This window comes from Hordeum vulgare, chromosome 7H (assembly GCF_904849725.1).
Source record: "Hordeum vulgare subsp. vulgare chromosome 7H, MorexV3_pseudomolecules_assembly, whole genome shotgun sequence".
Classification (NCBI taxonomy): Eukaryota; Viridiplantae; Streptophyta; class Magnoliopsida; order Poales; family Poaceae; genus Hordeum; species Hordeum vulgare.
The window spans coordinates 618,056,533-618,121,190 of NC_058524.1; the positions used below are offsets into that span (position 1 = coordinate 618,056,533).

Genomic DNA, 64,658 nt, shown 5'->3' on the forward strand with positions numbered 1-64,658 from the left:
ATATCTGTGTTTTAGATCCTATCTTGCAAGTTGTAGTCACCTACTATGTGTTATGACCCGGCAACCCCGGAGTGACAATAGCCGGAACCACTCACGGAGATGACCATAGTATGAGGAGTTCATGTATTCACCGCGTGTTAATGCGTTGGTCCGGTTCTTTATTAAAAGGAGAACCATAATATCCCGTAGTTTCCATTAGGACCCCACTGCCACGGGAAGGATGGACAATATATGTCATGCAAGTTCTTTTCCCTAAGCACGTATGACTACATACGGAATACATGCCTACATTAGATCGACAAACGGGAGCTAGTTACATATCTCTCTGTGTTATAGTTGTTACATGATGAATCACATCCGTAATACTCATCCATCACCGATCCACTGCCTACGAGTCTTTTACTACTGGTTCTCGTTATGTTACTTTGCCTAGGCTTGTCCCTTGCTACCAAAGGGATTGGGCCACTTTGCTGCTGCTGTCACTACTGTTGTTACTTGTTACTTTGCTGCTGCTGCTACTGTTGTTCCTTACTACTCCACTTTTACTTGTTGCAAGACTTTGTTGGAGCCGTAGTCAGGGAAGCATTCTTCTCAAGAATAATCCCTCGTCAACGTGCTGGCACCATTGATACAACAGTTAGGAATAGTCTGCTGTGTCAACAGATTGTTTCTGGCACCGTTTCTATCATACTACCTTGCTACTCATACTTTGCTTGCAGACACTAATCTTTCAGGTGTGGTTGAACCTGACACATTCAGCTACTAATACTTGAGAATATTCTTTCGCCTCAATAAATTTGGGTTGAATACTCTACCCTCGAAAACTGCTGCGATCCCATATGCTTGTGGGACATCATAGCCCCTCAATGAAGCCTTGTGGAAGGAGTGTGATGCGTGAGGGCACCGCCGTCATAGGGACCAACCAAGAAATTGAAAGACATTCACCCAAAGAACCTAGAGCACCGCCGATCCACATACAGAGCCCGATGTGCAGCAATGTAATGGATGCAGTCCTATCCTTATTTTGGCGCGAGGGCCTCGACAGGGATAGAAACGCATCCCGTCGTTTCGCAAGAATGGATATCGTTACAAGTACAAGTACTTAAAAGAAGAGTATAAAGAGTTGGCTTACACTCGCCACAACCTACATCAGAGTCACATCAGTACAATACATACATTCATCATGAAGAAGAGTAGGGTCCGACTACGAACGAAAACAAACGATAAAAGAACGACGTCCATCCTTGCTATCCCAGGCTGCCCGCCTGGAACCCATCCTAGATCGATGAAGAGGAAGAAGAAGAAACTCCAAATAGCACAATCAGCGCGCTCACATCAAAGTAACCCTTTACATGTACTTGCAACTGGTGTTGTAGTAATCTGTGAGCCACAGGGGACTCAACAATCTCATTTCCAAAGGTATAAAGACTAGCAAAGCTTAATGGGTGAGGTATGGTTAAGTGGTGAGGCTGCTGCGAGCGACTAAGCGTTTATTTAGTGGCTAACTTACGAGTACAAGAGTAAAGAGGGGGATGATCTACGCATAGCGGACGTGAGCTACTGATGATCAAATGAATGATCCTGAACACCTACTTACGTCAGACATAATCCCACCGTTTCCTCGATCGGAGAAGGAGCTCACGAAAGAGATAGTGACGGTTACGCACTCAGTTGGTATGTTTTAATTAAGTTTACTTCAGGTCGTCTAGAACCGTATGTTAAACAAAGTTGCCACGTTGCCACATAACCACGGGCACAGCTTTCCGAAAGATTTAACCCTGCAGGGGGTGCTCCAACTGCTCCATCACAAATTATCACAAGCCGCATAGAAATCCTCGATCACAAAACTCGCGATCTCGTCGGACTCCTTAGTGGAAAACCTCAACTCTGAGATTACCCAAAATCTCACCGGAATCCCGACGCACAAGATATTTCATCAAAGGTAAAACTAATCCATCAAGGCCGCCCGACTGTCGACGATCCCGATAGGAGCCGCGTATCTCGTTCTGAGGACACGACGGATGGGTCACACTGGGAGTAAAACCAAAGCTCGGGTTGCCCCGTGGTGGCCCCGTAGTCTGCTAGTTTGGACCAACACTCATGCGGAGCACTCGCCCGGGGGTTGATTAGTTAACCACGGGTCCGGAAAGTCCCTATGCAAATTTAGTAAGTTATTAGGCAAATGTAGTACTAAAGTTGGGCCTTGCCAGACCAGTCTTAATCTAAAATGAATTATCAAGGGGGTCCCCATAACAACTCCGATCGTGTTAGGAGTGCTCAATTATGGAATATAACACTGGTAGCCAAAACTAAGGTGACAAAGGTGGAACAAATCACCAGGCTAGAAAGGTCGAGCCTTCCACCTTTTGCCAAGTATATATATAGGTAAACTAAATTAAATAGCATTAATATGGTGATGTAACAAGGAACCCATGTTATCACATGGAAGCAACTGCACCTGCAACTAGCAATGCTAATACATGGTTAAGCAAGTGGTAACATAGCCAATTAGTGGTTTTCTAGGTTGTGACCAGGTTGAAGGTTTTCATGGCAATGTTGAAAGGCTGACGTTTAAGTGGTAGGCAACAAGACATAACGATGGAAACGAAACAACTAGCATGGCAATGATAGTAATGGTATCTAGGGAAATGATCATCTTGCCTGAGATCCAGCTTGAAAGAAGAACGATTCCGTGAAGCAGACAAACCAACTAATCGAACGGATCCTTACATTCCGACACGCTTGCGGAACTCTATCGAGACGAAGCAAACCAAAAACAAACATCAACACACAATATTCACCACGTCACATGCACACTACGATGCAACACATATTATGCATGTCCATTTCAAATATGCAAGGCATGGCATGGCAATTCACATCACGCAAACACTACACATTAAATGAAGCTATATATGCAATAGGTTGCATATTGACGAAACTCCACAGCCAAGGAAGGAGTCCCTAGCCCCCGAGGGTGCTTTGCCGCCACGCCGCCTCATGAGCACAACCGAGCACCACCACCAACGGATCATGGAGACACATCTGCGGTGGTTAGCCACAAAACTTCCCCAGCTTAACTCAGACCGAAGAGAGGGAAAGGAGCCCCCGGCAGGCCCAGGGCCGCCACCGTGGATTGCCTGCACCAAAATGGCACTCCCACGCAGACCGAGGAGCAACAAGCAGCGGGAGAGCGTCCACGTCCATCATATACACCGTCATCCATGCAACCTCCTGATACGTCCCAAATGTATCCATAATTTTTGCTTGTGTCATGCTTGTTTTACATCATTGTCTCATGTTTTTATTAGTTTTATATCTTTTTAAGAATTTATTTGGACTAACCTATTAATGGTTGCAAAAGTGCAAAATGTTCTTATTTTATACTTTGGTGTGTAGGAATTACTTGGAAATTGACTAAAATGCAAAAGGAGTCGTATTGGAGTAGGACTCTGACTTTTCTGAAAACTGTCCCCCCCCTGCAGATTTTAGAGATCGTATGTTTCCTCCCCGAAGATGACGACAAATGGAACAATAATAGATACAAAAGTTTTGGGGAATTTCGAGAGGAACGTTCTGGACTAAATTATTCGTCCAAAACGGAGTCCGTACGTGGCCTGTAGCCCCGTTTTACTGAAGGACAAAATCTGATTACGGGAATCCAAAATATTGTGACGTGATTGACTTCAACACTTTTCATACTTGGAGGATTCGGCCAAGCCATGACTTTGGGGCCTCATTAGGGCTGAGAATACTCCCAAGGAAGGTTCGAGAGGTGCCCAAGAGCCCTTGGATCAAAGGGGCATCCATCAGAGGGCCAAGGATGATCGTCCCAGCTCATATAAGGAGAGGAAAACCCTGATTTTCGGAGAGCCACCAAGAGCCACGAAATTTCCTCCTCCGAGACAGCCGCCTTGGGGTGGAGAACCACCTCCATACCAGAACCATCTCCAAGGAAGAATGGGGGGCCAAGGGCCGCCGCCCCCAAGGGTCGTGGCCGCCGTCGGCCGTCGTCTCCTCTCCGGGCTGCACCTCTCCATCAACCTCTTGCTCACCATGTCCATGTATGAGTAGTATCCCTCGGGGCTGAGGGTTCTACGTGTAGCTATGTGGTTATATCTCTCTTCCATGATGTGATTTTGATTGTGATCATAGGATATGTTAATTTAGGGTGATCCCATGATGTTTCCCCTTCTTCTATGTATTGGATTGGTGTACTCACTTGATCTTATCTATTATAATCTCCGAGACCATGGTGACAGCGCTCTATTCGCCATGGATTAGAAGAATATTTTCATGAGTGATTTTCTCTTTTGTGAATTGATTGAAGATTGAGAGTCTTTGGTGCTTGTCTTTGACTATCCTTGAGATATGTTGTGGTGATTGTGGTACTCTCTTTGGATGGGCGCGGTGACATTGGAAAATCCATAGATGAGAACTACGAACTCTGAGGTGTGCTTTTGTAGCCCTACATAATTCTCGTCCTCTCTTGATCACAAAGGAATGACCTCCGAGTACGTCTCCATTGCATGTTTTAGTGAAAATATCATGTGATTAGACTATGTTAATGTTATTTGGAGTAACCACTAGTGAAAGTATGAAGCCTAGGCCTTGTTTTCCACCATTGAACGCAGTTTACTTTCAGTTTTGTTTCATGTTTGCTTGTTGCCATTTTTATTTCAGATTTACAATACCTTTTTTACCATCCATGTCACTTATCTTTTAACATCTCTTCGCCGAACTTGTGCACCTATACAACTGATAATTGTATTAGGTGTGTTGGGGACACAAGAGACTTCTTGTATCTTAATTGCAGGGTTGTTTGAGAGAGACCATCTTCAACCTCTACTTCCCCGAGTTCGATAAACCTTAGGTCATCCACTTGAGGAAAATTGTTGCTGTCCTAAAAACCTCTACGCTTGAAGGCCCAACATAGTCTACAAGAATAGAAGCGTGCGTAGACATCACCTCCCCGTCGCATGCACAGATGAGATAGAGTGCCGCCGATCCGGAACTCAAGACCCACGTGCATCCATCACCATGCTTGCCAGTCATCACCACTGCAACCCATGATGCCATCCGCAACACCGAAGGGCACAACGCAAGATGCACTGGGCCAGGCACAGTCCACCGTCGGCCGCCACGAGTTCCCCATCTCGCAAGCCAAGCCCCCCGGGATTTTCACGTTAGGGGCTGCCGACGACGGGAGAGGGGTAGGAAGGAGGGGAGTTGTGGTTGGTAAGAGTTGACAGCACAACCCATGTCACCATCGGGAAGGAGCGATGCATTTGTCGGGTCCTATCACTCGTCTGAATGGATCTTCTAAACATACTTTTGTGGTTTATTTTACATGTGCTTCTAAACATATTTTTTATTAGTGTATTTTACATGTTTTGTAGTGAAATTGAAGATGTAAAAAACTATGACTGACTTATATTCCCATCTGGAGGGAGTAATAACACTAGCTTCGACGTATTTTATTATTGGAGTCATTTTAATTTTTGGGTTCTCTGATATATGCCTTTGCTTGAGAGGCACCAATATCATTCGACATCAGCCATACATTGTAGATCCACCCGAGGGGGAAATCATTTCTTATGGGAGTACCGAAAATAAAACAATTATGTTGTTAACATGATGAAGCAAGAATCCAAATTGGTTTCATTAGATTTACTATAAAACATATTGTCGTGCCATATATAGTAGATGTTTTCAATATCACCTTGTTTTTCTTTAGACGCGATCAAAATAGTATGACTTAGTATAATGCTAAATTTTTGATTTAAGTAATCAATAATTTCCTCCACAAAGAAATTACAAGACTAAGAATAGAGAATTAGGAAAACAATCTACGGAGATAATTCTTTGTTTTACTCCTCTCGTACTACAGGGGTTCATTTGCTCTGCAATTAGGCGAGATTTGTTTGATACGAAGAACCATGGCCTGGATCAATGCTCTCGTTTACATGTGCACTTGAGTTATTATTTAATAGAACACCGGATGTTCAATTTGGCTCTAGAGAGCACCTTCTCCTGCATGTCAAAAATGATTTTACAAATTTAAAAAAAAAACTGGAAAACAATAGATGTGTCCGTTGTCACTCCCAAATGGTACATGCAAATTTGAAGGTGAAAAACTTAAGCATCACTTGACCTTATGGTTGTACTGCTCATCCTCAATCACCCCAAACTTTCCCTATCTTCTTCCAATGGAAATTGCTTTTAGGGTTGCATTGTTGTTGTAGGCTCACATTGCAATATGAGATTCCTGTACCCACTGCCACGAGCTGGTCCTCCAAGCGATCGGACCTAGGGTTGGCCCCAATATAGGGCAATAAGGCCACCTCCCCACCCCTTGTTTGTAGGATTCCAAAAATTAGCATGCTCGTGCATTAGCATGATATACAATTTTCAAATTAGCAGGCGAATCTTCAAATCGTATCAAACTGAGTTGGTTCAAGTGAATTTAAGAGAGGCTAAGTCAATATAATCTTGTATCAGTACGATGTTTAGGCAAATAAAACAAATTTTGTAAAAAAATCCATGTAAGAAAGTAAATGATGAATATTACAACTTATGTAAGTTTGTATCTGTAGTACTCAATTACTCATGCATACTAGACATTGTGTGAGCTCTAGATTTATCTATTTAGTCAGATTGAAACTCGTTAGTATCGATTTCAAGAATATCTACCAAGTTAATCTATTCATAAACCATAAAGCAATCCGCCAAATTATATAGATATTTAACTATGCATTGGAAAACTTAAAGATAAATGCAAATGCACTAGCATAAAATAAATTGTGCATTATGATAATAATAGCGGTTTGCATAGATCAATGGTGAAATCTATTGTAACAAATAGTTTATTAAATATCCAAATTAAATAATATTTTTTTGCCAAAAACCTGCAAGTCACATAGCACTTGAAAAGTAATATTATTTAATATCAAAATCGTATGGAATTTTATAATAAAATATGTGAGCATGTTTATATACTTAATTTCGCTAGTTATACTTAGAGAATATTGTTAATATAGTATATCAATATATTTTGTCAAAGAGAAACATAATTTAGTAAGAAGATATTATTGTTGAGTAAAAAAGTTCAGTATAAATAGGGGAGAATACCTCATCATAACGGATGTGCCGAAAACACAAAAAGAGTAGCGTCGATGGCTTCCACGAGCTCGCGCCCGCGGCCGGTGGTGGCGGATTGATCTCCTTCCTCCGGCCTCCATTTAAGCCGCCGAGACCAGAACCGGGTTGTACTTCGCGTCCTCTCTCATCTGCACTCCTTCTCCCCTCCAGGGCTTCACAGTGCTGCTGATGGCCCTCGCGTCCATGCCATCATCTTTGACTCCGCCGACTGCCTTGAATGTCGCCACCGTGCTGGCCGTTGTTGCTCTTGCCTCCCGCATGGCCGCCCCGACAGCTGGTGGCCGCTTGTCCCATGCCGGATCCCGTTGAGGTCGGATGTGGCAGCATCAAAGGCAGCGCAGTCGGGCATGCACTTCATCCCGAGCCCCTGGCCTCCGCCGACCGGTGTCACCACGTTATCCGCCCTGGACGCAGCCCGTTCTGCTCTAGCTCGTCCCGTGGCCTGGTGAATGGAGGGCTTAGGTCGTTGTTGTTGGAAATATGCCCTAGAGGCAATAATAAAATAGTTATGATTATATTTCCTATTTCAAGATAATCGTTTTTTATCCATGCTATAGTTGTATTGAATGGAAACATAAATGCATGTGTGGATATATAGACAAAACAATGTCCCTGGTGAGCCTCTAGTTGACTAGCTTGTTGATCAATTATTGTTAAGGTTCCCTAGCTATAGACAAGTGTTGTCACTTGATGACGGGATCACATCATTAGAAGAATGATGTGATGGACAAGACCCAAACTATAAACATAGCATATGATCGTGTCATTTTGTTGCCATTGTTTTCAGCATGTCAAGTATACATTCCTATGACCATGAGATCATGTAACTCACTGACACCGGAGGAATGTCTTGTGTGTATCAAACATTGCAATGTTACTGGATGGCTATAAAGGTGCTCTACACGTATCTTTGAAGGTGTCCGTTGAGTTAGCATTGATCAAGATTGGGATTTGTGACTCCGTGTGACGGAGAGGTATCTCGGGGCCCACTCGGTAATACAACATCACAAACAAGCCTTGCAAGCAATGTGACTAAAGATTTGGCCGCGGGATCTTGTATTACGGAATGAGTAAAGAGACTTGCCGGTAACGAGATTGAAATAGGTATGTCGATACCGACGATCGAATCTCGGGCAAGTAACATACCGAAGGACAAAGGGAATGATATACGGGATTAACTGAATCCTTGACATAGAGATTCAACCGATAAAGATCTTCGTAGAATATGTAGGAGCCAATATGGGCATCCAGGTCCCTCTATTGGTTGTTGACCGTAGATGTGTCTCGGTCATGTCTGCATAGTTCTCGAACCCGCAGGGTCTGCACACTTAAGGTTCAGTGACGTTTCAGTATAGTTGAGTTATAGGTGTTGGTAACCGAAAGTTATTCGGAGTACCGGATGAGATCCTGGACGTCACGAGGAGCTCCGGAATGGTCCGGAGGTAAAGACTGTTATATATGAAGTCCTGTTTTGGTCACCGAAAAAGTTTCGGGCTCATCGATAGTGTACCGGGAGTGCCGGGAGGGTACCGGGGACCATCGGGAGGGGTGTCACGCTCCGAGGGGCCTTATGGGCTGTGGGAGGATACAAACCAGCCCCTAGTGGGCTGACATAAGGTCCCACTAAGGCCCATGAGGTTTGAGAGGCAAAAAACCCAAAGGTGGAAAAGGTGGAAAGGATTTCCAAGTGGAAAGGAGGAATCCTACTCCTAGTAGGATTGGAGTAGGACTCCTCCACCTCCAATTTCGGCCAAACCTTGAGGGTTTTAGGATGCCTCCTCCCCTCTCTCTCTCCTATATATAGTAGAGGTATTGAGGGTTTTTGAGACATAGAAAAACAACCACGTGATGTCCTCTCTCTCTAGATATGTTTCTCCTCTAGTCTAGTTTCAGCGGTGCTTAGGTGAAGCCCTGCTGGAATAGCTCCACCACCACCATCATGCCGCCGTGCTGGAGAACTCATCTACCTATCCGCCCCTCTTGCTGGATTAAGGAGGCGGGGATCGTCATCGAGCTGTACGTGTGATGAACACGGAGGTGCCGACCGTTCGGCGCTAGAGCGGGATGGATCGTGATGGGATCGCGGGACGGATCGTGATGAGATCGCGGGACAGGCTGCGAATTGAATCGCGAAGATGTTCCACTACATCAACCGCGTTATATACGCTTCCGCTTAGCGATCTACAAGGCTATGTAGATTCACTCTCCCCTCTCGTAGATGATCATCACACAGGATAGGTATTGCATGTGCGTAGGAAATTTTTTGTTTCCCGTGCAACGTTCCCCAACAGCTACATCATCCACAACTCCAACTGAAGCTCCGGGGTCACAACCGGCCATCGCTGCTGAAGCGTCGTCCTCGACTCCAACGGGCTTTGCTACATCGTCGACGACTTCTGCTGGTTCCGCTACGTCGTCCTCGACTCCTATGGAAATGGCATTGTCCTCGACTCCTATGGACACTATGCCCGGTCTAGACACGGTGCGGCCTATTTCGTGGAGCTCCCTTACCAAATATGAGGAAGACAATGTGCTGGCCCAGCAGCCGCCGCCGCCGGCTACCAAATCCTCATTTCCGGCGGCTCGGCCGGGCACGGCCTGTGATGCTGATGCGTGCGGAGGTTGGCAGAAGGTGTTGTCAAAGCGCAACATGCAACCCCCGGCATCACTAGCCCCTACACTGGCTCCCCATCCTTTCCACGCTTGGCTTCATGGCAGATGTTATAGATACCTCCTTCCTGAATAGCGTGCAGCGATGTGTCAATATCTTTTTAGGTGTTCTCAGTGTCTTGACAATGGTCATTGATACGTCTTCAACGTATCTATTATTTTTGCCTGTTTCATGCTATGATATTATTATTCTTGGATGTTTTTTTATCATTTTATACCTTTGTATATTATTTTTGGGTACTAACCTATTAACTTAGTGTCGGGTACCAGTTCATGTTTTCTACCCTGTTTTTGTTCCGTAAGAAATCAATATTAGATAAGATCAAATCGTCCCAAAAACTTTTGAGGATTTTTTATTGAAGACAAGGATCACCTGGAACTTGGAGGCCAAGGAAGATCTTGCCGGGGGGGCCCACACAACACCAGGGCATGCCCTAATGTTATGTGGGCCCCTCCACGCTCCATTTGCCCTACCTCCTCCACTATAAATTCAGCAATATTCCAAAACCCTCAAGGGAGTCCATGAAATACTTTGTCTGCCGCCGCAAGCCTCTGTTCTCGCCAGATCCCATCTAGAGGCCTTCTCCGGTACTCCGCCAAAGGGGGAACTCATCATGGAGGGGCTCTACATCAACCTTGCCTCCTCCGCGATGATGCGTGAGTAGTTTACCACAGACCTACGGGTCCGTAGGTTGTAGCTAGATGGCTCTCTTTCTCTCTCTTTGTATCTCAATACAACGGTCACCATGATCTTTATGGAGATCCATTCGATGTAATGACTTTGTGTGGTGTGTTTGTTGGGATCCATTGAATTGTGAGTTTATGATCAGATCTATCCTTGTTTTATTTGAGTTCTTTGCTGATCTCTTTTATGCATGATTTAGTATAGCCTTGTATTACTTCTCCAAAGTTTTGGTTTGGTTTGGCCAACTAGATCAGATCTTCTTGCAATGGGAAGAGGTGCTCAGTAATGGGTTCGATCTTGCGGTGTTCAGTCCTAGTGCCAGAAGGGGAGTTGATACACATGTGTTGTTGCCATTAAGGATAACAAGTTGGGGTGAATTCTTATATGCTTTTGTGTTGACTACGTCATGTCATCGTTCTTAATGCATTACTTCGTTCTTATGAACTTAATACACTAGATGCATGTTGGATAGCGGTCGATGTGTGAAGTAATAGTAGTAGATGCAGGCAGAAGTTGGTCTACTTGATTTGGATGTGATGCTTATATCATGATCATTGCCTTGGATAGCGTCATAATTATTTGCTTTTCTATCAATTGTTCAACAGTAATTTGTTTACCCACCGTATGCTATTTTCTTGAGAGAGATGCCACTAGTGAATCCTACGGCCCCCAGGTCTACTTTTATTATAAGATCAATCTCGTTTACTTATACAAAAATACAAAATACTTGCTGCACTTTTTTATATTTTATTTATTTATCAATCTATCATATATCATTTAATCTCGCTTCTTGACCGCCGAGAGATTGACAACCTCTCGTCTGCGTTGGATGCGAAGGTTTGCATTGTGTGTGCAGGTGACGGTGTTGCTTGGTTCTCCTACTGGATTGATAACCTTGGTTTCTTAACTGAGGAAAATACTTACTCTACTATGGTGCATCATCCTCTCCTCTTCGCGATAAAAATCCAACACAGTTCACAAGTAGCAGTCCTCGAGCACGCGAGTGCCACAATGCCTGGCGTCCCCTCAGCTTCTTGGGAAGCTCTACTATGACGTCGTTGTCATACCTTCCTATCAGGCACCAACAAGCTCTAGCTCCTCGCAAGGTCGAGAAAGAAGCCTCACCCCTCATGAAGACGTTTGGTCGTGGTTCTTGGGCATCCATCATTGCTGCTCTGCTGGCTCTGGGACCTCCGTAGATATTCCTGTGCGGACCGCCTTGGAGAGCCAGACCGATTTGTTGCGCTCTGAGCTCCTTGGTATGGCTTCCTTCCGACTTGAGGAGGCAGTCCAGCCTCTGCGTGATGTCGTTGACTCCATGCAAGGTTGTACGTTGCGGATGAAGAGCTTTATAGAGCGAGCTGAGGCCGCACTATGCGGGCTCTCTCAGGCGCCGCTTGTGTTGCGCACTTTGGTTGTGCCTGAAGACAACTTCGAGGTTGAGAGCGGAGCCGGGCTTCATGGTTATTTCTCCCCTCATTCTAGAACTAGCTCGTCGTTGTGAGTCTCTGAGTGACTAAACAATGATGTGGTTGTGACTCCGGTGTTGCAGATGATGCCTGAGCTTCAGGACCTGTGTGGGGATCCGCTTCATCCTCTGTTTGTTGAACAACTGAAGGTAGTCCCCCCAGAGATCTCGATTGGAGCTTTACCACCAGCATCACCCTAGAAGTCTAGTCAGACACTTGATGCCGAGGAGTCTAGTGGTTTGGACGTTGTAATCTCTCACTCACCTAAGTCCATTTGGGCTTTAGATGTTGCTAGCTGCCCTTCGCTCATCTGCGCCAATCAAGCGGGTGATGCATGTGAGTGGCATGAACAATGAACAAAGTGTGTTGGCACCTACTCCAAATCCAGATGCTCTATTCGCGACGGAACTTTGTGACTTGCTCGCCGGTGTGGAGGTTGTTGGACCTGGTTTGGGTAGGTCGATTGATTTCCTCTTAACGGAGACGCCAATAAGGGGCAAATAAAAGAAGATGGGCAAAGGAAAGAGTGGCTTCACATCCAAGGCGTCCGTGGTTGCTTGATGGATGGCCTTCGTTCTCACGGCCCTTCCTCTTGGATTGGACGGTCGTTGTGGGTTGGGAGGTGTTTGATGTCTTGTCTCGAGGTGTTCTTGTCAGGGTCTTCTTGCATAGTAGCAATGTGAGAACAGTTTGTGGATTTTGTATGCCGAGGGAGTGGAGGGGGTCGCTTGTGGGGTTCTGAGGTTTTTTTTTTCATTCGAGTAGTTAGTCCATACTCCGTTTGTATTGATTTTCGCCCGGTTTTCTATAAATTAACTGGGAAATTCTCTTCTTCTTAACTAGCAGAGTGAGCCACGCATTTGCGCGGCTACATTATATACATGTCCCACACGCACAGTCATCTCAAATTTCAACAATTTTGACATGCTTTTGGATGCACAATTTGGCTCATTATTTGTGTATGAATATAACTGTTTTTACCCACCAATAATAATGCTTGAGATAATGTATAGTCGTAAATTAGACATCTAATGACCATGCATGCATTTATTTAGGAGAAATGTGTTGCTTTCCTTTTTATTGCATGAAAAGAATTATATGTATAAATTTATGTATTATGGATCCGCGTAATAATTACTATTATTCATAGTTTATTCAAAATTTGGTATTGAGGTTTGGAGATGGTATTTACAAAAGTCAAATCGTTAACGTTATAGTTAAGGCTTTAAAGTTCATATATAAATAGAGTTACATTTGTCAAATTAGAGAACTATTTTCTGAGCAGGTGCAAAGTTTTACAACTCCTGTATTCCTGAATATGTTTGGATAAAAATATAGATTATAGTATTTCACAAAACCAAATGTGGGGTCTATAATTATATAATTTATAACTGTGTTTTTTTATAATTTCTATATTTTTTGCTAATATTATATGGGTTCGGGTATGTAAATTCTTTTCAATCAAGGCATTTTTTTTGTGGATATCACCCGCAAACTAAAATGCAATTCTTTGGTGATAGGTAGTCAGACAACAATAAAACGGTGGTACGTTGCCTAGTAAATTTTCTTCAAAATTTTCAACTTATATTTGGATAATAACCTTTTCTTCTATGTTGACTAATTACTAACATCCGCAACCAATACACCTGTTCATGTATGTAATTGTGATATGCAATTTACAGATTCAAATACTAAATTTCTCCACAAAAAAAGATTCAAATACTAAATATATCTTCCCGGTAAAAAAACTAAATATATGTTTTTCTTTCTCTAGTTCTATTTTTCAAACTTAATTTTTTTGGATGCGTTCAAATTCCGTCCATTATAATTAGTGCATACCGAAATACTGGGGCAGTACACTATTTTTATTCATGCCAGGATAAAACAAACCTCTCCCTAGTAATAAAGCAAATAGTGCTTCTGTCGTCCGTCATAAAAATTACCCTCAAAGTTGACCTAAATTACCCACTATTCCACCGGTAAGTGAGGAAAACGATTTGATTTTATTTCCTGTCAAAGTCGCTGTTCCGCACGGTTCTTAAAGCACGGGACTCTCATCTATCATTACCATGTTTGAGGCGTAGTGGTTCGAGCTCCTCTCTTCCACCAAGGAGAACTAGGTTTGATCCCTGACACTTTTTTCTCCCTCTTTTCTTTTTTAGGAACATTTTCTCTCTTTATTAGCAGCAAGCATGCACCTCTTTTTTCATGTTACATAATCCCACCTCGCTCTTTTATACAGATTTCGATCAATTTATATAGGATCACATGTTACCCGAAATATCAACAAGAGGCCTAAATAACTACCGCGGGAAGGTGCATTTAAAGGATAAACAGGAAATTATCCCCTATGCCTCGATGGGATCGAAGGAAAAGGAATTGTAAAGCAAGTAGTAGCGGCAAGGAAAACAACCAGCAGCACGAGGTTCCTGCATGTTACTGTTGGAATCACCATTAAAGGGATGGAAGCAGCGATAATGGAGCTAGGGAACTACCTAGGATCAAGAACGCACCAGAGAAACGAGGTGGTCCACAGTACCATTCTGCCGACATGGACGTTGATCAATGCCAATGGCTGGCGGACCAGGAGACAGTCAGTGGCAAAAGGAGTCAACATCCCTTCCTCCTATACTCTTCCATAAGCTTCTGGGGATTATACTAATATATTAGTTGACACAGGGAGTATAAGTAGTATTATAATATCAGGAAAAGTTATATTTAAATCGCTAAAATATTGTTGTGTCTAAAATGAAAATTCCAAACAAAACATAGTCACGGTTTGTATTTGTGATTAATAACTGAAGTTTCAATTGGCAAACTTAAACTAAGGTTTGTAAAATACATCGTGCTCTCTAGGCTAGCCGCATGTAATTCATCAACTAAATATATTATATTCTTATACGTGCAACCAGGGTTCAAATTTATTTGATTTTGAATTAACAAAGTTGACTATACATTATGTGTTCTCAATACCTTGATTTGACCATCGTAGAATTGTTAATCTGTTGAAGCGCATGGGCACTTTCTTACTCTAGATGGGGAGCCACCAACCATGCCTCGATGATCCGTGGTGTGTAGATGTGTAGACAGTATGATGAGGATGTTCCAACGGACGAGGAGGAGCTCACTATTTCCTAGGACGAGGAGGAGCTTGCGATTTCTAGACTCCTCCTTTCCGACATGCCGACACACTAGGAGTACTAGGATCCGATGTTTTATTTTTACATGCTTCCGGTACAACGCACATGCTATTTTGTTAGTACATCCTATAAACGTATGACTTATTCACGTGATAAGTAGCTAGACCGGACTGCTCAAAAAAAGTAGCTAGCACGGGATTGGTTTCTTTTTTGGCAATCTGTAGAAGGGGTTGTCCTGTATTGAAATATAACTCTTATTTGACAGTTTTTTTTCTGTACACATGACATGTACAATGCAAGCTGGCCTATCTAACGTGTGCAAAAATAGGCATTGTATGTGTGATGTGACATATTTGCCTGGCTAGGCAGTCAAAGCCGGTATGACATCCATCGTTTTTTAAGTAGAAAAAGATAGGCAAGCGCTAGGCATCAGACTACAGGTGTTTAGCATCCATCAGACTCCCTATGCGCCGTTGGATGCGGGTGATGGGATCCATGAGATTAGATTAGATTACTGCTTCCTGAGGCTTTTAATACCTGTAATTAAGCGGCTGGGTGTACGTAATTAGTGGCCCTGAACGCACGCCCTGGAAGCACGCTGCCTCCCGCGGGAGAACACTTCCTCTCCCCTGTGTCTTCTCCAGTCAGATTTGTGGCGCGAGTGCTTCCAGCGAGATACAAGTGGCTGCAAAAATGGCGCACCTACGTCAAGGTATTGAGTATGGAGGGATTTCGGATGCATTCTGGCGGCATGGATCGGTCAGTACGACAGGTTCGACAGGCGTCTGGGGTGCTGCTGCTTCGAGTAATCAGACGAACCTGAATCCTCCAGTGGTGAATATTGGGGATTATGAGGTAAAACGAACACCTTGATACATGTTCGCAGTACTTAGCTTTCTTTTTTCTTATTTTGGTTGTAGTTTTGATGTGTACTGGTAGTATGATGCGTCATTTGCTTGGTCTTTTACACAGCATGGGGGATTGATGATGAATCTTTAGGATGAGTGTGAGAGAACGTAGTTAGAAGCATTGTTTGTTTCCATTGGATGCATTATAATTTGCTGCTGGAAGCTTAGTTTTCAATGTCAGTGGCTATGTTCGGACTATGGCGTGATTTGTTTAGCACCGTGTATGTCCAGATGCATGAGGATATGGTCTGTGTTCAGATATATACAAATTTTGCTTAATGATTTGGCTCTACGATTTCGTGTTTGCAATTATGGTGCTAAAAAATATGCTTCATTGTAGGATGAAACCATGGAGGACATTGAAGGGGGGACATATATTCCATTTGCTGATGCTGCAACAACTACTCGACCAGATGCGCCATATGTTGGATTCGTCTTCGACACCATCGAGGAAGCACAAATGGTGTATAATAGCTATGCTAAGAAGCTGGGTTTTGGTAGTAGGATATGTTACACTAAGAGGAGTCAGAAGAAGGGGTGTAATCACATAATCAGGAGAGAGTTCGAGTGTGTTCATGCAGGAGGGAAAGCGCCCAAGATGGAGGAAAACAAGTTGTGTGTGATCCTGAGTGGTATGAAGCATTAGAAGAAAATGTCTGTGCATCAAGGAAGGAACCAGATTTTGGCAATAAAAAACTTGTAGCACAGCGAAAGAGAAACAGGGTGAATAGGCATGGATGCAGAGCACGCATGGCAGTGGTGTTCAGGGATGGAAAATGGGAAGTAACTGTTTTTGAGGAGCAACATACGCACCCAATGATGAGTAGGGGGGAATGGACAAGGTTTTACAGATCTCATAGAAAGGTACCGTATGAGGACTACATGTTTCTGAAGACATTGCATAATCGGAACATACCAACAGCGTTGATCATGGCAACGCTAGGAGACTTGCATGGGGAACTTGGCAACCTTCCGTACACTGCCAGAGATGTTGCAAACATTAGAACTAAGTTGAGAAATGAGGTGTCTTTGAATGATATGGCGAAAACGATGGAGTATTTTGAGAAGCTGCATGCAGAGAGTCCACGCTTCTTTTATGCGAAGCTGGAAGATGAGAATAAAGCAGTGAGGGCACTATTCTGGGTTGATGGAAGGACCCGGGAGGCATACAAAAAATTCAAAGATTCTGTGTTCTTTGACACTACGTTTTGTACGAACAGGTATGATATGCCGTTTGCACCAATCGTTGGAATAAACAACCACATGCAAACCATAATGTTTGGATGTGCGTTGATTCCAGATGAAAAAATTGAGACATTCAAGTGGGTTTTTGAGAAGTGGATGGATGCAATGGGGCATGACCCACCAGGATGTATAATGACAGATCAAGACCAAGCGATGTCAAAAGCTATTAGCATGGTTTTCCCTGGAATAGTACACAGATGCTGTAAGTGGCACGTGCTGAAGATAGCGAAGGAAAAACTGGGTATGTTGTTCAGCGAAGGAAGAATTCTATTACTGTGTGAATGGGACCGACAGTGCATTAGAATTTGAGGAAGCATGGCAGCGGATGGTGCTGAAGCATGAGCTTGGTGAGCACCCACATCTGAGTAACATGTGGGAATGTAGGCACACCTGGGCACCGGCGTACTTCAAAAGACACTTCTTTCCCTTCACAGGCACGACTGGCAGGTCAGAAGGATTGAACTCGTTCTTCAAGAAGCTTGTGCACCCTCATGACTCGGTGTGGCAGTTTGTGAAGCACTACGAGTACATACAGGAAACTAGGCTTGACCGGGAGGACAATGCTGGTTTTCTTGGCGAGGCTACTGTTGCGCCGTTGTGGTCAAGGTATGAAACGTACAATTAGAGTAAATGTGAAAAAAAATGTTGACATAATCTGCAACATGTGGAGCTAAAGTTTGCTTCATATATGTTGTTATCATGCTTCTGTATTCCTACTGAGAACGGATGTATTTTTTTCCACTAGGTACAAGATAGAGGAGCAAGCATCAAAGTTTTATACCAGGACTGCCTTTGGAAAGTTTAAGGAAATGATGGAGGAGACAACGGCATTGATGATTAATCCTGTTGAAGGTAATTGGTTTAAGTTTGAGCTACGACGTTGCGATTCTGATTCAAGTAAAATACGTGTGGTTGTTACCGACCCAGTTGACAGGTCGTATGAGTGCTCGTGCAACAGATTCCACATGAATGGGATCTTGTGTCATCACATCCTAAAGGTAATGGTGCATACTAATGTGCAAGAAATACCTGAGCAATACATGATGCATAGATGGTCTGAGGAAGCAACAATTAGACCTGCGAGAAGCAGAAATGTTGGTTCAGAGGTTCCGGAAACAAATACTCTCAGGTACAATGACTTGTGCAGCCAGATGTGTACACTTGCTTCGGATGCATGTTTTGGTCCGGAGACGTACAAGATTGTTGCTGGTGGAGTGGTTGAGCTAAGCAAGCTGGTCTGGAAGTGGAGGTTGTCAGGTAGTTTGCCAGACCAAGACCCACCAGTAGGTGTTGATGTTGAAGTAGTAGGAAGCAGAAATGTGAATAATCCGCCAAAATCTACCAAAAAAGGTAGACCAAAAGATAAAGAGAAAAGAAGGAAACCACTAGTGGAGCTGAGGCAGGAGAAGGCACAGCAAAAAGCAAAGAAGAAGGGTGTGTGTTCTTATTGTAAGGAGGATTGGCACGACAAGAGGAATTGCCCGTATCTCGCGCTTGAGAGACAGAGACAGAAGGTTGAAGCTGAAAAACTTAGGCATGAGACGGAGTTGACACTGTAAATAGTTTTTCTACGAAGGTTACCGCGTACTGTGATGTGGTGTACTAAGTTGATGAACTAGAATTTACTTTGGCAATTCAGAAAATAATATGTAGACTTCTGCTTCACTATTTCAGTGAATATAGGTATGATTTATGTAGTTGTGAAAAAATGTTAACGACACGCTGGAAGCACACCGATTTCATGAAGCAGACTTCATGTAGGGTGGCGCCAGAATTCTTGGGAATATATATGTTTTAGGTGAGTGAAGTTTGGAAGAAGCAAGCGTATTCATGTTTATGTACTGGGGTTTTGATTCAGGATAAATCAAGGTTTTTTTTTGGTGAAAACTATGATCAATGTGAATTTTTGTTTGAGAATGCAAAGTAATATGTAGCATTCTGCTTCACAAATTTTGTGTAGATTGTTCTTGTAATTCATGCAAGAATGTATGTTTCAGGTGAGTAATGTTTGCAAGAAGCAAGCACAGGTTGAAGTGGAAACAAAAAATGTATTATTCGTGCGTAGTGAAAAGTAACGTACACTTTGTTTTCAATGTTGGTAGTACGTAGACGACAAAACAGCGACATGAGGCAAAAAAACAATGCTCTGTTGCTTCCAGCTTGAAAACTCATGATTGAGTACAAAATAGTACCAGATAGTGGACACAAAAATATGGGAACCTGTTGGTAACGAAGTTGAATTGTGTAATAAAACAACTAACTAGAAGTAAAAAAAGTTGGCCATGATCTTCCCATCCCATTGCTTTATGAAGAGCATTGTGAATATTCCGCAATCGTAGCTGGCAAAAATATAGAAGATAGCATCATACGTAGTGCAAAGTAACGTACACTTTGTTTTCAATGTTGGTAGTACATAGAAGACAAACAGCATCATGAAGCGAAAAAACAATGCTCTGTTACTTCCAGCTTGAAAACTCATGATTGAGTACAAAATAGTACCAGATAGAGGACACAAAAATATGGGAACCTGTTGGTAACGAAGTTGAATTGTGTAATAAAACAACTAGCTAGAAGTAAAAAATAAACTTGGAAGCACATAGTTCGCAGAAGCGCGATCGTTTATTCTGTTGAATGCTCGTCGGCGTGATTATCTACGAGGAATATTATTTGTTTGATCGCGACTAAGACGGTTCCTCAGTTTTTCTTCAGTACCCAGGTAGGGTCTTGGTTGTTGAGCTGCGAAGTTATGATTAGTTCGGTGATAATCGCCCGATGGCCGTATGTATCCTGCGGTAGAAGTCGGGACGGTGGTTAGAACAATGTAGAATGCACATTTGTAGTTGGGTGCACTGAATAAATTTGAAGAGTTGGTTACATGCCAAAAACCAATATGATTGATAGAAGCATTGAATTAACACATGAGCAGCTGTTTGGTTTAGGAGGGTAATACCTTGGAAAAGTTGGCCATGATCTTCCCATCCCATTGCTTCATGAAGAGCATTGTGAATATTCCGCAATCGTAGCTGGCAAAAACATAGAAGAGAGCATCATACGTAGTGTGAATTTTCTTCTTCACCGACTTTAGTTGAAAAAAAGATTGTATAAACTTACTGCGTTTTCTGTTGGGGGCAATCGGGGGGTTGAAGCACGTGAACTTCATGAAATCCAACTTTGTGAATGCTTTGGCATGCGTGGCCAGTGTCGTAAAGTTGGTAACCTAAAAATAAAGGGATGCAAAATGTAATCAACGCATCACCAGAAAAACATCGCACAATAATTAGTTACTGTTAGTTTAGGAGAGTGCTCACCAGATTGTTTGACAACTCGTACACTTCATCATTTTTCAGCTTCTTGTCTGAATCGAATATGTTGATCTGTTTGTAAAGAAGGTTGATGCAACATAGTATCCAATGTTGTCTGTGGGGAATTGCGAAGTAAAGCTGCAAAAGTATTATGGGTATGAAGGGTATGAATTTGTTTTCAGGTGGTTATAGATTGTAAATTTTGACGATGTATTGTGCGTCAGTACATGGTACGGTGCAAATTGGAAGTTTGGAAAAATTGATATGAAGTGATGAGCACAGTGTTTAATGGCGTGAGAAGTGTACCATATCCTTTGACTTGAGCGAGCCATCTTGGTAGGCATTGTTGAATTCACGAAGGCAGTTGGTTGCAACGAATTTTTCCTCGAGCACGCTTAGTTTTGCCTGATGAAAGTTATGAAATACAATGTAAAGAATTTTAAAATAAGTGATGGTGGAAAACCAAAGAGATGTGTTGCGAAGGTTGTTACCGTCAAGGACTGTGAGAAGGCGTATTTGGTAGGAAGGGCAGAGCTACATGCTTCCATTGTTTGTTGAAGGTTGAACTGGCGAATGTAGAGCTCCAATGTATGGGTGTCAACCCATCCGCGTGGCTTGAGTGCGTCACGGAAGTGTTCATATGATATATGGTACCCACCGTAATCGATGAAAGGTGGCCTAATACAAGGGTGATTGCGAACAAACGTTAACAGATGAAGCATTTTATGTAAGTATGAACACATTACTAGGGAACCAAGGAAGCATGAGTTGCTTGCAGGTGAATCATAAACTTAATAAAAGGTGCGAGTGCACGGATGTGGTTTAATGAAAAGGTTGTGACATGTAACCTTTTATCAGTTTTTTTGGGAGGCCTTAAACATCTGGCGGTGATGTACTTGTTGTACAGTTCTATCGAAGAGCTTGTAACCTTGATTTTCTTCAGCCTTGTGTCCTCAGTTTTCCGAAGACAAGCTCTCTTCTTCCTATTCTTCTTCTCCTGAGTTTGTGTGCCAATGGTGTGAAGGACATCTTCGGTGGAGGGTTGACCCCCCTGGATGGATGATAGGTTGTACAAATAATTTAACGGTAATGGTGTAGACTGAATTTTGTACTTGGAGTGTGAGTGAGTTGGAAAAGGGTGGAACGGTACCTCATTGACATTATGGCTCATGTTTGGTCCTTCGGATGTGTTATCCTAAGTAGACGCATGTAAAGTGTTGGACACGTGTCTTCGCGTTTAAATGGAAGCTGCGAAAGGGGTTAGAGGATGCATTTTTGATAAAGTGTTAGAATGTGCACCTGTGTGAGCTGTGTGGGGGATGTTGGTGTTGGTGCATGTATTGGGGATGATTGAGGACTAATGTGTGCCAGGTTTGCTTCAACTGTTGCCATGGTTGTAGGTCCTGCACGAGCATATATACGTGCAAGTGATTTTATTGAAAAAAAATAATTGAAACCGAAATGAGATTGTAATATGGTTTGTGATGCACGTACCTGCAGATGTGGTTTGTACTACAGCTGTAGAAGCGTCCACAAATTCACCTTCATGTGTTGATGGAGGTGGTTCGGCGAAAGCTTGGGTCCAAGTCTGACCGGGGGGGTAGAAGACTGAAACTCGGATCTTCGTAAGAATCAAGGACCCTCTGCAATGTTTCTTCACTGCTGGTGGAATGCTTCGTGACAGGAGGGGTTGTAATAGCGTCGGCCGGTTGGTCTTGATGTGATGAGGGACGTGGTTCGGTGCAAACTTGGTTCGCAGCAGGAGCGGATGTTGAAGCTACATCCTGGTTATTCTGAGGTTTTTTAGTAACACTTTTCTCCACCTCATCGGCATATGCAGTTGCTTCCTTCCAAAACCTGGTGTCAGGAGTTTCTTTTGGACCATGTGGCTGTGGTTGTTCGGTATGTGTGTCCTGGAGTACCCAATGAGGTGAAGAATAATTTGTTGGATCTGGAGCATTATCTTTTGTGGCCGCTAAAACATCTTGTGCAAACTCTTCCATGCGCTTGGCGTGAAGTTTAGAAAGTCTCGATGTAGCTTTTGATATATCATGTGCCCATTTTGATTTGTGTGTTTCAATAATTTGTAGTATGTAGGCCGGTAGTTCCTGCACGAAAGCATGTAGCATGTGAAATGGTGAATGATTTGAGGAAATGATTGTGCGTGTTAAACAATTCTGGAAGCTTTTATAGTACATCAGGAAGACATTTGTATTAAGGTGGAAGCATGGGTTTGATGTACATAAATTAATTTGGAAGAATGTGTAGTACAGCATGAGTAACTTTACTCTGGAAGATATTACTCTGGAAGCATTTATATGAAAGCATGAAAACAATTTGTACTATGGTGGAAGCATGGGTTTGATGTATGGAATTGACTCTAGTAGCAAGTATATTACAACAGGTAGACGTTTACTCTGGTGGTTGTTACTCTGGAAGCATGCATAATACAATACATCATGAAGACATTATTTTATTGTAGAGGAAGCATGGGTTTTGAGGAATAGAATTTACTATGGAAGCAAGTATATGACAGCATGAAGACATTTATCTCTGGAAGCATGTGTATTATAACATGAAGACATTTTATTATTATGGTGGAAGCATGGGTTTTGTGTATAGAATTTATTTGTCATGTTTATGTTTCTTCAAGTTAGAGGGAAGCATGTAAGTAACAGAATGGAAACCTTCAGAAAAGATGGTAGAAACATGCATTGGAGTATAGAACTAGTGGATTTTCAGAAGTAATTTGATATCGTTGTACCTCCGGAAGCTTGATAGGAAATCTAGGGGCCTCGTGATGCATGTCCTGATTTTCTTCGGTCTATAAAAAAATTTAGAATACCAGATGAGTAGAAGCTGTACGTAAAAGCTCTGTTAGAAATAAGCACAATAGAAGTGGGTACCTGTGGTGGATGGTTGGTACAATTGTTTTCTGTTTGTTGTATATATGGGTGTGTAGCAGGTTGGTCATCGTAGTTTGACCGTTGGATGGCATATGGTGTGCTTTCGGGTGCACGGAACTACAAAAAAATGCAGCATTTTAGCACACTTGAAGATTAGAAATTCTTATATGGAGATGTACATGCATAAACGGGGAGCGTCATATTAGAAAAGATTGGCATCTATCTTAATGAATTAGTATCGCATTGTAATATAAGGCAAGAAAATATTGTATGGCCTTACCGGTCGCGCACCATAAATATGTGCGTTGAGGGTCAATCTGCTTTTATCATGTAGCATGACAAATTTGAAGTCCTCATCTGTTACGTGGGATGCTCTAGGGAGTGAGTAATTTATGTGATGCGTCGAAATAGATGATTCAGGAAAGTCGAGATGGTCCATGTATATAATCTGAAAATAAAAAGGTAGGATCAAAAAATGTGGATAAAATAAATAATAACTACATAAAAGATGAGGTATAAAAAGTGCATAGACTATGTGTATACCGCAACCAAGGGTAGGCAGCTGCCAACCCAAATTTTTTTGAAAGCTCCATCTAATATTGCTTTCTTCTTCTTCTTTTGGAATGTATCGATCTCAGTCATGACATCTTTGAGAATTTGATCTCCCCATGCATACTCGCAAACCTCGGATGCAACTTCAAGGCTGCCTAAATACTCCAAAGGGACCATGTTTCCAGTTCCTGGTGTCAAATGAGTAGCCAATGCTACTAGGAAGAAGGTCCTAAAAAAGGTCTCGTCATCTAGATCAACATCTTTTTCTAGAATAGTTGCAGCATAGTGAATGGGCGCCCGTCTACCATGATCATAATCTGTCTTGTAGAATTCTCGGTGAGGGGATTCTTCATGCTTGCTTATGACAACAACAGGCCTAGTCCCATGAGGAAGTCCGAGGACCTTTTCAACCATTTCTGGAGTGAATAGAATGCTGGTATTGTTTCGTGGGTTCCGAAATTCACCAAGCTTCGGGTCAATCATGTCAATGATCCATTCTAGGAGTCCCTCGGGGGTTGAGAATTTGCTAACATCCAGGAGATTGCCCCATTTTTTGGTACGAATGAGGTTTTTCCTTGCGGGGGCGAGACCTAACACGATATCATGTAACCGGCCCGCTGCATATCGACTCTGGAGCATGATCGACTCTTTATCTTTTTTAGTCATTGTTGATTGTCACCTGAGAAAAAGAGTGATGTGATGGGTTAGCATATTTGTATGCTGTATTAGGCACGGCAGCAAAATGCAGTACAAAAAACTAAAAGCATTGTTTATGGTCAGGAGCAAAAAAATGAGCACACGATGAATACGGCGCATGACACAGGCATTAGTAAGTTGCTTCCATTGAGTGTATGTTTTCCATGATGGCAATGTTTTGGAAGCAGTTTTTAATACAATCGAATCAGAGAGTGGCCACTGCAGAAGCATCTGTGTTTGATGCATTTTAAGGTGCAACATGGTTCAATTTTTCTGTACAATGGAAGCAAGGAATTTTTAAAAAGGGAATAGATAACAAATTTGCCGCCAAGTGTTCGTCTACATGTGACACAGGAAGCTTATTGGGATGTATTTTAGAACATTTGCATAGATAGGAAGCGCGGGTGCGACATATGAAAATATTCAAAAACAAATGCTAGTCAACTAATGAACATATGAAACATTTAGTCTACAGGATGAATTAGACATCAGATTTCATTTGAAAAAAATGAGAAAGAAATCCCAAATCTGGAACAACACACAAACAGTAGAGTTTACCTACGACCTGGGATTGGGAGCTCCAGCAAGTGGCGGCCGATGCAATGCGACAGCTTCAAATCGACGGGATGTACGCCCTGGCGATGTTGCGGATGGGATGACTGATCCGCTCGCCGCCGGCGGGGTCTTAGATCCGATGTGGGGTGAGCTGGTGGTGCGTGGCGGGTCGAGCACTAGGGGTGTGGGCTGGATGTGATAGTAGGCTTCCGTGGAGAGTGAGGGTCGCGTCGACGGCCGGTGGGGGAAGCGGGGTCGGTGGGCTGTAGGGGCAACGGCGGTGTCTGGTGGCGGTGGAGGAGATGCCGCTGCATGCGACGAAGGTGGGGTGGCAAACAGAGGAGGGGGCAGTGCACGGGTGCGAGGTTGTGCCTGCGAGGTCGATCCGGCGGACGGTCCGGTGGAATGGGAGGGCGGCGTTCGTGGCCGGTGGGGGGACGGGGGTCAGCGGCTTGGTTGGTGGCGGAGAACGGGATGGCGCTGGAGTCGGCAATGGTGAGTTGGGGAAACAGGGGAGTGGGCAGACACGGGCGGTTGTGGGCGTTGATTGGAGAAGATTACGCGCGGGATTTAGGGGATACGGTTTCCTTTAGTATCTAAATCACAGACGAATCTGGAGCTTCGGGATTCTGCTGGATCGACGGGAGAAGATGGGTCTGACGATTGGAATCGTTCCAGACTATGGATACTAAGTGTTTTCCAAAAAGATAATGGCCTACGGATGTCAATATGATGTCCGGTGAACTCGTACTTGGGCATAATTCCGATTCTTTTTCTCGTTGTCAAGGTTTCCTCTTTTTTTCCAGGGAAGCGGGGTAAATCTAGTCCGTTCATATTTCTTAACTTTTGAACGATAAATCTTTGTCGTTCCTTTTCTATTGTTTTAAGTGTATAATAGAAGATTAATCGATGAGGCAAATTGTTTTAGAAAACGTTTAAAAACATCCGACTGATTTACTCGATATATAAGCCGTCTGTGCTGCTTGCCACGCGTCCTCGTCAGGTCCACATACAACTTTTCTTATTTTCTTCCCTCATCTCTCACGGGGAACCACAGCCACACACATCTTTCTCTTACCCCACGTCGTCTCCTACCTTTGTTCTTGCACATCCCGATCCCCATGGTTTTCTCTCCGCTCTAGCTACTTGTTCCCCACAAGCGGTGCGTTGATGCTCGAGCTGATCGTTCCCCACGGCGGTGCGCTGATGCAGGCTGGTGGTAGGGTTGCAATTCCACATCTACCCAGGCACGCAACAGTACTACGCTATGATGGGGATCGTGCAGGTCGTAGAAGCTCGGCATGTGCTTCAAGTGACAAGAGAATGCTGCAATTGGGGGTTCACCGGGGTTTTGCAGCACTTCCTCTGCTGCGATGGCATCGCCATGTTGTGATGAAGCTTCGTTGGGTCCTTGTTGTTTGCCATGGAGCATAGCCGGGGAGGCCACCGGTGCTACGATGGACCATCGCCGGGGGGTTGCAGTGCAGCAATGGAGCAGCTGCCTTGCTGCTATGGAGCATCACCGGGTCCTATTGCTGCCATGGAGCATCGCCCACAGCCGTCGGGGACACGCCGTGTTGTGATGGAGCATAGTTGTTGTTGCATTGGAGCATCGCTAGGTCACACGTTGTTGCGTTGGAGCCTGGCTGGACAGGGTGCCGTTCCAGCAACAAGGGCAGCGCTGCAATGTCGAGGGTCATCGATGCGCTCTCACCATTGCAAGTTGGGCAAGGTGTTGCAAGCGTTGATGGGCTGCAAGCTCTTGCCGGGAGGGTACCGCGACGGGAGGCATGCGTGAGAAGGCATCAGTGTGCTGCGAGAGAGGCAAGGGCGCTCCAATGCGGGAAGGATCCGATGGTTCGCGACAGACAGATCAGACGATGGGCAAGGCGACTTATTTTTCTGTCAAATCAGTCGGCTGATTTGTAGTACTAGTACAAATGCCCGTGCGTTGCACCGCGCAAACAAAGACATAACCTGCTTTACATATCATTATGCATCATTTTTTATATCCAATTCTAATAGACGTCAATAATAAGTTTAAACATGGAAAAGTCATTATTTGAAATAAGAGCATATGTTTTCATATAAATTGGAACACTTTTCAAGAATAGTTAATGTTTATGAAAATTGGAACATTACTCTCAAAAAGAACATTTTTGAACATATATTTTTGTTGAAAAGAATGTTTTTGTTTTTTTGTTGTACATTTCTAAATTGATATTCTTAGTAAAAAATGAAACTTTTTTGGGAATGCTGAAGTTCTTCTAAAAAGTGCGAACATATTTTTTGAAACAAAAAAAGGAGAGCGGACGTTTGGAGCTCGGCCTCCATGGAGGCCGAAATTTTTGAATAATTCAAAATTCAAACTTTTCGGTTTCAAAAAAATCTGAAAAAAAATATGGAAGTAAAGAAGGATGTTATGCGTATGTGTGCAAAAATTTAGGATGAAATACCTTAAAATACGATCTACACAAAAAAGATAAATTCATGACATGAAATGATGAATAGTGTCATGTGTAAAAAAGCCTCAGATTTGTCTTTTTTGCACAGCCCTCATTTCAATGTATTTTTTTCTGAAAATTTACACACATGTGTGTTACACCTTCACTTATCCCTGTTTTTTTTTCAGAATTTTTTGAAATGTAAAAATATGAATTTTCATGAAATTTGAGTTTCAAATTTAAAGGGCTCTAATGAGCTCGGCCTCCAAAAGCAATATCCGCAAAAAAAGTGTGAACAATAAAACTGTGAGCATTTTTAAGCTATTTTTACCGTGTTAAGTTTTTTTACAGATAATTTTAGAGCATTTTTAGGGCATTTTCAATATGGTTGTTTGGTTAGAAAGAGTTTATTTTTTTAACTATTTGGGCTTAGACCAAACAAACCACTTGACATAGGCAAAAAGACGCACGAAACATCTTCTTATCATTCCCCATTCTCAAGTCTTCCTTATCGAAGTGCTCTGCTTTGACGCCGCGTCGTGTCTACGTCCTTCGTCAACATGGACGAATCCTTTCCGCTGCGTCATTCTGTCCATCACGATCCCTACCAGTTGTAGTCGGAGTTGATCAATTGTTTCCTCCAAGCAGCATATATGAGAACAGGGTTTGCTTCTTGTGAAGGAATATAACAATAATAAGAGCTCCATAGCAACAACTAAATGGTTTGATTTCAGTCAATGAATATAGCATTACATCAATAGCAAACACATGATGATATTTGTGAAAATAAAATAATAAGAGCACTGCAACCGCTAGTAAATGCAACATTATCCAACATGATAATTTCAACCAGTACATAGGACCACCATCAACCATGGTATACTGTTAAAGAGTACATGTCTAATATTTTATGAAAGCTAGAACTGAAAGTCATTTACAGGGAACAATTTGTAGTTGACCCTACTGGTCTACATTCAATGAATTATGAGATGCCATTTTTTACCTACATATCTAAAAGTACCATGAGGCGGGCCATCCAACAGAGAAGCTACTTTTTCTGAAATAGCACGCACGTCCTGTTTTGAGAAAATGGAAGTTAGCACCACCAAGTAAATCAATCTTGAAAAGAGAATAAAGTTTACGAGATGAGCTTAGATTATCAATTTGCACAAATATATGTCATATATTTTCTTAAATATTCATACTGGAGAATAAAGTTATCCTGGAGTCAACAAAATGTTCAAATTACTTTATAAAGACTATAATTTTTTGTTAATATGAAACCTTATGAATCATATTTCCTCCAATATGTACGTCTCCCAGTCGGGCGTCACCACGTCTCTCCCGTCCATTTTAGAACCTTCGCCATTCGCCACAATACCGCTGCCGTCAATTTGTTTGAAAACTTTGATAGATAGATTAGAGAGATAGATAGTGCACTAAAAGAGAATGGATTCACAAGAAAAGTAATGTATTCATATGATATTCTAACTCCCAAGAATCGAACTTCTGTGGTAAAATAAAACTAACACATACCATGGCTATCCAACAGCACAGAGTACTGACAAATTTGAACTGGGGTCCCTTTCCTTAGGATCTGATATATACCTTCAGGCCAATTGACTCTCCTTGGTGTTCTCTGAAGTCGGAAAGTCTGAATGAACTCATGTGCAACTTTTGACGATGGTGCAAATGGAGAAGTGTCACAAGATTGGATCCTTATCCTGCTATATAACTATAGTACAGTTAAAGCAAATAAGCTAAGAAATTGGACAGCGAGATGAAGGTGCACCACACCATCCAACTCTGAAAAAGTGGCTAATGTTCTTCCTCGTTGAATCCATAAGGAGCAAGCTTTTCTATCCTTGAACTAAGCTAAAACTAAAGAGATCTAAAATCTGAACGAAAAAACTTCATTTCTTGGATAGACATAATAAATTCATTTTTTGGGATCAACTCCAAGCCAAATACATTGTAAATTCATTTGAGTGGAACTTCCATCATCAAGTGTGGCTAGAGGAGTCAAGTTCAGAAGATTTAGGGTATTACCGGTGCTGATCCATGCCAACACCATCTTTGAAAAAAATACCGCTCCAACGAAGGACTATTCCCTCGTCTTCCTCGTGCGCTTAAGTTATAGTAGCATGATTTCACTGAAATTGGATCCTCGCCGCTGGAGTAAATTCACAGAACTCCGTTACCTACATAGATATTAAAATGAAGCTACAAGATTTAGTCTGGAGTCCTACCCCGATTCATGGCCTTTCATCAATTATATAAGTAGTAGACACAAAGTACCATTAGAGCTAAGAAGCACACTACAAAGTATTCATGTTAAACAATAAGCAGGCATATGTACATCAGCTAGAATCTGTTGCTTCAAAGAGCCTAGCAAATTAACAAAAATTTCTACCAATTCTCTGCATGATTCAGACCAAATTTATATGTGAAGTTCTAAACCATAATTGCAGCATCCATGGAAAACTGGTTGGGAGAAACTCAAGCATCTACGATATTATGTACATGAAGTATTGCTGTGTAGTGAAGCATGTCGTTTTCCGTAAATTTGGTAGTATTAGTATAGAATGGAAGAAATGGTCCTGACCGGTCAAGCTCCACAAATTTGGAATCTTTTGAGTGACAATATGCCCACTTATTTTTGTCAAGTGATGATGAATCAATTTCTGATTATAGTGATTATCAATTACAAAAAGGGGATCCCAATCTCAATTGTCGGAGCGCCTACTGAATAGGTAAGATATAACAATGTTAATCTATAGACGAATTCAGTTGCATTAATTTATCACCCAGCTGTTTGAAGCATATTAAATAGACATAATTTCAATAGTTATCAGAAGAAAAAATGATCCCAAGTGCATTACCCAACTGCAGGATCAAAGACATCAGTTAAGGAAAAATAATTACAGTTTTGTAGCACAGAAAATCACAAGCTAGCATAGGCCAAGTAAAACAGCACAATTTAGATTGAACGAACACGTAGAAACAGTTAAAAGACGGTGTTCCACACCAACGTACAATATTTGTATACTGACACATATATATCCCAAATAAAGACATACATATTCATATCATTATATGTCAAAACTATACATCAGCTAGGTCTTGGACCATGTACAAACAACATAAACAACGTGTAGTCCGATACTTAAATTTCTTATAGGTAGAGATGGAGACACCTTACCATGCAAAGGTAGCAGCAGGCGCAATTTCATCGAGCAGCAAGAGAAGGGAAGGAGATGACGGTTGGGAGGGCTTCACTGGGAGGAAACAACGACGACATATGACAGAGTATCATCCAGTGGAAGTAACACACAAACCAGAAGGAGCAGCATAGATCATATCTTCAGGTTGAGGGAAACATATGGTCTGCTGGCTTCCCAGCAAGCTTCGCGGCTTCGCTGTTTGCACGCCGCGGCGCCGGCATGGATACTCCCATGGCGAGCCCCGACCTGCACCTCGGCATGGGCGTGGCTCATTGACGACCAAAGCTAGATCGGGGCTAGATCGATCCACACCACGATCCCTCCCTCACTGCTCGCTCCCCACGCCCAAATCGAACTCCACCACGATCCCTCCAGATCGCCAAATCAGCCCCTAAGCGGGTCCTCATCAGAACTCTACTGAAACAATAGAGAAAACGACATTCAAGTGCAAAAAAAACTGAAAAAGGTTCAGCGACTAAGACAGAGCTCTACTGCTAGTTTGAATCAATGCAGATGTCAATCTTCTACAAGTTTAAGCAAGCTGCATGGTGGTTTGGACTGACCAATCCTCTAGCGGTACAAACCAACGATCTGTCTCGGAAGGTTCCCTGCTACTGCGTGACAACAGCAACGCTGTCGACGGTCCCCTCCTCTTCCACACCCACCACCAACCTCAATCTGCCAAACACGGCATTCTGCTCTGACTATTGGATCGATACCACGTACCGTGATCGATCCTCAATACAACAGTTCCTCGCCAAGCTACAGCAACGCCGCGCCGCGCGTGGCGTGCTTTGTGCTCGGTAGCATTTGAACCCCGTCATGCAAACAAGGTTGCCAAAACTAAGGTTGGATCCTCCCCAGAGTAACATAGATAGATAGCTACTGTATAAGGAACAAAAGAAGAGAAGTTGACTGACCGTAGTCGAGGAGGATGGCGTTGAGCGACGCGAAGAGCGCGCAGGTGAAGACGTACCGCTCGGCGGTCTTCCGCCGGCGGCTCCCCGCCTCGGCCCTGCGCTCCCACTCCGCCTCGTCCAGCTCCTCCTCCTCCTCCGGCTCCACCCTCCGATACTCGACGCCGCCCTTCGCCGCCACCGGCTCCATCACCCCCGTCATATCTCCGATGCTGCCACGCTCAGGGGCTAGTCTACAATCGGCTACTGTGATGCAGCATGTCTTCAATCAGATCTAGTGCATCGCAGGAGTCCAGTGATGGATCAACTCCTGCCTTCTCTTTGCTTCGGCTTTGGGTCTATGTAGTAGGATGTCGTCGGTGGCGCCCTTGGAGGTGAGGACGCCGACGGAAGGGGAGGCGGGCGCGGAAGCGGACGAGGCGGCGGTCGGGATGTGGAAGAGGGCGAGCGGGATCTCGCCGGTGGCGCCGTCGTCGGCGGCGATGCGGGCGCCGTCGGAGGTGAGGACACCGACGGCCCTGGAGAAGGGGAGGCGGGCGCGGAAGCGGAGGAGGCGGCGGTCGGGGGTGTGGAAGAGCGAGCGAGTAGGCGGCGCAGCCGGGCTCGAGGAGCTTGAAGAGGGGCAGCGAGGGAGATCTGGAGTGCGGGTTGACCCAGGACCACAGGGGCTTTTTCACAAAATTGCCATGACGGACGGCAGAAGTACTACGTGCTTTATTAGTAACAGGGATAGGGATAGGGATAGATAACCCGTTTTATTGTTTTTGCCTCCATTTCAAAAAAAAGAATGTGCCATAAACTTCGTCATTAACTAGACAACCCTTGTGTGGGGAAAAGGAGAAAAGGAGAATATGGAAGATACAAGCTCGAAAGGGATTCATGTTTTGATGGTAGACCAACATCTCCCAACAATTTGCAATGAAGGTCTGATTGCGTCGAAGGTATCTTTAAATAACAGTCTTACTCGATATCATCCACCTCGCCAAGATTGTGCTTTGTAGGATTAGATAAATCCTGCCCAACATATCCCTATTTCGCCAACTCCTTCTCAAACCAATAGGAATGAATAAATAACGAGGGTCACTTTCCATCTCGCTTGTTTTATGCTTCTGTTTAGCAGAGATTAAGCAAAACAGGTTGGGGAGTGGAGAGCCTGAAAATTTTCTAGTCAAAGCTCTCCTAACTCGAGCACTCCGAGAAACACTATAGCTCAAACCTAATAAATATCCGAATTATATAAAAATACATTTTTCCAAAAAATGCAAGTCACTAGTATTATTATTTATACTACTAAATATAGCAATTGTAAAAAACATTTATAATAGAACACATGATTGCGTTTATATTCTTAATTTGTTAGATTCCGCCAATGCACTTGTCAAGCAAATGAAGGGACAATTAAGGACGTAAAATAAACCACATATATGATGTAAAAAATTTGAACTTTACTTGGTTATGCTAACTAAAACGATTCTTGCTACGGTTTTTTGTTGGATCTCGCGCTATTTTTGAAATAGGAAATTGAAATGATTAGTAAAAGTTGGGCCGCAATAGTATGCACGATTTTAAAAGAATGTAATTTTTGTTTATCCTATGTTGTACCTTATATGCTAATCTCTTGTTAAGATGAGTCTCTACGTGTGCGCATGATGTGCATGGCACAACAATAGTTGACCAAGAAATGGTTGAACCTTTATTCCTTTATTAAAAATACAGTGGTCGGCTTACCTTCAACTCGAGGTGGTTCAGTGACTATCCTCTAACTACTGAGTACTGATGGTGCCTCCATATTACCTAGACATGTTAATGTTAATAATGGAATCACTTCTAAAAATATATGTTCCCACTTCCTGTGTCAATATCTTATCAGGACATATAAATATGCAGACACTTTGAACAATTTGGAGTGCTCTTTTGTTCCTAAGCTATGCTGGTATTATCAAGCCGCAACATGCACTAAATGTGTTATGAGTATTGAAATTTGCATGTAAGTATATATACCTTAATTATTTTTGTTTCCAATAATTTGATATTTGCTCGAAGAGAAGATATGCCCTATACGGTCTACCCTTGCCTGTCAATCGCTTGTTAAGACGGGTTTCTACTCCAATGAGCGTGCATGCTTTGCATGGCACAACAATTATCTTAGTTAAGAAAACAATAAACCCTTTATTTCCTTAATATGAAAAAGCCAAAGCCATATTGCCTTTAACTCGGGTGGTCCAGTACTTGTCCACTAAGGCTACTTACTAGTATCATGCATGTTAACTAGATAATTTTGATGATATGTCGTAATTAAATTAATAAAAAGGATTGTTGAGTATCATATTATGATAGTGCATCATAATTAATGACATAGTACTATGTATTATGCATGACAATAAATAAGATTATTTGTGATAGTTTACACTATTAAGGTATGTCATACTAACATCATATGCATGATACTAATATATAATATCCCGTGCTACGAGTAACCAAGGGCATCTGCATCACGGATCATCAATGGTCATTAGCAGATGTCTATGGATGACAGTTCTATATTCCTATTTTCATTGGTTGTGCCTTTTTATTTGACTTTTTATACTTCAGTACTTGAACTTCATACTCGAACCTTAATAAATAGTTCTATGTATGCATCATAATGATAAAGAGGCTAGGGTTATCCTTTTTTTTTCTAATAATTATGTTTCAAGAGTAAGGGAAAACAAGGATATATGAATTCTAGATGCCCTCCATGCTAGTGAATTCCTTGTTCTTTACTCCCACCCAACTCTTCGCCTCACCAGAAAATCAACTACTATAGCCTTTCGTTTCTTTCTTCAAAATAAAATGTAAAGAAAACTGTCGCCATAATTCGGGATGCTGGAGACCAGAGCTTATCCACTGTCGGGGAACCAAGTAGCACTACAACTGATGGTGTCTTCTCTTCACCAGGTCATCCATCTGATATTTTGCGGGGACATCTTATCAGGATATCACATATCATTAGCATGAATAATGCAAGGAAGCACTTTTCACATGCATATCATTTCCCAATTCCTTTCACGGCGACGTCCACGCGCGTCCATCCCCTCCCCACTCCGCCACCCACGTGTACGCGGCGCCGACGTCTCCGACCGCGTCTGCATCTCCGACGACCCACCCGCGGAATTGATAATGCTTATAACGCCGTCAATGACGGGTTTCGCCGCCAGTTGCATGCATGGCCGACTGGCTTCTTCTTGTCGGCGGCGCTAGGCAAAACCATGCGCAACACGTACGACTGCAAGACGAGAAGATACTCTGCTCCCGATTTAACTCAGGTCAACTTAACTTTCTCTACCGGCCGTAACCGTAAGTGATGATGAGCAGGTCGTTGGATGACACCGGGTGCAAGATATATGCGTCATGTACAACTTTCAACTGCACACGGCACACCATACGCGTGGCTTCAGCCTCCAGAGATGCTACTTGTTTTTTCTTTTTTTAAGCAGCAGAGATGCTACTAGTGTCTCCAATCATCTAGAAGACGAAGAATAACAGGCTAATTCCTGGCCTCCTGGCGACGTCAAGACAAACGCGGTGTGGAAATATCAAGTCAGATGTACATCTATCAGGATCTACTATCATGTAGACTAATAAGTATACTTTCAGGCGGACGTCTTATATTGCGGTGTGGCAGAAAAATCCGACTACATACTTTCAGGTGCAGAAAAATCAAAGATTAGTGACGGTAGATCATTGCGCCATCGCTTTCAGGTGGGCGAATTAGTGGGCGCGCGATGCTAATCCTATTCAGATAAGCACAAAACACTGGAATATCAAGCTCCCAAAAGTCCGATCAATGAAAACTATTTCCTTCGTTCTTGAATATAAGTCTTTTTAGAGATTGCACTAAGGATCTACATATATACAGATGTATATAGACATATTTTAGAGTGCATATTCACTCATTTTACTACGTGTGTAGTTTTCTAATAATTTTTTAAAAAATACTTATATTTAAGAATAGAGGGAGTATATGACCACACAGTCGATTGGCCCGCCAACATCTCCAGGGAGCTACTTGCTCAGCTAGGGTGAACCTTCGTTAGTAAGGCAGGATATTACCAAGGAGCTACAAATTTCAGCTTCTGAATTGGAATTTGACAGACAACCATAAACGCCAAAATAACGAGACCCCCAAATGACCACAAAGGATGAAACAAAATCGCATGATCTGTTATAACGACGCGAGAGCTTGTTTAGCAAGAACAAAGATGAAAAATGCAACAGACAAGTGTTATAACATTAACAAGTCGATCATATCGACTGGTTGGAAATCCAAAACAAAGTTTCGAAAGTGTCATAACGTTAACAAGTTGATCATATTGAAACCACAGTCCACAGGCACTGAATTTGTGGAGGTGGCAATAGCACATCTGTCAACAGACAATCGATTAGCTCAGCCGGTAGGGACCTTCCAGAACATTGGAAAAAATCTACAGGGAGTCCATGTGGAGCGTCTAGGAATATTTCATGGATTCTTTTAAAACAAGTCGGCAACATAATATACATAAATATTTTTTACCAAAAAAAGTCAACAATACCAAAAAAAACTCCCAGACGTCCACACCATGAAAGAATATACCGTAATATATCTAAATATTTCACGAATGTTCCTGATAACCAGGAACACTAGAATAACAAGCTCCCCAGAAGTCCACGCCATGAAATAATATAGCCACCATATGTCTGTGTCGCAAGAACAATAACTGTAAACCTATCGTCCAAGTGGGCAAATGCGGTTTTCTTTTTCTTAGACAACTTGGCTATATTCAAACCACTGGCTGACACCTATGTACTTTCTCCGTCCGGAAATACTTGTCCTAAAAATGCATATGATGGATGTATCTATAATTAAAATAAGTCTAGATACATTCATCTCTAGGACAAGTATTTCCAGACCGAGGTAGTATTATGTTATGTCACGATAATTTGAAAATTTGAATTCGATTTGTCAGCACGCAAGAAAACCACAGCTCGATCTGCCACTTTGGATTGAAGCTTTATTTATTTTTCCCAAGCAGCCATAGAGCATCGTCATCAAGCCACACGAAGAAACTACAATAGTACTACTATCCACAGCTATACGTGACGTGTCATGCCATGACACGTAGACTATCATACAGATGCTACATACTACTCCCTCCGTTCCCAAATACTGTACTATATGAATTTTTAGATATTTCACTATAGATTATATATAGATGTATATAAACATATTTTATTTTAAAGATTCATCCGTTTTATTTCGTATGTACCACAAAGAAATCTTTAAAAAGATTTTACATTTTGAAATAGAGAGAGTATATGTCTATCTCGCGCCATCCGATCTGAGGCCCTGTTTGTTTCATAAGTCCTAGGACTTTTTTAAGTCCCAACTTATAAGTCATAAGTCCCTACCTGTTTGTTTACAGGGACTTATAAGTCCCGAGTCCCTACCTGTTTGTTTACAGTGACTTATAAGTCCATGTTGAACCTGCAGAAAAGATGAACTGCAGCGGCGACGAGGCGGCAACCGAGGGAGACGAGGCGGCGGGGCGGCGACGACTGGGCGGGCGGGCGGACGGGCGGCGACTGGGCGGGGCGGCGGCGGGGCGGCGGCGACTGGGCGGGCGGGCGGCCGGGCGGCGACTGGGCGGGCGGGCGGCGGGGCGGCGACGACTGGGCGGGCGGGCGGCGACGACTGGGCGGGCCGGCGGGCGGGCGGCGACGACCGGGCGGGCGGCGGGGCGGCGACTGGGCGGGCCGGCGGGCGGGCGGCGGGGCGGCGGGGCGGCGACGGGGCGGGCGGCCGGCGGCGATTGGGGAAGCCGGCGACGGGCGGTGCGAGCGTCCTGGAGTCCTGAGCGATCGGGGCAGGGCGGTGCGAGCGTAATGGGACCAGAATAAGTCCCAATAAGCTCCTATTAGAGAGTCTTAGGCCCTGTTTGTTTCATAAGTCCTAGGACTTTTTTAAGTCCCAACTTATAAGTCATAAGTCCCTACCTGTTTGTTTACACGGACTTATAAGTTCCGAGTCCCTACCTGTTTGTTTACAGGGACTTATAAGTCCATGTTGCACCTGCAGAAAAGATGAACTGCAGCGGCGACGAGGCGGCAACCGAGGGAGACGAGGCGGCGGCCGGCCGGCGACGGGGCGGGGCGGCGGGCGGGCGGCGACTGGGCGGGCGGGCGGCGGGGCGGCGGCGACTGGGCGGGCCGGCGGCCGGGCGGCGGGGCGGCGACTGGGCGGGCCGGCGGCCGGGCGGCGACGGGGCGGGCGGGGACGGGGCGGGCGGCCGGCGACGATTGGGGAAGCCGGCGGCGGGCGGTGCGAGCGTCCTGGAGTCCTGAGCGATCGGGGCATGGCGGTGCGAGCGTAATGGGACCAGAATAAGTCCCAATAAGCTCATATTAGAGAGTCTTATTTCATAAGTCCCAATTAACCATAATAAGTCCCAATAAGTCCCTAGTGTTTGGTTTAGGTGGGACTTATAGAGACTTTTTTAAGTCCCAAAACCAATAAGTCTCTGAAAACAAACACCCTCTGAAATCTGATGGCTCGAAAGTCCCTTTCAACCTTGTTGGGGAAGAGAAGTTGGCAGCACAATTAGTGTCACGAAAGCAACCTCAAAGAGGCCGACAAGCAACTCGCACTGGGTGGCTGACTCAGCGGGAGCTCACACATAATAATCTTCTTGGCTGCGGTGGAGATAAGATCAAGCGCTAGCTGGGCGTACGAGTGGAACCACAGACCCCTCCGTCCTCACCCCCTGTCCGCTCCGGATTCCCTATAAAACCATCGGCGTCTCAGCTTTCCTCGACGAGGACGGACAACAGTGCAACGAAGAAATACTCTGCTTTTGGTCTTGGATAAAAGAATCAAGAATAGTGATCGGAGAATCCATGGCTGCTGCGTTTGCGTCGACGCCGGCGGTGTTGGGGTCGGCTCGACCGGGACGGGTGGCCGGGGTTCGGCGCTCTGTGGTGGTGCGGGCGTCCTCCACGGTGGCGGTGGCAATCGGGAGAACGCACTACGAGGTGCTCGGGCTGGGCGCCGGGGCCAGCAGGGGCGAGATCAAGGCCGCGTACCGGCGTCTTGCCAGGGAGGTGCACCCTGACGCCGTCGGAGGTGGTGGCGACGAGGGGTTCATCCGGCTGCACGCGGCCTACGCCACCCTCGCCGATCCCGACGAGCGCGCTCGCTACGACCGGGACGTGACCTGCCGCGCCGCCGGGATGACGATGCGGCGGAGGGCGGCAGCGGCCGGACCGGCGTTCCGGCGGAGGACGTGGGAGACCGACCAGTGCTGGTAGGACGGGCGGACTCGCGCGGCTGCCCTCCCGGACCATCGGATCAGGCACGCCGTGTCATGGCCGGCTGCCTTGGCCGGCATGGTCAGAATTGGACGACCCAGATCGCGTGTGCGGACGCGGAAAGAGTCGTTTTTTTAAGATCTCTTGTGCGTCCGATTAGCAAAATGCAAATATGTAAATGAATTAGTTACCTACTTGTAAATTAAAGGCCAAGGAATATACTACGTAGTTTTCAATACAACAAGGGCAACTCCAACGGGCCGATCCAAACGGACGACGATTTTGTTCGCTTTTTGTTCATTTGGGTTGTTGAGGCGGACACGAACGTCCGCTTCCGCAGATGGGTTGGCGCATGCGTCCAACGCTGGCCGGACTCATTTTTGCCGGCGTGCAAAAAAAATATATAAGTGCATAACTAAACATTAAAAACCGGCCACGAAGGCCGCACGAGAGTACATGCATCCGCATTACACTAACTAAACATAAAAAAAACTAAAACTACGAGGGCAGCCCTAGGCGGCGGCGTCGTCGAAGCAGGTGAGGTCGACCAGCATAGGCGCAGGGCTGGCCCAAGGGAACGCCGTGTTCCACAGCTCCGCTGCGTGCGCCTCCGTCGTGTGTCCTGTCGGCGTGGGTTGTGCTGGTGGCGGTGGCAGCGCAGCAGCAGGGGCACGCTCCTCCGCTTTCGCCTCCCGTCGTTCCTCCTCCGCCTCCTTCTCCAGCTCCATCAGCTGAAGGCCTTCGGCACACTCCGCCAACAGATGTTGCGCCCTCGAGTGCTCGAGGTAGGCTTGCTCCTGCTGCGGTGTCGCGCCCAGCCAGATGGGCGGCGCAGTGTCGAACTCGTGGACGATGTCGGTCCACTGGTAGACCTCCTGCGGCTCCGCGGGCTCGGGCTTCGGCGGAGGTGGCATGACGCATTCGCCGGTGGTCCACAGCGTCTCCGCGGCCTGCTGGTGGTACACCGCCTCCTCATCGGCCCTGCACCGTGCTTCCCCATCGCTGTCGCGGAGACCAGCTGCGAGCGCCGGCTGGTAGGCGGTCTCAGCTTCCTGGTCCTCGTCGCTGACAACAGGCGGGGCCGGCGAAGGGCCTCCTGGCTGCACTTCGCGCATGCCACGACGGCGCTACTCCTCGTGCTCCACCGCGAACCACCCCTCCTAGTTAGGGGAGTCGGACGCGTACGCAGGGTCTTGCCGCTGCTCCATCGTCAACAGACGCCAACAGCGGCTCACCTCCTCCGCATGCACCTGCGCCAACTGCGGCATGGTCGGCACCAGAATCCTCTCCGGATCAAGATGCCAGTCGTGCGGCAGCGTGACATCGGGGTAAGGGAGCGACACGCGGTGCTCCCAGTTCCACTGCGCTTGGTGCAACGGGACGCTCACACGGTGGCGAGGCCGGTGGAAAGACGGCGGCTGGGAGATGGCGCGGCGGTAGAGCGGGGCCTTGCCCTTGTTTGGGAAGTCGTCGGCCATGGTGCTAGGGTTTTGGTCGCCGAGGTGGCTGGATGTGGGCGGACGGGGTTCTGGAAGCATATGGCGGAACCCACCGCACACTCGGATTAAAAAAGACCGGCGGCGGTCGGTGACGCGTGGGCTCGAGGATGTCGGCCGTCATAAATAATGTTGGCCACGGTGGTTGGGGGCGAACAGCGAGAGGGCGCGCGCGCGTCCGCTTCGCATCCGCGCCGACGAATTTCAGTTCCAAATTTGGGTCGAAAATGGGTCGGTCCAGACGCGAAGCGGACGCGTTTTGGCAATGAGTCAACGCGTTGGGCCATCATTTTTGTCCGCGTCGACCCAAACGAACGACGGCGGACGAAATGAGTCGCTCCATTGGAGTTGCTCTAAATATACTACTCCCTCGGGTCCATATCAATTGTCGCTGATTTAGTTAGTTAGCAAGAGCATCTACAAGCAGACATTGCAAATATGATCCTAAGCAAACATTGCAAATATGATCCTTAAATATTTACGGACGCATCCGGTTAATGATTGGATGTTCCTTTATTTATCCGTCGTGCAGTTATATTTATCATTTTTTTTCTTCATATGTCCGTTCACTTGCACGTGATTGATGGAAAGGAAAAGAGAGAAAGAAAAAATGAATAAAGAAAAGAAAAAAGTGGTCCAGAGTGGGTCGCGTCCTACGTAGCGGACTGACCGGACACGTCCGGACGCGTTGACGAGCTCTTATATCCTCCCCATATTTGAGATGGATACGAGGGTTCGTGAACGACCCGAGCATATAGAGATGATTTGAGGGATCCAGTTGAATTACTTTTTTTCTTTCTCTCTCCTGTCCGGTCACTGACCGGACGCGTCCGCGGACGTATGAAGGATCATTTGAGGGATCCAGCTGTATTTGCTCTAATATTAGAAATTATTTATCTTCTAATTTCTACAAGAAAAATAGTTACCACAATCCATGCACGTCATGTCTTGAAGGTTGCCATGATATCAACCTCTTGAGATATTAAGACTGCTCTGTTTTTAAGATTCAATTTCGTTCCAAAAACATAAGTCAAACAAGGTAGCTTCATGATATATCGTTCCGTAAAAACTAGAACCTAGAGTATAATTCCAAAGTTTTTATGAAGCTCTATAGAGCCTGTTTGGAACTGCTCTACTTCTTAAAATCCATCTATGTTTTGGTGAACACAAGCCAAATGGGTAGCTTCACAATATGTTGTTTCGTAAAAAAAACTAGAATCTAGGGTACAACTCTAGAGTTTTTGGACCTGTTTGGGACTACTCCACTTCATGGAAATCAATTTCACTTCATTAAATTCACTTTGAAGTAGTTTCACAAAGAAGCTATAGCACTATGAAGAAAATATTTGGCTTTCATCTAGCTCCAACTTCAAGAATGAAAAAATTGGTAAAAAAATCCATTTGATTGGTTGAGGGGGAGACATGAAAGAGTATCCATTTATTGATGACACTGATGAGTAATTTCCTTCAAACTTCAGGCCCTGTTTGGGACTGCTCTACTTAAAAAATTCAGCTCCGCTCTAAAAAACATAGGCCAAACGGGGTAGCTTCATGATATACACCTTCACAAAATAAAACTAGAATCTGGGATCCAACTTCCTGTTTTTTATGAGGCTCTCTAGGAGGTGCTCCATAAAATTGTAGAAGCTGGAGATGGAGCGAAATTACCCACACTGCCACCCGTAAGTGGATACCCCTTCGTTTCTCCCCTCTCATCCAATAAAATAAATCATTTCACCAAATTTTCCATTCGTGAAGCTGAAGTTGGATAAAAACCAAACATTCTCTTTGAAAGAGCTACAACTTTCGTATGAAACTGCTTCAAAGTGAATTTGGTGGAGCGGAGCTGTCTTTGATAAAGCAGAGCGGTCCCAAACAGGGTAAAGTTTTTTTGGAGCTCTCTCGATTTGAAGCCTCCCGCTACTTCCCGGGAGCCTCGCTTACAAGGGGATGTGTCACTCATTTAGACCAAAGCACATCTATATAGCTAAAATGTGTTGGTCAGCTTTTTTAGTTTCTGGAAAGTTCTAGACTGTATTGTCCAACTTTTAGTTTTATCTTTTGTCGGTTTTGATATTTTTTTTTATTTTCCTGTTTTTTCTTTTTCTTATTTCTTTTTTTTCTATTTTAACTTTCCACATTTTTATGCACAAAACATGTAAATAAAACATGAATTTTTTTAAACTATATCAACACTCTTTCAAATGTCATAGTTTAAAAAAATGTGAACTTGTATTATAATTTGTGGACATTTTTCACAACTTGTGACGTCTTAGTTCATAACATTTAAAAAATCAAGAGAATACATCCATTAACTGAAGTAATGGTAAATACAATAAATCTACCCTTTTATATTAATCTAAAGGATGCATCAATACAAATCTTGCCTGCTAGACGGTGGCCTCCCTTTCATGTGCTAAATTCTTCAGCTAATCCTAAGTAATACCCATGTCCAAGAATATGTCCCATTAGTCCATTAATTTTCTTAATCCCTACTAATAGAGTCACCAAGTAATCTATACACTGATAAATCAACCAATTAATTAATTAATTAATTAGCATTTAATTCTTCAATTATCCTATGAGTCCCCTACTCGCTAGCCCACTGAGCATCTACCATTTTAACATTTTTATGTAATTGAGTTTGTAGTTTACATTATATATATGTTACTTTATAATTTATATTTTACGAAGGTTATTTTTAATTTTTATGTTTATTTTAGAATTTTATTTTCATTTAGATTAGTTTTGAGTTTATGTTTTATCTAGGCTATATTACTAATAAAATATAGGGCGGTGACAATGTTAGATTTGATGGACGTTCCCGGGGTCTTTAGTAGGTGTAGAGTGGTAGTTTTGTAAAAGTTCATATGATTTCCTAGTCAAAAGAAAGATTATATGATTTCTTTAGATGAAATGGGGTGGGGGGCGACGACCCCTCTTCTTTCGCTAAAATAAAACACTAGGTGTCTAAATATATCAATAAAGAAACGCATCACCATGATTCGGGGTTGGTCAGAGCTTAAATCATCCACAACAGGACCCCTCATACTCCCTCAAACGTCCACGTAGGCATTTCGGTCACTGACCAGTCATAAAATTTTGAACCTGTCGGGCCTCTCAAACCAGCCTCAAATATCCCGGCTGACCGGCATCCCTCATATCCAGCCCAAATACGGGGGCGTCCGGGCACGCCCGCCTAGCCCACACTGTCCCACATCGACCGCACATATATTTGTCCTTATCCGTTCGTTGGACCAAACCCTAGCCACTTCAGTACACTACCTCCACTCCCATCCCCATCCCAGCTCACCTCCGACGATCTTCGAACTTCTCCGACATGCAGGACAACGGATCTGACTCCAACCAGTCTGGATCCATCGACTGGGGGGCGTCCCCTGCGGATTGGAGGAGGCAATGGCGGTCCGCATTGCACTCCGCCGCTCCCGCCAAGACAGCGCCCGACCGACGACAGGATCGATTCGACGTAACTCCATAGCATCCGCTCAACGGGCGCTCGGTTCCTCTGGGGCAGGATCATAGAGGTCCTGCTGGGCGGAAAGTCTCTCCTTCCCCATCACCGATCTGCAGACTTCGTATCCCACCGGGAACGGGTTGTACGCCGTGGGAGGAAGGCGATAAGGGTCGCCGAGGCCTATTTCGTGGAGGAAATGGCGACGACGGAGGTGGCTGATGCGGCAGTGCGGACGGCCGCATAGGAGGAAGCCATCTGCGCCCGCATTTTGAATAAACGACATCAAAGGAACACACGGGCCCTCGCCGGAGAGCAGAATCAGGCGCTCCGTGAAATGGCCGGACTGCCATCGAAGAAGGAGGAGGAGGTGAGCGACGGCGAGGACAACTCCGACGACGAGCTGATTCGGCTCGATCCGTACTACGTCTGTGACTGATACTTCGGCAAGAAGACGGCAAAGGCATTCGTGGGTGATGTCTATCGTAGTCAACACATGTCAATTTTTTGTAGTACGATGGCATGTTAATAGTGATGACGTAACGGACGATATGTGTAATGCATTGACTAGCTTAGTAGTTGCATGGTTCATATGAACTTGACATATTAGATTTGAGGTGTTCGAACGCATCCGAAGATCATTTGAGGGACCGGATTTGTAACCTCTTGATGTAGATACTCTTATCCACTGGGAATTGAGTAGTACTACTAGTGATAGTGTCTTGTATTGATGGGGTCATTAGCATCAATAATGCAAGCACTTTTCCCATATACATATCCTTTCCCAGTTCATTTCATGTCGAGTTCCACATCCATGTCCGGCTCTCCCCTCCGGCCCAGATCCGCCACCCACGTGTACGCGGCGGCGCCATCCCCGGCCGTCGGTCGTCGGACGTCGGCATGGCGCGCGTGGCGCTGTCGGCGCCCGCGTCTCCGACGACCCGCCCACCCAATTGATATCGCCGTGCATCACGGGCTCTATAGCCAGCTGCATGCATGGGCACCACATGCATAACACGTACGACCACATGAGGGCATCTCCTCTGAACACGTACGATACGAGCAGCTTCCGAGATACTACTAGCATGCATGGAACCTTCTAGAACGCCAAGTAAGACAGGCTAATTAATTATCGGCGATGACGAGACCAAATCAGGGGTACTGTGTCATCTAGACTAGACGTACGCAGAACGAAAACAGATACGTACGTACGTACAAACACGAACCAGTGCCGGACAATTCAGAGCTCAATCACGGCACATGTCACTTTCAGGCGGACTAGTTAGTGGGCGACATGCACCGGATTCAAATAACCACAAACACTATAAAATAACAAGCCCCTAAAAGTCCAAACATTGAAAAATATATGACCACACAATCGATCCCATCATCGCCGCAAGTCGCAAGGCCAAGTTGGGAACCCAAAACAGAGTTTCATAACATTTCGTTAAACCAAGTCGATCATATCATTGAAACCACAGGCACCTTAAATATGAAGGATGTCGGTTAGTTCGGATATTTGAGATCCGTTTGAGACGTCCGTACAGACCAGGTTTTTCTGACCGGCCGTCCACCGAACCGAGCATTTGAGGTGGGTTCGGAACGCCGAGTGTGATGCTCTAATCAGTCACACGTTGACAGGAGCGCTGTTGCGGATTCCATTCATGCAGATACACTGGGCTTTCCGAACCCACCTCAAATGCTCGGTTCGGTGGACGGCCGGTCAGAAAAACCTGGTCTGTACGGACGTTTCAAAGGATCTCAAACATCCGAACTAACCGACATCCTTTATATTTAACTAAAATATAAGAAGGTCCGGACGTCACTACGAATGTCCATCACATCGGGCTGATGGTCGAATTCCACACTGGATTGTTCGAAAACCCAACAGTCGGACGAGTGTCTCCTTCGTTGTCGTGTGGTGACCCTCTAGCGGGCCGTCTAGTACCCTATGGCCACCAAGGCCGCCTGTGCCACCTTCTCGCGGCTACGCGAGAACGCGGCCACCAATGCCAGGACGCCACTTAGCGTGGTGCCAGGAGGTAGGGTCGCGCGTCCGGCCATGGCCGCGTTCCAAGTCTTCATGAGCCGGCTCTTGGAAAGGGGGCCTGCTCCGGAGGCAGACGGGACACGGCCGGATACGACCATGATGACGTCTCCTGGCGGTGCGTTCTTGGCCGGCTCCTCCGGCGCATCGGTCTGGTGGGGCGCCTATGGACCCTCGGTCTGCACAGTCTTGTCCTTCGCCACCAGGGACCGTCTCCGTGTCAGGTGGTGGGATCTCTGATCCCGGCGCATCCATCATCATCTCCGGTGCGCTGTCCACCCTAGTGTCAGACGCGTCGGGTGCCACATCAAGGTCCACCTGCGCCAAGGTGGGCTCCGGCTCGACGGTCTTGGCAGCCTCGGCGGCATCCATGTTGGCTCGGGCCGGCTCGTTGGTTGGGGTCTCCGCACTCACCCGCGAGGCGGGGTCATGTTTCGACTGGACCGTCTCTCCTTGGGGGGCGCCTTCCAAGACGCTTCCTCCCAGGGGCGCTTCTCTTGCTCAATCAACGCCTTCTTGGCGGCGGCGTAGTGGGCCCAAGCAGCCCGCTCTGCAGTGGCTGCGTCATCCTCCTCCGTCGTTTCGACATTGCTGCCAGCTGCAAACCAGTAAGGGCAGATCCTTCAACTAAAAATCAAGAAAGGGGGGAATAAAGGAGAAAAGCGTTCTCTTACCCTTCGACGACGGGAATCGGCTTCCTGCCAACAGTGGCTCGTTGCTTCTTCGGGCTGCCGCCTCGGCTTCCAGCCGGAGGTCCTGTTGCGACTCGCTTAGGAGCCGGCTTGGCGGCAGCAACCTGCTTGCCCTTTTGTCGTGCTCCTTAGCGCTGCACCGCCAGCTCGCGGGCGGCTCGACGAAGCCGCGCCAGGGGAGGACTGGAGACCTCCTCCAGTTCTTCAAGGTCCTCCCCGTCAGCTACACCATGCAAGGGAGGTGACGCATCGTCATCATCCGTCCAATCAAGCAGAGCAGATGTTAGAAGCTCACCAGGCAGCTCGGAGCCCTCCGACTCTGCCACCCCTTCCACGTCTTCGGAGGCGGAGGGTTGAGGCTCCACCTCGCCCTCGTCCTCGATTTCGATAGGGTCCGACACCTCCACATCGGCCAGTAGCCGATAGGCCTGGAGGCGCTTAAACATCTGGGGTGGGGTCGGCATCCGGCGTCAGACGACGGGAAGAGGACAACGATGAACAAGAAACATATCCAGGGAGAGGACTTACCATCGGAGCCGGGTGGTCTCGGTCGTAGGGGGCCATGCCCCACTCCCAATTCCCGCCTTCATCCTTGGAGGCGGAGGAGATCAAATTCACTTGTTGAGCCACCGTGTCGTCTTGAAAGTTCTTCGTCGAGATCCAGCATGGATCGCGCCGGCCACCCATATGGTAGATCAGGCGTGGCCGGCTCTGCAGAGGCGGGACTCGGCGAGCCACCATGGTGGCAATCAAATCGCGGGCCAAAAGGCCCTGGGCCTTCAAAATATCGAGGTGGGTGCATATCATCTTCACCTCCGGGATGGCCTGCGAAAGCGTACTCTTCTAGTTTAACTTCGCAGTCAGCGGAGCAAGGACAAACGGGGGGAGGTTGATGTAGTCGCGGGAGGGTTCACATTCTTCACATAGAAGAATCCCCTCTGCCACTTCTTCACCGACTCCTGCAGAGGCAGCTTTGGGAAGCCGGACGTCAACCAGTGGTGAACCAGCGCGGCGCCGCAGGGGGTCATCTTCACGCCAGGCTTGTCGGTCGGCACTGACTGCTGCTTGAAGAAGAACAATTTGCGCCACAAATCCAGGAGGGGTTCGGTCCCCACGAACCCTTCACACAGGACGACGAAGGCCGCAAGCTGGAGTACGACATTGGATGCCAGATGGTGCGGCTGAAAGCCGAAGAAAGTCAAGAAGCTCAGGAAGAACTCACTGGCGGGGAGCCTGAATCCGCGATAGAAGTTCTCCTTGAAGACCACCACCTCGCCGTCGCGAGGCGTCGGAGACCGTTCGCCGTCGGGGATGCGCACCTCCACATGCTCCATCGAGAGCAACATTCAGCGGTGGCGAAGCACCTCTACGAGATCGGCGCACACGTTGTTGCCTTCCCATGAACCTTGGAGCTCCGCCTTCTTGGCGGAGCGGTGAGACATGGCGAGGCGGTAGCAAGAAGCTCGGCGGGGTGCCGACGGCGAGGATGAGAACGGCGTCTCCTTCTCTCTCTGGCTCTGGGAGGGAAGGGGTGCTGGTGCAGGGCAAGAAGGGGATGAATGGCCTCTTCGTCGTCCCCGCCCTTCCATTTTAACCACCAAGGAGATCGTGGGGGTAGGATTCGGCGCGCACGGTCCCCACCTCCCCCGATTGGTGCGGGGGCGTTAATGCGCCCCAAAACTCCAACCGTCGCGGCGCAATCCACAGAGGATCCCCTCGCGCGGGCCGAGGGGCGTCGTGGCGGGCCCCAAGGCGCAGGCCCAGTCCCGTCACGCCCGCAACTAATCATGACGTTGAGCCCGAAGCCTGGCACGTGGCGCGCCGGGACTACATGCGACGAAGCCGAGGCATCCGCCGAGAGCCAGCCGGCTCCCGGTCGGGACATCTCCCGTACAATAACACTCAAGGTTTGCTGGCAGGGTATTCAAGCCGGTGAGGCCCTTCGCCTCAAGACGGCGGACCTCCCCTGCTTCGGGGACTACTGGCCGGGGGATAACCCCGGGGTAGGCTCATCAAGCCTACTCCTCTAAATACTCTGGAATAGAAGGGAGCACCAGTTTCCTTCAACCGCCGGCTTCCCTTGGTCGGCTGCGAAGCACCTGCCGGCTAGGAGCGAGACGGCAGCTCCGTGGCCGGCTGGCCAGGCCGCCAACCGTCTAGGGGGCACCTGTCCCATCTAACCATAAATAGTGACGGGGGCCTATGATTAAAGGCAAAGGTATGTCAACGCGGGTACGATGGAGAAGCGCACGTCTGGCTACAGTGTCAGCGGCCATGCCGCCGGCTCCGATCCGTCAACCACACGCAGTACCAGCATGCTAGCACCCTCTCCATTACCGAGTCCGGCGTGGCTATAGTGGAGACGGCTGTACCGACGACCCACGCCGAATCTCACAAGACGACGCCGGACGTACCGCAAGCGTCCTGCGTGGACACCACGCAGGAGCCCCATTGGCTGGTCGGCGGGTCCCATGACCAGATGGGACCTCGCAGCCGGCGGGCCCCTCAGGCAACAAGACTCAACCGCGGGTGGGCCCCCTGGCCGGCTGCAGAGGCTGCCGACCGGGCCCCCCTTATGTACTTATATCCATTTTGTAGGTCGGTGGGTTCGTCTATAAAACCCCCTGATCCCCCTCCATGCAGAGGGTCGGCCAATCTCACACCCACACACACTCACACAGGAGAGGGAGAACTCGAGCCGGCTGCTCCTTCTTCCTCCTCCGTCGAACAGCTCAAGGAGCATACTGTAAACACTCTGTTTCATCAACCATTTCGGCAGGACTAGGGATATTATCTCCCACGGAGAGCCCCGAACCTAGGTACATCATGCGTCTTGCTTGCTTGTACCAATCTCGTTCTCCGAGCTCGCCGGTGTCCTTTCGGCTCCAACCACTCTTGATTAGCCTACCCATGGCTACTGTCGTGAGGAAACGACGATAGGCTATGAAAATGTCATGATAGATAGGTATGGTGGTTATTTTCAAGAATAAATAATGTGTCTTATATGTGATAGAGCGTATCATATCACCGGGGTTTGAATTCACTGGTGAAGTATGCGCCAAATCTCGAGCTGAGAATGAGCAATGCACGGTAACAAAGAGTCTAGCAAAATATGATAAGTATGACAAGTGCTTACGGTCCACATATTTACATTAGTCACAAGGAACTCGGATATTTATTGTGTCCTCTATTAGCTCTTTTAAAGCAAAGCACTTATCACATGACTCTATTGATTTAGTTATTTGAATTTTGTTGTTCATATTGTAGTAAAGTGTATAACTGTTGCCTAAGGAATCATGTGTATGCATTTCATAGCTTCATATGGTTATTTATGCAAACTGAAGTTTTGTTATTGTTGTTGCACCGGGTGTTTGATGCATGATCTTCTATAGCAATTTGATATCCTATTCATGCATAAAACAAGTTATGCAAGATGTCATATACAATGAGGCTCACTTAAAAAATAACATGAAGTAATGTAAGAGAACATTTAGTAAATACTTAATTTCTCTTGATGTAATGCATGAAAAAGGGTGACTGATGGAATGAAAATTACCGCAGGAAGGTCCTCCACCCTAAATGACGGTGGCGAGCTCGACGCATCGGCGATGCCATGGTGATGATCGAACCTGCCCAACTTGCCAGCCGTTGCCTCTTCCATCGGTTACTGCAGGGATTCAAAAATCATATGTCAATGGAGAAAGGTTTTTTTCGAAAAGGAGACAAAGCCCCGGCCTCTGCATCGAGATATGCATGCAACCAACAATGGAGAAAGGTATTATGAAGCGATCTATCTAGTGGGAATACCTACTGGAGAGGATAAAGTGGAGGATGATAGTGTCGCTTACTTGTGGATCTAGATGGGTAGAAGGACGATGATGAGCTATTTGAGTTTAGTCTGCGTTTTCCCTTTTATGGGGAGATTTGATCTGTTGCCACACACATCTCTGCTGGCACATTGATGACTTGCCCTTTTTTATCAGATTTGAACCAATTTTCAAGTTTACACTAGAAAGTGAATGACCGAAATGTCCCTGGTGCCCAAATCAGATGAACTCTAGCTCTCGGGATCCTGGATTTCTTCACTGCTATCCATGACTGCTTTCAGACGACCTAGACGGTGAGAAGATGATGATTTTTCATGGCAAACACGTTGGCTGAGAACACAATGAACATGAAGAAGAAGATGGTCGTGGGCGGCGTGGAAGACGATCTGGTATGTGCTCGTGCTTTCATCCAGCCACATCCTGACTTGGTTTACGACATCGTCTCTCCCAAATTCCATATTTCCATGGGTCACATTGTGTTCCACAACTGGGTAACGATCAGGTGGTAGCGCTTGCAAGAAAAATCATCTTCTTTCCTTCGCAGCTTATTCAGTTTATTAATTATTATCCATGTTTTGGATCCTTTTTCAACGTCCTTTTTTTATCTGAATTTTCTTCCAGGGAGAAGGGTGGTCTGTCCATCCTTTGTTTTGGATCTTGCTTGCAGCAACCAAACACAAAAGTGTTATGCTCGCCTTTGTTGGATCACGATTTACGTTTTTCATTACGGTTCATTGACCAAACACTTCCTATCTTCCTCGATTCATCCATGTGCATCCACAACCCTCCTCCCGACCATCTTTCTGATGATGTTGATGCGGTGAATAGGCCATATCCAACTTTCGGCGCAATTTTGAGCACTCGGGTCGCATTCCGCCCAAACAACCCGCAAATTCATTCCTGTGTGGATACGCTACAGAGAAAAACAGGCTTTCTTCACCCCTGAAACATGCTATAAAAAACCATGCTCATTTGATGTTGGGCGCCATGGTGTGCTTGGGCTAGAGAATGAGCATGGTTTTAAAGCATGTCTGTCTGTTCAGTGCCAGCCAAGTGAAATGAGATGCAGCAAATTCTGTGTACATGTTCTGTATGACTCAAGATGATGTAGCGCATACTTTGAAGATACATTTCATTTTTTACTCGGATATAGTATTACTTCTTTCACAAAAGTTGGCAAATGTAAATGAATAAAGGGTTGCCGTTCATGTTTTTTTTTTTTTTGAAGAGAAAAGACCATATGGCTCAAGATGATTTAGTGCATACTGGGACTAGCCAGTTCAACAGTAGAACAGTATCCATCCAAACAGATAACACAATACACCAGCTATAGCCTGAATAACACATAGAAAACAAGCGCACGACAAGATCATTTGATAGTAGACAGATGGGGAAATGATATAGGCTTACTCACTCTGAAGAGCCGTCTAAGACGGTGATCACCTTACCGAAGCGCTCCGAGGTGAGTAGTGCCCACTTGCGAACCCTTAGTAGAAATCTTCTCTCAACGCCAATATTCATCAGGTCAGCATAAGGGCATATCCTGATCGCGATCCAGGGCTGTAACGTCATGTGCTTAAGAACACAAGCATTTCCCAGGATACAACATGCCAGCGCGGTCTGAGCCGTGTAGCACCGGAACCCGCTGATGTAGACGGTCCTGAGATGATCGTGGCGACGCATGTGGGGCTCTTCCTCCTCCACCAAATCATCAGGAACCGAAACTTTACGGTGCCAATACATCATCTGCATTTAGAAGTTTAGCAACCAGTCGGTTAAAAAGAGTCCAGGTACAGGTCTTCCCTGAAGAGTGATGAACGCAAGCATGCAGAAGTATACAAGAGGTCCATCTATTTATCTACCGAAACCGATAAAAATAAAATGGCACTTACATCCAGGTGCAACGTCTCCAGTTGGGGTGCGAGATTCAGACAGCGGGCCAGCTGAAGAACTCCAATATCGGAATTTGGTACACTAGAGACGACAGTTAGTCCACAAGTCATGTGTCTCAAATGCATAAACATGCCACGTGTTCCTGGTGCCACCTTCTGCAACTGAGACATGACAAGGACAGATACGATGACATTAGAACACGGTTTCAAGAACTATGAGGTAAACAAACAAGAATAGATAAATAGACACTGGGTAACCTGTTCATAAGCAGATATTTGAGCCTGCACATTTAGCACCTTCACTCGCAAAATGATTGGAACTGCAGTGAATACACGAGCCAATCCATTGCTGCCTTCAAACTTAATTGTAGCCTTCTCTAACTTTGAGCAACCATGAAGTACCATAGGGATCTCTTTTCCTTTGTACTCTAAATGAGCAAGATCAGGAGCATGAGACTCAACCGTCTTGACATCCATTCTGTCAATTAGCAAATGTTGAAGTTTATGAAGTTGCTGCGGTATGCTTAAATTGGTTACACCGGAGCACTCGATCATCTCTAGGTCCTCGAGTGCTGAACAGTTTGCTAAAAATCCTGGAAAGTCTCCGAATATCTCAACAAATTCCAGAACTAGCCTTCTGAGTACTGTGAAGCCACATATGCGTGAGTGTGGCTTTATAGAAGCATCAGCGAGATACAAGGACTGCACACGTGAGGAGCTGCCTTGAACAACTAAAGCCTCAAGAGGGAACTGATTAACTTCTTTAGACGGCGAATCAATTTTCTTCAGGTCAAAATCTACAATCTTCGCCCTCGACAAAGCGGCAAAACTAATCCATCTAACAAGATGACCAAAGTCCTCCTTGTGCAGGCCACACCTGATGCTAAACTTACTAACTCCTACCCCACTATGCCGTTGAATAACACAATTCACAGCCTCAATGAACTTATCTCGTTTTAGTTTCAGCTTAGCTTGTGATGTTTTGACATATTCATCAACGGCGGCCTCCTCATCAGACTCCAAAGGGGGCACTGAGGGGTCATCATCCAGTTCATTGGGACCACAAAAACACAGATTACGGTGGAATGTCCAGAGCATTTTCCAACTTGTTGAAATAATGCTGGTCCTCACAGCCTCTTTTAGTGGGAGCAGTGACACTATAACATGTAGAATCTCCTGCGACAAGGGCATGAACTGTTAGACTGGTAGACGAGCGTAATAGGCACTAGTTTACTGAAAATCAAAATGCACAATGCTGAAAGTGTATACATTGGAAAGTGAGAAATCTGACCAAATGCAAATCGCATCTCTTTGGAGAGTTTTTATTGGGTTTTTTTACGATTTATTCGTAACAATTTTTCAGTACTCCCGGGTGCCGTTACAGGTGTGTATAGGCGACGTCTGTGGGAGCGTTAAAAGATGTGTCTGCCTGTGTGGCTTCCGGAGAGAATGGACAGTTTTCAGCCTATTTTGCTCTGAAGAGTGTAGACAGCAAGCAAATTTCCCCTTCAAATTTGGATGGAACCCGAAGCTACAAAATAAGCGAGAGGTGTTCTTTTTTTTGTATTTATGAGGAAAACAATTTTGACTGATGGCATGGAAACCATTTTCTCCGGTGCCCCTGAAACTAGTGGTCATCTGTATGCAGTTCCAATTCTGTAGACAAGTAACTTTCATGTAATCTAGTGCCCAGTCCGGCGCAATTATGTTACTGTTTTTTTAGTTTTTTACTCCTTATCAGTCATGTACATGTTGGCTTTTGCATGCAGTTCCCTGTTTCAGAATGAAATTTAGTCGGAATGTGAAAATTGATTCCTTTTGCCAACAACTTAAGGAAGCTGGCTTGCCAACAACAAGCAGCTTGACAGCAATCGAAGTCCCCTGCCCTGCAGGCAACAAAACACCATTTTTTCGCCCCTGAGGTGCAGATCCATGGACAACACCACCCCACAGGCCTCACATGACACACATAAAGCGGAGGCCGCGAGGGAAGTTACCGCGGGAAGGTCCTCGATCCGGAAGGGAGGACCGTCGCCGGCGCCGTGGTGGTGGTGCTCCAGCCTGCTCGCCGCCGACCCGTCCGTCATGGGCTGCAGCTGCACGGAGAGGTGGGGCGTCAATGCAGAAACCGACTAATCAGGAACACCAAGAGGAGGGGAGAGGATGATGACAGTGCTGCTTACCTGCGGATCTAGAGGGGGGGGGAGCGGCCATTGCTGCCACTGCAAGATCGGCGGAGCTCGGCCCGCTTTCCTTTTTGGTGCCCATCGGAACTCCCAGCAATCTGACGGGTGTTGGGACGATTTCATTTCTTTTCGTGTCCCCCGCCTCTTCAGACTTCAGGGCACACATCACATATACAGTTGCGATAAAAAATAAACTTACTCCGGCAAATAATTCAGTTTTTTTACGCGTCAACACTGTGGGCTTAGAGCATTTATAGTATGACCTTGCAAATCAAGCCCCTCAAACGCGCGTCCGAGGACACTGATCGATGACGCCTCAAATAATTCATTCCACAACCGAACATCTCATATTAGAAACCTCAAATCCTTACAAAAGCATGCAACATATAAAATATATGTACTACATATAACCTATCTACTCTTCATCGGAGATATCGACAATCTCCATGCCCTCCGGCGGATAAATGGCCGCCTGCCGCAGCTCCGCCCCTTCGATTGCTCTGCTGCAGACTCCTCCGCCTCCAGCTCGTCGAACGGGGCGTCGGCCTCCGCCTGCCTCTGTCGAATGAGCCGGCGGTTGGCCTCCACAGCGGCCTCATCCTGGATGGAATCCAGGATGGCCTGCTGCTCCGCCATCTTCTCCGATTGGGAGACGGCGAACTCCGCCTCCACCTCCGCCATGCTCAAGCCTGGAGCCTCCTCCTCTGGGTCGTCCTCCTCCTTGGCCTCTGGCTGCTGCTCCTTCTCCTACTCCTCCTCCTCATGCTGCTGTTGCTCCTCCTCCTCCTCCGTCTTCGCGAGTCCGAAGGGAGACCCACAGCGATGCGGGCGACGCCGCGAGCCTGGATCTCCGCCTCGATTTGCAGGCACCGCTTCGGAGTGAGATGTGCGTAGGTGGTGATGAGCCGCCGGACCATCCTGATACGTCTCCAACGTATCTATAATTTTTGATTGTTTCATGCTATTATCTTGTCAAACTTTGGATGTTTTGTATGCCTTATATATATTTTTTGGGACTAACTTATTAACTCAGTGCCAAGTGTCAGTTCCTGTTTTTTCCATGTTTTTGACCCCTTTCAGAGGGGGATTTTGAACGGAGTCCAAATGGAATGAAACTGCTAAAAATATTTTTTCCGAAACAGAAAAAGATCGGGAAGCCGGAGAATCAGGGCAGGGGGCCTACAGGGACCCCACAAGCCCTCATGGCGCAGCCGGGGGGTCGCACCACCCTGGCTTGTGGGCTCCCTGGGCCACCTCTGCCCTAGGTTTTGCGCCTATATATTCCCTAAAATCCCAGAAAAAATCAGGAGATCATCGAAAGTACTTTTCCGCCGCGGCAAGCTTCTGTCTCCGCAAGATCCCATCTGGGGCACGTTCTGGTGCCCTGCCGGAGGGGGAATTCGGATACGGAGCGCTTCTTCATCAACACCATGACCTCTCCGATGATACGTGAGTAGTTCACCATAGACCTACGGGTCCATAGCTAGTAGCTAGATGGATTCTTCTCTCTCTTGGATCTTCAATACAAAGTTCTCCATGACCTTCATGGAGATCTATCCGATGTAATCTTCTTTTGCGGTGTATTTGTCGAGATCCGATGAATTATGGATTTATGATCAGATTATCTATGAATCTTATTTGAGTTTCTTCTGATCTCTCTTATGCATGATTTCACATCCTTGTAATTCTCTTCGAGTTGTGGGTTTTGTCTGGCCAACTAGATCTATGATTCTTGCAATGGGAGAAGTGCTTGGTTTTGGGTTCATACCGTGCGGTGACCTCACCCAGTGACAGAAGGGGTAGCGAGGCATGTATCGTGTTGTTGCCATCAAGGGTAAAAAGATGGGGTTTTCATCATTGGTTCGAAATTATCCCTCTACATCATGTCATCTTGCTTAAGGCGTTACTCTGTTCGTCATGAACTCAATACACTAGATGCATGATGGATAGCGATCGATGTGTGGAGTAATAGTGGTAGATGCAGAAAGTATCGGTCTACTTGTCTCGGACGTGATGCCTATATGTATGATCATTGCCTTAGATATCGTCATGACTTTGCACGGTTCTATCAATTGCTCGACAGTAATTTGTTCACCCACCGTAATATTTGCTATTTTGAGAGAAGCCTCTAGTGAACACTATGGCCCCTTCAGCCTTACACTTTTTACTTCGTTGCACTTTCCGCCTTCATATCTCACTTTGCAATCAATCTTTAAGGGATTGACAACCCCTTTAAAGCGTTGGGTGCAAGCTCATTTGTGTTTGCGCAGGTACTCTGGACTTGACGAGATTCTCCTACTGGATTGATGCCTTGGTTCTCAAACTAAGGAAAATACTTACTGCTCCTGTGTTGCATCACCATTTCCTCTTCAAGGGAAAAACCAACGCAAGCCTAGTCTCCGTCAACGTGTCAATTTCTGGTGTTGTTGTCTGTTGTCATAGCAGAAGAATTTCTGGCGCCGTTGCCGGGGAGGATCAAGTCAAGAACTCATCCAAGTAAGTGTCACAAACTCATCTCTTGCATTTACTTTGTTTGCCAGTTGCATCTCGTTTTCCTCTCCCCCACTTCACCAATTTGCCTTTTTCGTTTGCCTTTTCGTTCGCCCTTTCTCTCGCTTGCTTTCTGTTCGTCTGTGTGGGATAGTCTACCTGTCCTCATGGCTAGATCCACCACTTCGAACGATACTCCCGAGAGCGAAGTCCTCAATTTCAAAAAAATTGAGGAAGAAAACTTAAAGGACACTTGGTACAGGATTTGCAATGCTCAGAGTAGATCTACTCATAAGCAATCCACTAATGTCCTGCTTCGCAGTTTTTATGTGGGTGTTTCTCCTTGGAATAGGTATATTCTTGACACCATCGTAGGTGGAAATTTCTTGGGTAGCCATACCGTTCATTCTTACGGAGCTGTGATAAATTTGGTAGGCTCACCCCCACTCATGGTTAATGGAACTACCTTAACTCTGAAACATGTGATGCGTAGGCTGGACGTCATTGAAAATAAAGTTGCTACGATCGAACTCATTGAGAATTTGGATAAAAATATCCACAATCAAATCACTCAGTAAGGATCCAAGGTGGGAATGATTTTGAAAAATTTAAAGGAGAAGGAACCCACAGTTAGTGAAAAACTAGGTCATGATTCCGCTAGGATTGGCAAACTAGAGGATGTTATAACCAACTTGGGTTTCGCTTTTGCCGCTGTGCAGAATACTCCAAATTTTGCCCACAATGAAATAACCAAGTCTGTTTTTGTTCCTAAAAGTAGTGGTGAATCATCCAGCAAGAAAGATGAAAACCTTAAGATGATAAGTGATCACGCTACTTATGGTTTGAGAACGAAAGACGACGATACGTGATTCTATCGCTTTTATGCCTAGCTAGGGGCGTTAAACAATAGCGCTTGTTGGGAGGCAACCCAATGAATTTATCTTTTTCTTTCTGTTTTGTTGCGTCCACACTTTCATAATTCTGTTGTGATTGTGTTTTTTGTGTTTCTTTTTGTGTTTGAGCCAAGCAAAACCTTTATGACTAGTCTTGGTAATGGTTGTTTGATCCTGCTGGAAAAAGACAGAAACTTTTCGCTAACGAGATGATTTTTCATTTTTATTCAGAAAGAGTTTTTGAGTTGATTCTTTTTGCTGCTGGTTGATATGCCTTTTGCCCATGCAGTCGTAACTTTTTAGAATTTTTGAGGTACTAGAAGTATACGAAGTATACAGATTGCTACAAACTGGTCTGTTTTTGACAGATTCTGTTTTTGTTGAGTTGGTTGCTTGTTTTGATGAAACTATGGTTACTATCGGGGGGTACTAGCCATGGAAAAGTGAGAATACAGTAGCCCAACATCAATATAGATATAATTCAAGTTTGCTACAGTACCAAAAGATGTGGTAGTTTGTTTTCTTGTGCGAATGTTATCATGAGTTTTTGTTTAAGTTTTGTGTTGTGAAGTTTTCAAGTTTTGGGTGATGTTTTCATGGACAACGAGATAAGGAGTGGAAAGAGCTCAAGCTTGGGCATGCCCAAGGCATCCCAAGCAAAATTCAAGGACACCAAAAAGCCTAAGCTTGGGGATGCCCCGGGAAGGCATCCCCTCTTTCGTCTTCAATCCATCGGTAACGTTACTTGGAGCTATATTTTTATTCACCACATGATATATGTTTTGCTTGGAGCGTCTTGTATCGTATGAGTCTTTTATTTTTGTTGTGTCACAATCATCCTTGCTGCACACCCTTTTTTAGAGAGAGAGACATGCACTCATCGTGATTTTGCTAGAAAGCTCATAGTGCTTCACTTATATCTTTTGAGCTAGATAATTTTGCTCTATGTGCTTCACTTATATCTTTTAGAGCATGGCGGTGCGTGACTTGGTAGTTGCTTATGCTATGAAAGTAGTCCCAAAGGTGATAGGTACCCAAAGAGGATACAAAAACCTCCATCTTCATGTGCATTGAGTAGAAAGAGAAGTCTTGATTCCTCTCAATTAGTTTTGAGACGTGGATTCGGTAATATTAAGAGTTATGTTAGTAGGGTGTTGTGAATCTAGAAATACTTGTGTTGAAGTTAGTGATTCCCGTAGCATGCACGTATGGTGAACCGCTATGTTAGGAAGTCGGAGCATAATTGATCTATTGATTGTCATCCTTTGTGTTGAGGTCGGGATCGCGCGATGGTTAACACCTACCAACCCTTCCCCTCGGAGTATGCGTTTAGCACTTTGTTTCGATTACTAATAAAAACTTTTGCAACAAGTATGTGAGTTCTTCATGACTAATGTGAGTCCATGGTATAGATGCACTTTCACCTTCCACCATTGCTAGCCTCTCTAGTGCCGCGTAACTTTCGCCGGTACACAAACCCACCATATGCCTTCCTCAAAACAGCCACCATACCTACCTACTATGGCATTTTCATAGCCATTCCGAGATATATTGCCATGCAACTCCCACCGTTCCATCTCATGACTTGTGTCGTCACTCTCATATTGCCTTTGCATGATCGTAAGATAGCTAGCGAGATGTTTTCAACGTCATACGCCAAGCTAGATCGTTGCACATCCCGGTACACTGCCGCAGGCATTTCCTATAGAGTCATTTCTAAGCTTTGAGCTATGAGTAAATAAAAGTGTGATGATCATCATTATTAGAGCATTGTCCCATGTGAGGAAATAAAAAAAAGAGGCCAAAGTGCCCAAGAAAAAAAAAGAGAAAAGAAAAAAAAGAGGCCTAAGATCCCAAATAAAAAAAAGAGAGAAGGGACAATGCTACTATCTTTTTCCACACTTTTGCTTCATAATAGCACCATGTTCTTCATGATTGAGAGCTTCTTGCTTTGTCACCACCATATGCTAGTGGGAATCTTCATTATATAACTTGGCTTGTATATTCCAATGATGGGCTTCCTCAAAATTGCCCTAGGTCTTCGTGAGCAAGGAAGTTGGATGCACACCCACTAGTTCTACTTTTGAGCTTTCACATACATATAGCTCTAGTGCATCCCTTGTATGGCAATCCTTACTCATTCACATTGGTATCTATTAATGGGCATCTCCATAGCCTTTTGATACGCAGAGTTAATGTGACAATCTCCTCCTTTTTGTCTCACAACCACCAGCACACTCTATTCCACCTATAGTGTTATATCCATGCCTCACGCTCATGTATTGCGTGATAGTTTTAAAAAGTTTGAGAAAGTAAGAGTGCGAAAACAATTACTTGGCCAATAACGGGGTTGTGCATGATTTACATTAGTTGTGTGAGGATGATGGAGCATAGCCAGACTATATGATTTTGTAGGGATAACTTTCATTGGCCTTGTTATTTTGAAAGTTCATGATTACCTTGCTAGTTTGCTTGAAGTATTATTGTTTTCATGTCAATAACAAACTATTGTTTTGAATCTTACAGATCTGAACATTCATGTCACGTGAAACAAGTTGCAAAGGACAACTATACTAGGTAGCATTCCACATCAAAAATTCATTCTTTATCACTTCCCTACTCGAGGACGAGCAGGAGTTAAGCTTGGGGATGCTTGATAGGTCTCCAACGTATCCATAAATTTTTATTGTTTCACGCTATTATCTTGTCAAACTTTGGATGTTTTGTATGCCTTTTATATATTTTTTGGGACTAACTTATTAACTCAGTGCGAAGTGCCAGTTCCTGTTTTTTTCCATGGTTTTGACCCCTTTCAGAGGAGGATTTTGAACGGAGTCCAAACGGAATGAAACTGCCAAAAAGATTTTTTTTTGAAACAAAAAAGGATCGGGAAGCCGGAGAATCAGGGCAGGGGGCCTACAGGGACCCCACAAGCCCTCAAGGCGCGGCCACGGGGGCCCGCGCCACCCTGGCTTGTGGGCTCCTGATACGTCTCAAACGTATCTATAATTTTTTATGGTTTCATGCTGTTATCTTGTCAACTTTGGATGTTTTATATACCTTTTATATCTTTTTTGGGACTAACTTATTAATTCAGTGCCAAGTGCCAGTTCATGTTTTTTCTGTGTTTTTGACTCTTTTCAGATCTGATTTTGAAACGGAGTCCAAACGAAATAAAATCCCCGAAATAATTTTTTCCACAACAGAAGAAGATCGGGGGACTTGAGGGCCAAGGCAGGAGAGCCAAAGGGGGCCCACAAGCCCTGTAGCCGCCACCAGGGGCGGCGGCTACCAAGCTTGTGGCCTCCCTGGCGCTCCCCTGCCTTAGCTCTTTCACCTATATATTCCCCTAAAATCCAGAAAAAAAATCAGGGCATCCACGAAAACACTCTTCCGCCGCCGCAAGCTTCCGTTTCCGCGAGATCTCATCTGGAGACCCTTTCCAGTGCCCTGCTGGAGGGGACTTTGGAGTTGGAGGGCTTCTACATCAACATCATCGCCTCTCCAATGACTCGTGAGTAGTCCACTTCAGACCTACGGGTCCGTAGTTAGTAGCTAGATGGCTTCTTCTCTCTCTTGGATCTTCAATACAAAGTTCTCCATGATCTTCATGGAGATCTATCCGATGTAATCCTCTTTGGCGGTGTGTTTGTCGAGATCTGATGAATTGTGGATTTGTGATCAGATTATCTATGAATTATATTTGAGTCTTTGCTGATTTCTTATATGCATGATTTGATATCCTTGTAAGTCTCTCCGAGTCTTGGGTTTTGTTTGGCCAACTATATCTATGATTCTTGCAATGGGAGAAGTGCTTGGTTTTGGGTTCATACCGTGTGGTGACCTTTCCCAGTGACAGAAGGGGCAGCAAGGCACACATCGTGTTGTTGCCATCAAGGGTAACAAGATGGGCTTTTATCGTAGATATGAGTTTGTCCATCTACATCATGTCATCTTGCTTAAGGCGTTACTCTATTCTCATGAACTTAATACACTAGATGCATGCTGGATAGCGATTGACGTGTGGATAATAGTAGTAGATGCAGAAAGTATCGGTCTACTTGTTTTGGACGTGGTGCCTATAGATATAATCATTGCCATAGATAACCTCACGACTTTGCGCGGTTCTATCAATTGCTCGACAGTAATTCGTTCACCCACCATCTACTTGCTTTCATGAGAGAAGCCACTAGTGAACACTCCGGCCCCCGGGTCTATTCACAACTATCGTATCCACTTTCACTTTTACTTTGCTTTGTTTACTTTTTGCTTTCAGTTCTCACTTTGCAAACAATCTATAAGGGATTGACAACCCCTTCATAGCGTTGGGTGCAAGCTCTTTGTGTTTGTGCAGGTACTTGTGACTTGACGCAATCCTTCCTCTGGATCGATACCTTGGTTCTCAAAACTGAGGGAAATACTTACCGCCACTATGCTACATCACCCTCTCCGCTTCGAGGGAACACCAACGCAAGGCTCCAAGGCCACGGGGGAATCCTTTGCATATTTGCCAAGGAAGTCCCTAAAGGCGTAGCCGTAGCAGAAGGATTCCTGGCGCCGTTGCCGAGGAGTATCAAGACAAGAATAGTCTCCCGTCAACACGCTTATTTCTGGCGCCGTTGGAAGGTCTTTTGTTGCAGTAGCAGAAGTATTTCTGGCGCCGTTGCCGGGGAAGGAGAGATCAAGACAAGATCTATCCAAATAGGTATCACAAACTCATCTCTTGCATTTACCTTTTTTGCCAGTTGCCTCTCGTTTTCCTCTCCCCCACTTCTCATTTGCCGTTTCCATTTGTCTTTCTTCCTTGCTGTTTTCTTTTGCCTTTTGCCATTTTCCTTTGCCGGTTTTCTTGCTTGCTTGTGTTCTTGTTGGTTTGTTGAAGTCATCATGATTGAAAACACCAAACTTTACGACTTCTCGAGTACCAATAATAATGATTTTATTAGTACTCCGATTGCTCCCGCCACTAGTGCAGAATCGTATGAAATCAATGCTGCCTTGCTGAATCTTGTTATGAAAGAGCAATTCTCTGGCCTTCCTAGTGAAGATGCCGCATCCCATCTCAATAATTTCATTGAACTTTGCGATATGCAAAAGAAAAGAGATGTGGATAATGACGTGATAAAGTTGAAGCTTTTTTCCTTTCTCGTTGCGAGATCGCGCAAAAACTTGGTTTTCTTCTTTGCCTAAAAATAGTATCGATTCTTGGGATAAGTGCAAAGATGCTTACATATCCAAGTATTTTCCGTCGGCTAAGATTATCTCTCTACGTAACGATATCATGAATTTCAAGCAACTTGATCATGAACACGTTGCACAATCTTGGGAGAGGATGAAGTTAATGATTAGAAATTGTCCCGCTCATGGCTTGAGTTTGTGGATGATTATACAAATCTTTTACGTTGGTTTGAATTTTGCTTCTTGCAATATCTTGGACTCCGCCTCAGGTGGAACATTCATGGAAATCACGTTTGGAGACGCTACAAAACTCCTAGACAATATCATGACCAACTACTCTCAGTGGCACACTGAAACGTCACCTGCTAGCAAAAAGGTACACGCTATGGAAGAAATTAACTCGCTTAGTGCTAAGATGGACGAGTTGATGAACTTGGTTGCTAGTAGAAATGCTCCTTTAGATCCTAATGACATGCCACTATCTTCCTTGATTGAGAGTAGCAACGCTAGTTTGGACGTTAGTTTTGTTGGTAGGAACAATTTTGGCAACAACAATGCTTTTAGAGGAAACTATGTTCCTAGGACTTTTCCTAGTAACTCCTCTAACAATTATGGCAATTCCTACAACAACACTTATGGAAATCTCAACAAATTACCCTCTGATTTAGAGAGTAATATCAAAGAGTTCATCAACTCTCAAAAGATTTTCAATGCGTCCATAGAGGAAAAACTACTCAAAATAGACGATTTGGCTAAGAGCGTTGATAGGATGTCTTGTGATATTGATGCTTTGAAAGTTAGATGTGTTCCTCCCAAGGTCAACTTGGATGAGACTTTAAAAACTATGTGTGTCTCCATGAATGAGAGCGAAGAAAGAACCACCCAAATTCGCGCTAGGCATGAATGGTTTAAAAGGGTGCGTTCTAGTGATGCAAATCACGAAGATCTTAAAGTGCTTGGTGTGACTCCTCTTGAATCTTTGTTTTCTCGTGTCAAACCTATTGATGAAGGGGCTGGATATGAATCCACTTTGGTTGAAAAACGCCCCAATGGTTCAGAATCCACCTATCTTGATGATAAAGGTGTGGAGAGTGGAGTAGAAGAAATCAAATTTTTGGGTAGTAATGAAACTCCCACTTTGGATTTCAAGGAATTCAATTATGGTAGTTGCTCCTTATTTGAATGCATTTCTTTGATGCAATCCATTGCAAACTCTCCACATGCTTATAGCCAAAGCAAAGCCTTTACCGCTCATATCGTAGATGCTATGATGAAATCTCTTGAAGAG

General features: G+C 45.1%; 5 protein-coding genes across 14 annotated transcripts; 1 reads left to right on the plus strand and 4 right to left on the minus strand.

The window, feature by feature from the left end:
• Window positions 1-19,711: 19,711 nt before the first annotated feature.
• On the minus strand, window positions 19,712-21,966 carry LOC123411933. The gene is made up of 9 exons (XM_045104894.1): window positions 21,880-21,966; window positions 21,731-21,775; window positions 21,429-21,631; window positions 21,072-21,258; window positions 20,887-20,985; window positions 20,587-20,718; window positions 20,390-20,495; window positions 20,229-20,301; window positions 19,712-20,065 (listed from the first exon to the last, which is right to left on the minus strand). Exons 2-8 carry the CDS (start codon window positions 21,749-21,751, stop codon window positions 20,267-20,269), a joined length of 783 nt encoding a protein of 260 aa, XP_044960829.1. The 5' UTR covers window positions 21,752-21,775; window positions 21,880-21,966; the 3' UTR covers window positions 19,712-20,065; window positions 20,229-20,266.
• A 589-nt stretch (window positions 21,967-22,555) lies between these two features.
• LOC123409554 lies at window positions 22,556-23,893 on the minus strand. The gene is made up of 4 exons (XM_045102424.1): window positions 23,767-23,893; window positions 23,487-23,603; window positions 23,345-23,404; window positions 22,556-22,688 (listed from the first exon to the last, which is right to left on the minus strand). Exons 1-4 carry the CDS (start codon window positions 23,778-23,780, stop codon window positions 22,556-22,558), a joined length of 324 nt encoding a protein of 107 aa, XP_044958359.1. The 5' UTR covers window positions 23,781-23,893.
• Window positions 23,894-28,549: 4,656 nt separating this feature from the next.
• Window positions 28,550-32,498, minus strand: LOC123413625. 10 transcript variants are annotated; one of them, XR_006613776.1, is made up of 4 exons: window positions 31,878-31,967; window positions 30,936-31,371; window positions 29,018-29,934; window positions 28,550-28,809 (listed from the first exon to the last, which is right to left on the minus strand). XR_006613776.1 is itself a non-coding variant. In XM_045106561.1 (2 exons), the coding sequence occupies exon 1, from the start codon at window positions 32,074-32,076 to the stop codon at window positions 31,840-31,842; it is 237 nt and encodes a 78-aa protein (XP_044962496.1). In that variant the 5' UTR covers window positions 32,077-32,498; the 3' UTR covers window positions 30,719-31,371; window positions 31,521-31,839. The 10 variants fall into 10 exon arrangements, 1 of the variants encoding a protein (XP_044962496.1); XR_006613775.1 differs by having other exon boundaries at window positions 30,936-31,374; XR_006613777.1 differs by lacking the exon at window positions 31,878-31,967 and adding an exon at window positions 31,521-31,822 and having other exon boundaries at window positions 30,936-31,374.
• Window positions 32,499-38,680: 6,182 nt separating this feature from the next.
• On the plus strand, window positions 38,681-39,435 carry LOC123413630 (chaperone protein dnaJ 11, chloroplastic-like). The gene has a single exon (XM_045106567.1). It carries the CDS (start codon window positions 38,787-38,789, stop codon window positions 39,195-39,197), a length of 411 nt encoding a protein of 136 aa, XP_044962502.1. The 5' UTR covers window positions 38,681-38,786; the 3' UTR covers window positions 39,198-39,435.
• Window positions 39,436-51,972: 12,537 nt separating this feature from the next.
• LOC123413628 lies at window positions 51,973-54,943 on the minus strand. The gene is made up of 5 exons (XM_045106565.1): window positions 54,807-54,943; window positions 54,621-54,719; window positions 52,882-53,799; window positions 52,624-52,785; window positions 51,973-52,477 (listed from the first exon to the last, which is right to left on the minus strand). Exons 1-5 carry the CDS (start codon window positions 54,930-54,932, stop codon window positions 52,142-52,144), a joined length of 1,641 nt encoding a protein of 546 aa, XP_044962500.1. The 5' UTR covers window positions 54,933-54,943; the 3' UTR covers window positions 51,973-52,141.
• Window positions 54,944-64,658: the final 9,715 nt, after the last annotated feature.

Bases quoted from the DNA above. Each gene is read 5' to 3' on its own strand.
- LOC123411933 (XM_045104894.1), bottom strand. From the start codon at position 21,751: ATGAGCCATAATGTCAATGAG. The intron at 21,259-21,428 runs GTTACATGTCAC...CCCTTGTATTAG, and splicing joins CCCAAAAAAACTGATAAAAG to GCCACCTTTCATCGATTACG. The intron at 20,302-20,389 runs GTAAGTTTATAC...TGTTTTTGCCAG, and splicing joins TGCCCCCAACAGAAAACGCA to CTACGATTGCGGAATATTCA.
- LOC123409554 (XM_045102424.1), bottom strand. The intron at 23,405-23,486 runs GTACCCACTTCT...ATTTTTTTATAG, and splicing joins GTACCAACCATCCACCACAG to ACCGAAGAAAATCAGGACAT. The intron at 22,689-23,344 runs GTACAACGATAT...GCTTTCGTGCAG, and splicing joins TTCCTATCAAGCTTCCGGAG to GAACTACCGGCCTACATACT.
- LOC123413625 (XM_045106561.1), bottom strand. From the start codon at position 32,076: ATGACGGGGGTGATGGAGCCGGTGGCGGCGAAGGGCGGCGTCGAGTAT.
- LOC123413630 (XM_045106567.1), top strand. From the start codon at position 38,787: ATGGCTGCTGCGTTTGCGTCGACGCCGGCGGTGTTGGGGTCGGCTCGA.
- LOC123413628 (XM_045106565.1), bottom strand. From the start codon at position 54,932: ATGAAATCGTCCCAACACCCGTCAGATTGCTGGGAGTTCCGATGGGCA. The intron at 54,720-54,806 runs GTAAGCAGCACT...CTCTCCGTGCAG, and splicing joins CCCCCCCTCTAGATCCGCAG to CTGCAGCCCATGACGGACGG. The intron at 52,786-52,881 runs GTTACCCAGTGT...GTCATGTCTCAG, and splicing joins AAATATCTGCTTATGAACAG to TTGCAGAAGGTGGCACCAGG.